This window comes from Plecotus auritus (genome assembly GCF_963455305.1).
Source record: "Plecotus auritus genome assembly, chromosome: 8".
NCBI lineage: Eukaryota > Metazoa > Chordata > Mammalia > Chiroptera > Vespertilionidae > Plecotus > Plecotus auritus.
In genome coordinates this window covers 119088939-119159237 of record NC_137782.1, presented here as the reverse complement: position 1 = coordinate 119159237, position 70299 = coordinate 119088939, and the positions used below count along the sequence as shown (strand labels likewise).

Sequence of the window (70299 nt, the reverse complement as noted above, 5' to 3'; positions counted from 1 at the left end):
GGTAATATTACTGCAGCTATTCTCATTGGACCAAGGAATACAATGAGGCTCTGACTGATTAAGCCTCTTGCCTGGCACCGTGTGGCTAGTGAGTTGTCCGACGGGCCTTCCCTCAGGCACCTGGCGCTCCGTCCCCAGGCCTCCCTCTTCTTCATGCGATTTCTGTGTTGCAGGAAACACTAAGGCAGCTTTAGTTTTGTGTGTTCCAACAAAATCAGATTCGTCTTTGCATCTTTTTCCCACCCAGAGAAGCAACCCCCAAATAATTCTAAGACTTTGAAGAGAGCAAGCAAGACCTCTGGGTTTTGTGTGGATCTATGACCTATTTAAATCAGTAACTGTCTAAGCCCCAATTGTGTGCCCCAACTATGTGTCACCAAAGTGGGCTCCTCCAGTGTGTCTTCATGCCTGTCTCTAACCCCCCAAGGGCAGGCTCTTGGACCACATATCTATTAGGACCAAGTCACCCCTGAACTCTACCTCAGCCCGCCCTCGAGGCGCCCCTGTCTGTGAGGAGATGGGCTGTTAGGCTGTGAACCCACCTGCTAACACAGCAATGTGAGCTGTGGGGAAGAGCTGCCGGAGCTCAGAGGAGGGACGAGGGGCAGAGGGCAGGGGCAGTGGGGCATAGGGGAGATTTATCGCTGAGGAGGTGACCTTTGAGCTGCCCTCTGAAGGATGAAAGAAACTCTGCAGGTGGATAGAGGGCATTCTTGGCAGGGGAACAGCGTGAGCAAGGCTCTGAGGCTTGGGAATACATAGCACTTGCAGGTTGTATTGACAGGTTGAGAACCACTAGCAGGGTCGCCTAAGACCATCAGAAAACACAGATATTTACATTACGATTCATAACAGTAACAAAATTACAGTTATGAAGTAGCAACGAAAATAATGTTATGGTTGGGGGTCACCACAACATGAGGAACTGTATTAAAGGGTCGTGGCGTTAGAAAGGTTGAGAACCACTGACTTAGAGGATGGTATGGGTGTGAAAGAATACACATGTGTGTGTGCACATGCATGTGCATTTGTGCCAGAGAGAGAGAGAGAGAGAGAGAGAGAGAGAGAGAGAGAGAGATATGGGGGAGAGAGGGGCTCTTAATTGTGTTCTATCTTTTCCCAGTCTCTGGCTTCCTGGAGTCCCTCCCCAGAGCTCTCAGCCTAGTTTTGAACTCTATGGGCCTCTGGGCTCAGGGCTTCTGCACTTGAACCCACAAGTGGTTCCTTGTCCCCTCAGCAGCTCCTGCCCTGACTCGGTTCTTCCGAAGCCTGCCCTAAGCTTGGCTTCCAGAAGGACACTTGATCCCTCCTCATGGCTGGCAGTGGGCAGGCCTGGGAGCAGCTGCATTGACTCCAGATGGAAAGTGTTTGGAGAATTCTGACGTGACATCACCCCAGCACAGCACTGTGCTGAAAGTAACTGATCTGGGAGTGGCCAGGTGAAGTCACTCACAACCTTGCTCCTGTCAAGGGCTGGCACAGATCATGGAGCTTGGCTCGGGGGGTGGGAGTCTAGAACAGAGAGGTGGCACCGGGAGAGGACTTTGGGGTGTCCTGACCATCTTGGAGAACAGCCCTGAGGCAGATGAGGCCCTTCACCCATCCCCTGTGACTGGAGCCCAGTGGAGGCCCTGTACTCGCTCACTGGCTGTGGGCAAGGCCCAGTTTGGCTGCTTCGGGCTCTCCTACGCGGCCTCCACCTCGAGCCTAGGCCACCTCTTCTCACAGGCCGGGCCCGCTGCCACAGGGCCACCAAAGCTCTGCCTGTGGCCTCTGTGATCAGCCCTCCCAGCCCTGCTAAGCCCTCCTCAGCCAGCAAAGAGCTGGGGCTGCCCTCGCCGCTGCATGCCGGCGGATGAAAGGGGAGCGCCCTGTCCCAGCTGACATCCGCACCCTGGGCCCAGACCCAGGACTTGTCTTCAAGGCACCATCTGTCGCCTGCAAGGGCTGAGTAGGGACAGGAGGCTGGCACTGGGGCCCAGCAGGCAGGCTGGGAGGGGGAAATCAGGGGCCTGCCCAGTGGTTTTGAAGTCCCCCTGGTGAGAGAGCACCCTTATTTCCCCTCTTCCTCTGCCACTCTCGCCCATCTGTGCAGAGTTTGGACCTGGGACTGAGGAAGAAGAGAGTTCAAAGCAGTCAGCCCCCAGCTCAGGCTGAATGTCCCTGACATCTAAGAGCACTCCCTTCTGGGGAAGCCAGAGGGCACAGCCAGATGGTTCCCAGCCCAGGCGAGCATCCAGTTCCAGGCATCACAGGGTCACCATAGACTCATGAGACAGGAGTTGGGCACTGGGCATCAGGCCACAGGATGGGCTGTCTGGGGTTGGTGCCCTGGCTGGCTCTCTGCCCTCCCCGGGAGCAGGCCATCTGCAGAACATAGAGATGGACAGGGCCAGAGACTCCTCTGGGTGGGAGCAAACTCCACTCCTCAGCTGCAGGACAGGAACACGTTCCCAGGGACTGGGGAGCGGGAGGGTGGTCGGGCCTTCCCTGCCTGCTCCTGCCACCTGCTACTTTGGAAGGAATAGTGGGTTGGAGAGAAAAGAGAAGGGAAAGGTGAGGGCATTTGAAGATTAAGAGGGAAAGGGAGAAGGAAGAGTGAAACATGAGAGGGGAGTGGAGAAAGAAAGGGAGGAGGGGCAAGAAGAAGGACTGGGCTACAGGTAACAGAGCCTGTAACAACAGTGGCTTAAACAAGATGGTGGTTCCTCTTGCATACAAATCTAGGTAGGTGGTCCAGGGCTAGTGTGGAAACCCGAGCTCCTACTCTTCCCACCATTCCCAATAATCTCAAGCTTCAGTGTGAAGAAAGGCACACCCCTCACTTTAGGGACATACATCTCATAGCCAGAATGTCCTGACAAGAGCTACCTCTAGCTGCAAGGAATGCTGGGAAATGTAGTCTTTGTTCTGAGCATCCATGTGTCCAGAGTAAAAGGCTCAAGGAGACAATGGATATTGGGTGAGAGGAACATAAAGTAGAAGAGAAGCTCTCAGGAGGAGGAGGAGGCAGGAAACAGGAAGGAAAGGAGAGAAAGACCTTTGGAGTAGCTTGCACTCAGAGTCAGACCTGATGTCCCAGCACACCTGGTCCCACCCCGGGTGACCAGGTTTAGGGGTTTGTCAGGAGCTCCCCCCGGCCCCCAGAGATTGGTTAATGTGCTACTGGGCCCAGACCTGAAGTGGGCTGGAGACTCGGATGAGGGTCTCAGAGAAAGGTCTGTGCCTAACAAAAGGGAAGGAGACAAAGTGCAGGTTCTACTTTCTTTCTTACCGAGAGGAGGCTGTCGAGTGTACCTGGTGGGGTGGCAGGAGATCTGAGCACTATGCTGAGTCACATTCTCTCAGGATCTAAGGAAGAACTTGTCCAGTTGTCTTCAAGGTCTGTGCAGGTACATAAAGCAGGGGGTCATCTCATACATCAATTCGGTGGCTTTGGGTCACAAGTCCAGGAAGCCCAACCACAGTGTTCAATAAGAGTACTTATAACCTCTCGAAACAAGAGATCCAGAGGAGGCAGTTCCAGGATGGATTCATTCAACAGCTCCGTGATGTTCCACTTCTCAGAAATTCTCATAGCTTTTTCTTTTGGTTGTAAGATGGTAGCTGGTCCTCCTAAAATTGCCTAAAAGATGGAAGTCTTTTTCTCACCGTGTCACTTATCTGGGAGAACCTCTCCCTCAGAATTCCCTTTCTCCTGGCTGGGCTGAGTTATCTCTCTCTCCGGGTTAGGGTTAGGGTGAGAGTTAGGGTTAGGCAAGGAGGAATGGGAGCACCCCTCCGTGGTGTGGCTGGGTTAGACCAGTGATGATTCATCACCTGGGACCACCTTCTCTGAGCACATTGCAGCTGGATCCTGAGCAAAGACAAATTCTGTTTTCAGATAAACAGGGAGCCGTGGCTGTGGGTTAGGTCTCGGGCAGACATTATTAATCAGTTATGGCTCTCCTTCCCACAGGGGCCTAACCAATCAAACGACATTGGCACAGGAGATAGAGCGTATGTGTCATCTTGGCCTTAGATAATGGGAAGGGAGAAAATCACAATTCAGGCATCTTCAGTGAGCCAGTCATCTTGTCGCTGCTTCATGTGGTGCCTTTAAATATGCCTGCACATTCATTGACAGCCCTTCCTTCAGAGTGTTACAGCGAATTCCTCTCCCGTTGAGTGTGGTCTGGGTGGAGTAATTCCTTTCTAGTGAATAGAAAATGGCAGAAGTGATGGTGTGCAACCTTTGACACTAGGTTTTGCCCTGCTCTCTTTTGGATCATTTGCTTTCGGGGAGGACAGCAGCCCTGCAAAGACATCCATGTGGGGAGGAACTGAGCCCTTCTGCCCGCCATGTGAGGGAGTCGTTTTTGAAGGGGATCTTTCAGCCCTAGTTAAGCCCCCAGAGGACCGCAGGCCTGGCCGCCCCCTTGACCGCCACCTCGACCGCCACCTCATGAGAGATCCCAAGCTAGGACCCCCCAGCTAAACCACTTTCAAAGTCCTGACTCACTGAAACCATGACATAATCAATGTTTATTGTTTGTGGCCACCAAATTTTGGGGTAATTTGTTATGCAGCCAGGACTGGGACTAGGGTGAAACCAGAGAGGACACCAGGGAATAATATTTGAGGGCCAACCCTGAGGGTGAGCACCTCCTTAAATTTTGTGCCCTAGGTTCCTCCCTTGACTCACCCTAGTCCCAACCTTGCATCTAGCAGGACATAAACCTCCATCCCCTTTCCATTTCCCAGCTTGCATGTGGGGATCCTTGGGGTTCTGAAGAAGCTGGTTCCATCTCTTGTTCCAAAGGTGGGGGTGGGGGCATATGACAAAGCCCATCAGTACATTCCAGTACCCTTAGGTCACAGTGATGGGATCAATGTGGCCTGTGACTCAGTCTTGTCCCACCAGAGTAGATGTTTTGCTAGAGATGCTGGGACAGGCATGATTTCACTCTTGTGGATGAACAAGGTAAGTGTAACTCTGAGGACTTCTGCCAGCCTTTTTGGGACCTGTGAAGGGAGGCAGTTTGGGGACACAGTTGCTAGCAAGGAAACTGGGTCCTTGGCGATATTGTGCAGCTGCTAGATTAACACCTACTTGCAGCCAGCTTCGTCTCTGGACTTTTCAGCCTAGTGAGCTAAGAATTTCTCTTTTAACAATTTAAACCAGTTTCAGTCTGGTTTTCTGTTACAGGCAAAGGAAAGCACAACTGTGATGTTAAACACACAGAGGAGACCCCACATCGCTTACTCACACAGATGCTGCCAAGGATCCAGCTGCTTTGCACTGTGCAGAGTATCCAGATGTTTCCATTAAAGTGTGCTTGTTTCAGCCAGATGTTGAGTATCTTGTAGATGGAAGGTTAACATGATTTAATGCTTAAAAGCAAACACCCTCCCCTCCTTCTCCCCACCCCGACGGGTGCTGCCCACTCACAGTCCCTTCCAGGTAGTCATGTCCCACCTGAATGCTCAGGCAGGTGCTGTGTTTCATATCATGGTGTCATGTTATCCCCCTTCACCAATCCCCACTTGTCCCCTTCCTCCACTTTTTGGGGCAAAGATTGGTCCTAAAGAGCCAGTGAGGAGGCTGGGCAACAACCCATATGTGGCCTGGCACAAAGAGATGATCTGGGGCAAGCAGAGCCTGTCTTTGTCTCTCTGAACTAAGACATCCTGAAAGAAGCAGTTTCAGGCGGAGCCACGAAGCAGGGATGGGGCCATAGGAGAATGTGAAGCAAGCAAAAGTCATGCAGGAGCAGAAATGAGGAGCAGGAGGCTCCAAGGAAAGAACTGTCCCAGAGTCCAGGGGGAGACTAAGCTCACTGCCAGTGAGAAGGGATGGAGCCGACTCACAGAGAGAACAGGCTTCCTGAGAGAGGGTATGCGCCCTCAGGAGATGGAGATCAATTAGTCAGGACAGGCCAGGTTCTGGTCTGGAAACAACCCAACAAGAGTTTACTCTTGACCACACATGGCCTGTCCATCACCGGCCATCAAGGAAGACTGTACACCTGGACATGTGTCCACCATTGCCGAGGGAGGGGAAGGAAATTCTGCCTGTTGCTCCTCAGCTATTAAGGCTTCTATCCAGAGGTGACATGTGTCCCTTCTGCTTGCAATTTATTGGCAAAAGCAAGTGTCATGGCCGTGCCTAATTTAAAGGTAGAAGAGCCATGCATTGCTGGTGTGCAGAGAAAGAGGAGAAACGGGAATAGTTGTGACCAGCCCTGCTGATGTCCACAGAGAGGGGAGCTAGACTCTAGAGCTGCCTCAGATGCCACGGGTCCAGATTTCATGAGGCCCCGCCTCACCATGGTCCTGGTTTATATGCACACAACATCTTCACTATTCTCATTGCCCCACGCATGCCTTGCAATAACCACCACCCACATTTGCTTATTTCTTGCAACTTAAGACGTCCCTCCATGACTTCTTTTTTTTTTTAAATATATATAATTGATTTTTTAAAAATATATTTTATTGATATTTCACAGAGAGGAAGGGAGAGGGATAGAGAGCTAGAAACATCGATGAGAGAGAAACATCGATCAGCTGCCTCCTGCACACCTCCCACTGAGGATGTGCCTGCAACCAAGGTACATGCCCTTGACCGGAATCGAACCCGGGACCTTTCAGTCCGCAGGCCGACGCTCTATCCACTGAGCCAAACTGGTTTCGGCCCTCCATGACTTCTTTAAAAATAAATGTTTGTATTTATTTTAGAGGGAGAGAGAGAGAGAGAGAGATTTAGAGAAAGAGAGAGAGAGAGAGCCTCTGATGCGAGAGAAACATAAATCAATTGCTTCCCACAGATTGGGGACCGAACCTACGAATGAAGAAGCTATGGTATAGAGAGAGGTAAGCAACCTGGGGACGCGCCCTGACTGGGAATCGAACTGGCAACCTTTCAGTGCACAGGATGACATTCAACCAACACAACCAACCGAGCCACACCAGCCAGGGCCATCCATGACGTCTTATTTCCTTTGAATGCTCCTTTCTCAACTGGGAACTTCCTCCGTCAAAAGCGAAAAGCCAGCACAAATCATCTTTGGGTCTCTTTTTTATAACAAGGTGGGGATCTACAGGCCCCCCTGCCTCGGGAATGTCAGCGAAGACTGCTGGAAACTCTATTTGCACACACCAACACTAACCGGGAAAGTTAGAGAACAAATCCATAAAGTTTTGTAGTGCTTTCGTATTTTAGTTTTTTGTTGTTGTTAGTTTTTGCTTTGTTTTTTGGTTTGTGGTTTTTTAGCCAAGCACTGTGCTAAGACCTTTGTCTGGACTCTACCATTTAAAATACTTTCGCCAGCCAGGCTGGTGTGGCTCAGTGGTTGAGCATCAACCTATGAACCAGGTGGTCACAGTTTGATTCCCTGTCAGGGCACATGTCCGGATTGTGGGCTCCATCCCCAGAAGGGGGCGTGTGGGAGGCAGCCGATTGATGATTCTCTGTCATCATTGATGTTTCTATCTCTCCCTCCTCCTTCCTCTCTGAAATCAATAAAAAGATATTTTTAAAAAATAAAATACTTTCGCCCTGGTCGGGTGGCTTGGTTGATTGGAGCACCATCCAATACACCAGGAGGTGACAGGTTCAATCCCCAGTCAGGGCATGTATGGGAGGCAACAACCGATTGACGTTTCTTTCTCATGTGGATGTTTCACTCTCTCTCCCCTTCCTCTATTTCTAAAATCAATTTAAAACAACAACACATATCCTCAGGTGAGGATTTTAAAAAATCAAAATACTTTCAACCTCACTTTGTGAACGAAGAAGCTTTGGCATAGAGAGGTAAGAGCAGTTCCCTTGGGGCCTGACTTCATGGCTGTGCTCGCACGTTATAGCATGGCCCAGGAGAATGGTGAAGAGGGCTTGAGGGCTGAGGGTCTTCCCTGGTGGATGGAGGTTAATCTCTTGGGAGGAGAGAGGAAGGGTGGAGGCTGCCTCAGGTGAGTAGACAGCTTACCTCTGAGGAGGAAGCAGCCTGGGACCCAGGAGAAATGCACTTATTGGGGCAGGATGTCATACCTTTCAGATGCCCTTAGGCCCAGACTCAAGTCCTTTTTGGCAAAGATTGAGAGACTGAAAGAAAATAAGCTGTGTTTGAGTGAGCACATAGCGCGACTGAATTGTGGTTGACACACACCTTTTCTCACCGAAAGGAAACAAGGCTTCTTGGAGAATTGGCTGTTTCCAGTTCCGGAGCACAAACGTACAAGAGGAGCCCAGAGCATCTGGTACCAGAAGGCAAGAACACTACCTACCACCATGGGTCACAGCCAAAGGACTCAGGTGCCAACTTGAAGGCGCTCATACCAGACAGAAGGAGATCATTTGTGCATCAAAACCAAAACTAAACAAACAGAGGAACCAAGATGGCGGCATAGGTAAACACCTAAATTGCTGCCTCACACAACAATATCAAAACTACAACTAAAAGACAAAACGGACACCATCCAGAACCACAGGAAAGCTGGTTGAGTGGAAATTCTACAACTAGAAAAAAAGAGGAAAGCACATTGAGACTCAGAGGAGCTGCAAAAGGCTGAGGTATGGAGACTTGCACGCGGAGAGGATGGGTGGCTGTGTGCACGGGCGGCTGAGTGTGCGGCTGGCTTTCTAAAGCAGGAGGGAGAAGGAAGCTCCCGACTGCACTGAACTCCAGTCCCGGGCAAGACGCTGGGAAACCAGACTCATTGGGGGGAATCTGGACTGTCAGGAAAAGAGAAAACACACTGAGACTCGGGAGCTGTGGAAGCCAGAGGTCCAGAGGCGCGTGCGCAGAGAGGACTGACTGCTGAATGCACAGGAGGCTGAGTGCGCAGCTGGCTTTCTAAAGCAGGAAGGAGACGGAAGCTCCCGACTATGCTGAACTCCAGTTCCGGGCAAGTTTCTGGGAACCCCGACTCATTCGGGGAGAAACTGGACTGTCTGGTAGCGGGCGAAACTCGAGGGCGGCTTTCTCTCAGAGGTGCTTGCAGCGATTACCGAGGGACACTGAGACCCAGGGGCCTCATAGGGCAGGGCTGACGGGAAACCAAGGCTGTCTGCTCTGCCCTGAAACTCCACCCCATCCAAGCTGAGCACAGAGGCTTTTGCAATTTTGCAAGTCTTATCTCATAAGAGTGTCTCCAGCACAGAAGTTCTCCCAGCATAGACACAGCTGATCCTCACAGCCAATTGGCCTGGAGGTCAATTCCTCCCAGTGATACCAACAACAATCAAGACTTAACTACAGCCCTAACCGGTTTGGCTCAGTGGATAAAGCGTCGGCCTGCGGACTCAAGGGTCCCAGGTTCGATTCCGGTCAAGGGCATGTACCTTGGTTGCGGGCACATACCCAGTAGGGAATGTGCAGGAGGCAGCTGATCGATGTTTCTCTCTCATTGATGTTTCTAACTCTCTATCCATCTCCCTTCCTCTCTGTAAAAAATCAATAAAATATGTTTTAAAAAATTAAAAAAAAATAAAATAAAAAAAAGACTTAACTACAACAAGGCTGAGCACACAGTCCACAAAGGGATGCACCAAGAGTGTCCACCTCAGGTAACTGGGGAGGCTGAGCCACTGTGCCCTAGAGGACACCTACCACACAAAGCTACTCTACCAACTCAGGGAAGCAGCGAAAATGCGGAAACAAAGAAACAGATCACAAACGAAAGAAATGGAGGAAAACAAATGACTGGATATAGAGTTCAAAACCACGGTTATAAGGTTTTTCAAGAATTTCCTAGAAAAGGCCAATAAATTTAGCGAGACCCTCAAAGATATGAAAAAGGACCAACTAGAAATTAAACATACACTGACTGAAATAAAAAATATTATACAGAGACCTAACAGCAGACTAGAGGACCACAAGAATCAAGTCAAAGAGCTGAAATACAAAGAAGCAAAAAACACTCAGCCGGAAAAGCAAAAAGAAAAAAGAATCCAAAAATATGAAGATAGTGTAAGGAGCCTCTGGGACAACTTCAAGCATACCAACATCCGAATTATGGGGGTGCCAGAAGAAGAGAGAGAGCAAGATACTGAAAACCTATTTGAAGAAATAATGACCGAAAACTTCCCCCACCTGCTGAAAGAAATAGACTTACAAGTCCAGGAAGCGCACAGAACCCCAAACAAAAGAAATCCAAAGAGGACCACACCAAGACACATCATAATTAAAATGCCAAGAGCAAAAGACAAAGAGAGAATATTAAAAGCAGCAAGAGAAAAACAGTTAATTACCTACAAGGGAGCACCCATACGATTGTCAGCTGATTTCTCAACAGAAACTATTCAGGCCAGACGGGAGTGGCAAGAAATATTCAAAGTGATGAATAGCAAGAACCTACAACCAAGATTACTCTACCCAACAAAGCTATCATTCAGAATTGAAGGTCAGATAAAGAGCTTCACAGATAAGAAAAAGCTAAAGGAGTTCATCAACACCAAACCAGCATTATATAAAATGCTGAAAGGTACTCTTTAGGAAGAGGAAGAAGAAGAAAAAGGTAAAGATAAAAATTATGAACAACAAATACATGTCTATCAACAAGTGAATCTAAAAATCAAGTGAATAAAAAAAATGATGAACTGGTGAATATAATAGAATAAACTGGTGAATATAATAGAATCAGGGGCATAGAAAGGGAGTGGACTGACAATTCTCGGGGGGAAAGGGGTGTGGGGGGTGCGGGAAGAGACTGGACAAAAAGCATACACCTATGGATGAGGACAGTGGGGGGGAGGTAAGGGCAGAGGTTGGGGTGGGAACCGGTTGGAGGGGAGCTATGGGGGAAAAAGAGGAACAATTGTAATCTGAACAATAAAGATTTATTAAATTAAAAAAACAAAACTAAACAAACAAATAAAAACCCTACAGTCAGCCCGGCCGGCATGGCTCAGTGGTTGAGCATCGACCTATGAACCAGGTCATAGTTCGATTCCCGGTCAGGGCACATGCCTGGGTTACGGGCTTGATTCCCAGTGTAGGGTGTGCAGGAGGCAGCCAGTCAATGATTCTCTGTCATCCTTGATATTTCTATCTCTCTCTCCCTCTCCCTTCCTCTCTGAAATCAATAAAAATATATTAAAAACAAAAAAACAAACACTGCAATGAATTGAAACACATCAAGTATTTAAAAAATACATAGGTTGAAATGACAATTAAAAAAAAGACATTTGGAAGGGTGCTGAGAGAAAACTATTCAGAGAACTAAAAAATAAAGGGCAAAATGTTTTTTAAAAGCTAACTTTGGGGCATCCCAATGATTCAGTGAAGTTGGGGGCCAGTTGGAAGGCTTGCCATGTACTCCCCCAACTCTCCTTCTGGTTCTCTTCAGGCCTCAATCCCACCATTAGAGATTCATTCCTTTGGGTTAAGATTGTTCTGAATCAAAGTGAAAGTACAAAGACTTTGGGAAAGACTTGTTAACTACTTTTCTCACAAATTGTGACAGAGGTAAAATGGAAAGTCCTATGGCTCCGGGGGTCTGGATGGCTAGGGCTATAGCTAGAGAGGATGGGTGGGGAGGGGCAAAGAGCTTGTCAACATCCTGGCGGGCAGGAGAGCCCCCTGGCTGGCCATCCAAAGTTCAGCTCCTCAGTAGCCCAGTCAGATGGAGTCTGATCCAGCAGGTGGAAAGAAACGTGCATTTTATCACACAGCCCAGGTGAGTCAGACACATGTTGTTTCTGGGGGACACTGGGCCGAGGCTTCTGGATCTCCCCGATTGCCCTGTGTGACTTCCTGCCCCAGCTGTGCTGGACTGTCATAGCTGAGCCCTTCCAGCCTCTACAAATGTCACCAGGCTCCTGGCCCTGGGACCTCTTTACTATGCCAGGTCCCTTTAAGATGCCAGGCCCTTCCCTGTGTGGGGAAGCTGGCACCACAGAGTAGGGACCCCATGTGAGCTCTGAGCTGCCTGCCCTCACCCTCTCTCACGGCTTTCCCCACCCCGTCCTGACATGCCCAGCTTTTTGGGTGACGGCCCCCTCACTCCTGACTCCTGATGCTTGACTACAGTTCTCGGGCTCGGCTAAGCCTGGGACCCTCCATCTCAGCCCAGGCCCTGAGGTGTCCTTGATCCTGGATCCTTCTCTCCTCACTGGGGCCCTCGTGCGGCCCTTCCCCCCCGGGGCAGGAGGTTCTTTGCAGCCCTGCTGAGCAGCTCTGTGCTCAGCCAGATGTGTGGCTGCTCTGCCTTCCCTCCAGTGCCTGCCCTCACTGTCCTCTCTCCCACCTCCCCTGGCCCCTGCTGTCCCTTGGGCTTCTAACTGTCCCTCCCTTCCTGGGGTCTGGCTCCAAGGCTCTCCCCTGCGGAGAAGAGCACCCGTAGTCCAAGCCTGAGCCCACCCTTCCCCAGCAATGCTCTTCAGCCCACCTCCTCCCTGGGGACTGAGCGCCCAGTTTGGGGCTGACCTTCGGAGCCTGGTCCCTGCACGCCCAACCCATGACTAATGGGCCCTGGCTGAGCTCCCCTGTTCTGAAACCTGGCCTTTGCCTGACCCCATGGGCAGGCCTGGGCACCAGCCTCGGCCCTCCCTGGCTGGCCTGTCCCCCCTGCTGCCTGAGCCTGGGTTATGACATCTTTCCTCCCAGTGACTCTTATTTTGAGAAGGCAAACACGGTGGTGCCCCTAGGCATCCGCACATGCTAATGCACGCACACACACACGCACACAAAATACACACACACACACACACACACACACACACACACACACACACGGTTTTGCCCCGATGCCTCACACACGGGTGTGAAAATCCGGCTGGCCGTGTTTATTTTCCTTCCTCTCCTTTCCCCTTTAGAACAAACACCAGTCCTGTACCAGCGACCACCCTCTGCCCTGCCCTCCCAGCAGCTGTGAATGGGAACAGAGTGGCTTTTAGCAGGAGGCAGCAGCCTGAATGAATTGATCGGAGCCTCAAAGCCTCTAAGTTTGCTTCTTAGCAACTCAGTGCCTCTCCCCAAGCGAGTTTTCCATGGGCCTCGGCGAAAATGCCTCCCCATCTCACCCCCTCCTTTCAGATTTTATTTTAGTTCAATTTTGGTCCCAAGCATTTTGTTTTCTGTTTTCTACAAGGGAGCCTGAATCTGGGCCTCAGAAAAACAAGGCCGAGCTGCCAACTGGAAATGTTTGCTCTGGGGGCGAGTTCGGAGGCTGGCGTCAGGCGGGGCAAGATCCGTGCCAGTGGAATGTGATTTGGGGGGGAAGCTGCAGGTCACTCAATTGCTGGCAGCCTGCCCGGGAGCAACTGGATGCTTTCTGGGCTGTGTGTGTGTGCGCAGGCTTTTCCCCCTCATGCAAACAGAGCCCTGGGGACGTGGAGACAGAAGCATTAGGAAGAAACTAGACAGGGGGCTGGAAAATCAGGGGGACTGGTGAGATTAAGTGGGCGGGGGTGAGGGGACGGTGCCAGGATCAGGGCAGCCACTTTATCCACATCCATTGTGTTCTCAGCCTGGAGCGGGGGCTCTTGGGAGCAAGGAGAGCTGCAAACCAGCTCAGCCCTCAGAGACTCATGAGCTCTTTGGAGAAACAAGGCTCCCAGTACAGGGCCCAGTTCAGTGGAGGGAAGACTTCCTGGAGGCCGTTCAGGGTCCGAGCCCTGAAGCATGAAGTGTTGCTTTGAAAGGAAAGGAGAACTATTAGTCGCTACCATGTGCCAGGCCCCCTGTAAGCCCTTGACTTGGATGATCTCCTTTAATCTTTCTTTTTGTGTGTGTTTGTTAATCCTCACCCAAGGGAATGTTCTCCATTGCTTTCCAGAGAGAGTGGAAAGGAGGGAGAGAGGGGGAGAGAGACAGAGGAGACAGAGAGAGAGACACCTTGATGTTAGAGAGACACATCAATTGGTTGCCTCCAGCATGAGCAGGGATTGAACCTGCAACCCAAGAATGTGCCCTTGATGGGAACCAAAACCATGACCCTTCGATGAGGGGGTGAGGGGGGGCAATCTATCTTTTTTGAAACTTTGAAAATGTGGAAACTGAGAAATGGAGGCCCAGAGAGATTAGGGAATTTGGCCAAGTGCCCAGCTTGTAAGTAGTGACCCTCAGTTAAGTTCAGGCTGCCCGACTTTCTTCTCCACTGAGGGTCCTTTTCCACTTAGCCAACTTCCCTGGTGAAGGGCCTGCTTTTGTTTTTTTATTTTTTAAAGGTTTTTTCTGTTCCTGGAAAGAGAACTGTTAAATTCAAGGTGGGGGATCTAAGATGCGAAGGTAGATTTTCCAGAGGGCAGTGTGGGAAGTGCTTGGAGATCTGAGAGGACCCTGGCCGTTTCATACCAAGCTAGGCCTCTCCTACAGCCTGGATCACCTTGCCAGGGGCCCACGTCCCTCCCGCACTCCCCAGCATTCCCCTCCACATGCCAAGTTCTTTCCACCCAGATGTTCACTCTGGGACTGCCCACTTGGGAGGTCCTCAGAAGTTGTCCACGCTGCTCTGAGCAGTGGACCGGATGGGTTTGCTCAGGACAACCAGCACGACCTTAGATTTGGAGTCAGGAGACCCGGAGCTGCCACTCCTTCCCAGTGATGTCAAGTGAGTGGTTACCCTGCTCAGGTCTCGTTTCCTCAGCTCTAAAATGGGGAGTAGCCAGGATGGCCTTCGAGCTGTCACAGGCGGAATGCAAGAACCTAAGACGGCCGGCTTGGTAGGCAGGTGTTGGGTGGGGGTGAGAGGAGCTCGCCTTAATGTCCAGCCCGGCGGAAGGATCCTTTGCCCCAAGAAGCAGGGTCCGGCACAGGCTCAGGAGCGGAGTGGGAAATAAGCCAGGTGCAGATGGGGCGAGGGAGGGGGCGTCTTGGTCAGGCAGTGAGGCCCACGCTTGTTCCGTAGAGATCAGAGGGACAGGAATCTGTCTGATTAGAACAGCTCCATTGGCCACTTGCGGACTTTATGGTGCTGAGGCTCAACAGTTGGTTAGTCTCACCCACTGATTGTGTTTTGACCTAACTACCACTAGTGATAGGTAAACACTGGCTTGGGGCCACCTGCCCTGATTATCGGTATTGGCTGAACTGACTCCCCAATTCCATGAGACAACTGATTTGTACCAATTATTTCTAGGAACCAGGCAATCTCCTGACTTCGCCAAACCCATGAACTGTTTTGGCTTTTCAGAGACAAACTGGATCTGACATCTTTGGTTCTCAGGAGATAGGCCACCTGCCACTTACCAACAACAGCCAGATCCCTAAGAAGGCTGGGAAAAACCCTGCCAACAATGGGATCTGGGACTCAGTCTACCCCCTCAGTAAAATGGGAAGATTAGACTAGACCAGCAGCAGCAAACCCCTGGTGTGAATACTGCCACCCTGGCTCTTCCATCCACAGCGGACATTGCTAATCAATTACCCCTCATCTCCGTGGGACCCAGATGCAGCCTCATAATCCTTTTCAACCCAGGGCTTCCCGCAGCCCCTACCAATCAATTCGATTTGGCATGTGTCATAAAAAGCATTTGTCCTTCGGCAATCGGTGATCTCCAAGCGGCCCTCCAGCTGTGCTGATTCAGAATTGCAACTGATTGGGTGTCTCGGGAGACAGACCACCAGATCGCCAGCTGTCCCTGAGGCTTCCCAGGTCCGCCGAGCTGCCCCTGAGCGGGGCCAGGGCTGAGCGGTGCCTTATTAATTTTCCTCACTGCTAATAAATGTGCATTGCGTCAGCTCCGTCCTGCCCCCTCCTGTTCTCCGGCGGCCACCATCAGCGGGGACTTTTTCAAGAGCCGTAAAAATAGTTTTTTTGAGGAGCCTGCACAGAAGAGGCAGCCAAGCCTTTTTGTTCCCTTTCTTTTCTGAGGGAATGGGAGAGATGGGTAGGGAATACTTCACAACGAAGGAATGTGCTCCTTGGGGAACTGAAAGTTGTTTTCCTTAAAATAAAATAAAGAAGTTATCACACGCTGGTTTCACATGGAGCCGCAGAGCGCGTCTGTGAGGCTGGGTAAGGGCTCCCGGGAGATCACGGCTTAAACCTGGTCTCATTAGGTTGCTGGGTGACAACTGGGTCCTGATGAACAAAGCCCAAATGAGCCCCTTGCTCCCCACCCGACCCCTGGCTGGGCCCGCTTCCCTGGTCCAGCGGGCTTGCTGGCTCCATGAGACAGCTTGTCCTGCCTGCAGGGGAGGTGAGACCTGGAGGAGAGCTTTCTTTCTCAGAGGGGATGTGCCTTACCCCACTGTGCTCTGGATTTTGAAGGGACAGACAGATGCTAACAGGCCAGGGATGGGAGGGGCCTGAGGTACGTAGGCTTCACTTCCTTCTCACTCTTCCCATTTTACAGATGAAGAAACTGAGGCTTGCAGGGGCTGGGAGACAGGGAAGCAGGGACCAGAGGGAAGGGCATGTAACGGGTCCCAGGAAGAGGAGGCATTTCTCACACCCAGACCAGCAAGTCCAAGCTGGAGGAAAATTCCGAGAGCGTTCGCCGAGCTCCTCGAGCCCGAGTGGTATGTGCTCATCTTAACAGGCAACACATTGTCCCAGGGCCCTAGGACATAATTATGCTCTTACGCTTTCCACTTTTAATTTTGATGTGACTGCAACCCAAAACAAATTAATGAATTAATAAACAACCACAAAGGTGATGAAATTCACACGAACAGCATTAAGTTCATATGATGGATAATATGGTTTTGCTGAAACAGAACCCTCAGGGCCTGGAGAGGAGCAGAGAACAGCAGAGGGCTCTGGGCTCCGGTCAGAAGCCACTGGAAGGAAGGAATCTGGGGGCAGTTAGTGTCAGGGGGAGAAGGCAGGCCAAGTCGGGTGCTGGTCAGCAGAGGCTTTGAGACGTGGCTGGTTCTGGGCAGCCCTCCCTATCGCCTTAGGGGGAGTTTGCCCAGCACTACCTGGCTTGCAGTGTTCCTCCATGGACAGGTCTTCCTGAGGCATCCTGTCGCTTCTTAGCAAACCTTTGACAGCGCGGGCAGCGCCATGCGCCCACTCCTCTCTCCTGCCATCTTACCTGACCATGGGAAGAACCGGCACTGGGCCAACGGCTCCTCCCTGCCACTCCCCACCTCCTTTGGGTGGCAACATGGACCATGGCATGATGCAAAGGCCTGGCGGTTCTGTTGTAAATGGGCATTTAGGGGAGGTCTTGGTGAGGAGGTGACATAGCAGCAGAGGCTTTGGGGGGGTGGGCGTGGAGACAAGCCAGGCATCTGTCAGAGAAGTGGTCTGCCTGGCCAAATCCTACTGTCCTCCTAGCCTTGTTCAAATGCCCTTCTTCCGGAAGTCTCCACGCTCAGAGCTGCCACACTCGGAATTCCCCCAGTGCCCCCTGCGGCGTGCACCACTCTGTCCTGGTCTCACAGCTCTCGTCAGACTCGAATTGTCTTTCTCCTGGACCTGGTGCGGGAGCACCGCGTCTCCTCCCACCGAGTCTCAGCTCCCAGGGGCAGCTTCGTGCTCACTCACCGCTGCACCCCAGCCTCACACCATATATATGTATGGTTCGATGATGGTGGTTAGTGCTTGAAAAACTAATTCTACACATGCGCACTGAACTGGCAGAGGTGGACCAGTTGGGGATGGGAATCATCTGTCCTCAGCGCTTGAGCTCCTGACAGGAGACACCTGGTTTTTCTGCCTCAGTCCCATATAAGGCTCAGCCTAAGTTCTGTCAAATGAACAAATGGCTATTGATTAGAACTTATTGGCTCCACTCCATTGATCAGCCAGAGAGACCCAAAGTCAGAGATAAGAGAGTGAATCCGACACGACCACCAGTTCTCGGGGGTCACGGCAGCTGTTCTTGTGACGCGATTTAACTGTCTCTGGATCCACTGGTTTCTTCTACCAAAGCGGCTGGTTGAAGAGCTGAGCAAGCCCAGGACTAAAAACATGTCCTGTATTTTAACAGGATCCCTGGCCAGCTGTGTGGAAACCTGGCACCTGTCTGCTCATCACGCCAGGCTCCTCCTCTTGCTTACTGAGCACCGTCTTTCCCCCGGCCCCTCACCGCAGCCATGTGCTCTGCAGGGAGCCTGCCCATTCACAGCAGAGTACATGCGCACTGCTGAGAAGGGGCACCCCGCAGGTCTCAGAGAAGGAGTGCCTTCCTTCATTTAGTAAATACTTATTGAGTGCCTACTGTGTACTAGGGACTGGAGGCCGGGGTAAAGCAGTGAGCAAGGCAGGCAACCATCCCTGCCCTCATGGAGCTGACATTCTAGTGGGAAGACAAACAAATAAACAAACCATATATATATATATATATAATAGTTAGATGATGGTGGTTAGTGCTTGAAAAATTAAAACAGGGAAGAGGTAGAAAACACGGAAGACGGAGGGTACAAATTTTATATGGGGTGTTCAGGGAGGGGCGGCCTTACTGAGAAGGTAACTTAGAAACACCAGACGTGGGTGAGGCAGTGAGCCATGAGGCTACCTGGTGTAGCGAATTCCAGCAAAGGGAACTGCCAGCGCAAAGGCCCTGAGGCAGGAGGAATTGCTGGGTAGGTCTGAGGCGTGGAAAGGAGCGCAGTGTGGTGGGAGCAGAGTGATGGGTGGGGTGGGTGGGTGGGGGTGGGGGTGGGGGTGGGAAAAAGCAGAGGGGATGAGGTCAGAGAGGAATGGGGGACCAGAGGTCAACTTTGGCTCCCATTCCAATGTTCCCGTTTGCCTCTGCTGCATAACAAACCACCCCACACTGCCGTGGCTTAACACGAAATTTAGTATTTGTTCCCATGGTTCTGGGGATTGACTGGGCTCTGCTGGGTGGTTCTTGCTCTGGTTCTCCCATGTGGTTGCAGCCAGATAAAGGCTGGGGCCAAGGCATCTGAAGGCTCCACCCACAGGTCTGGCGCCATGGAGTTCTCCAGGTGGCCTCTCTTTCCAGCATAGTAACCGGGACTTCTCGTGTGGTGACTAAGGGCTCCAAGTGGTAGGAATCAGCCAGTCCCCGAAAAGCACAGCATTGCTTCCACTTCTGCTGGCTCCATTAGCCAAAGTAGTTGCTAGTCAGCCCAGATCAAGAGGGTGGAGGCATAGACACCACCTCCCTGGGATGCTGGGAGAAAAGAAATGGATGGTATACCCATCTGAGAAAAAGTAGCAAGTCCCTGGGAGGTTTGGAGCAGAGTAATGACATAACATGTCCTGTATTTTAACAGGATCCCTGGCCAGCTGTGTGGAGACCTGGCACCTGTCTGCTCATCACGCCAGGCTCCTCCTGTTGCTTACTGAGCACCGTCTTTCCCCCGGCCCCTCACCGCAGCCATGTGCTCTGCAGGGAGCCTGCCCATTCACAGCAGAGTACATGCGCACTGCTGAGAAGGGGCACCCCGCAGGTCTCAGAGAAGGAGTGCTGAGGCCTCCCTCTCTCCCTTCTGTAGCGCCCTCATCCGGCCTCTGTCGGGCCCCAAAGACTCTCTGTTTTCCATAATTGGCACTTGGCATGGCCACACGGATAGCGGAAGGTAGAGTGAAGATTGGAGCGTAGGAGCTTCCAGAGGAGCTTTGTCCTGGATGCCTCAGCACCACCTCTGGATCCAACATCCTGATGGTTAATGGTGCAGTGTGGGTACTCTCACTTGGGGGCCACCAGGCGAACGGTATTCTACTTCCTGCTCCCTCCCGTGGGTGGTCCTGTCCAGGGCTGCTGTGAGTACACCTCCAGGGGGGGCCAATCACATGCGTTCTGTTTCCTTCTGCCAGTCTACTTTCTATTTGTTCTCCCTGCCTCGCATGGGTGATGCATCCACTCTGGAACCATCTGAACATCAGAAATAGGGACTCCAGATTCAGGGATGTAGAGCTTCATCTCACCTGGCCAAGAAGGTGCCGTTCGGTGGCACCAGCCTGGATGCCAAGATCTGGGATCCACATGCCTGAGATTCTTGACTGTCCAGAGGTGGTGCCTCTGTCACCTGACCTTTTCCTGAAAGGAGCTGGAGAGGCACCCGGCTGGTCCAAGGGAGGCCAGCGGCTTCAGTGGAGAGGTGGGCAGCAGAAAGCTCACCCAGGCTGGCAGCACATGCAGGGACAGCCAGGCTGCCAAACAGGCCGGGCCTATATGTGCCCCCCCCCACCTCCACCCCCCCGCCCCCTGCTAGTGACAGTGAAGCACATGGTTCAAAACTTAGGTTTTGGAGCTATTTGGCTTGGGTTCAAATGCCACTTCTGTTATGTCCTTTCTGTTGGCAAGGCTTTTCCTCTAGGAGCTCCTTCTCCTGCCTGCAGGGTGGGTTTACCTCCTTGGGTTGTCCTAAGGATTTGATGAAATCTCTCCCTGTGCGGCAGTCACTATTACTGCCTGGCTTTCTAGCATTTGCTCCCAGTGGCTTAAGCCCTAAGCCCCTGCCTTCCCCTCCCTTTTTAGTTTTCTTACTGTTCCCTGGACCAGCCATTCAGGGGATGTGGGACCTCCCAGTGGCACCATCATGCTAGCCTCGAACCGTTGATTCAGTGGGGGATGTTTTTAACGTAGGGTGTACGTTTTCTTGGGGGGTCTGCATTATCCCAAACAAAGCAGGGAGTGAGACCACCTGGAACCATGAGAGCCTTTTCATCCTGGCAACTCTATGAATTCATGAAATCCATATTACTGTCCTTGCAGGGCCACGAACCTGGTTCCACAGTCAGCAAGCAGTTCCTTGCCTGAGACCACAATGTTGTGTGCAGGCCCGGCAGTGTCATACCACCAGGGGGCGCTGCCTGGCTGGGCTCTCTTCCCACTTCTCAAGGAGGCAGAATCGGAAGCCCTAGGTTTGAAGCTCAGACTAGGGGGCTGTGGACAGGTAGACCTGCCTTTGAAGGTCTGCCACCTGGCAGGCTGGGAAAGGCAACAGGGACTCTTCACATCACTTAGGCCCATTACAGATTGCCCCCTAGTTCCCCTAAATGCCATTCCATCTTATGACTAAGAGGATAATGCCCAGATAACAAGCCGGGGCTCAGAGAGGTGAAGGGGCTGCTTGTGGAAGGCCACACAACTGGCAAGTGGCAAAGCAGATTCCTCCTAAGCTGCCTGATACCAACATCTGACCAGCAGGAGAGGCTGAAAGGTAAGGGGGAAGAAGCATGCCCTGGAGACTGGAGCCGGGTCTGCATCCCACTCTACCTCCACCCAGCACAGCTGACCATTCCCACCCACTCCCTTCCCCTCCTGAGACCCCATGGATGGGATCTCAGGGAGCACCCCCTCTTTTGGGGCAGTGGGTGAGGGGCTCAGGATAAGCATGAGAAGACCTCAATACTCAACCAAGACATGTGATTTTCCTGGCACATAGACTAGCCTTTTCAGGGACGATTTTCAGTTTTGCCAGGGACTTCCACCACCCACCCCCCTCGCCAAACACACACACAGCTATGGACACCCCAGCTTGCAACTGCACCCTAAGTCTGGGGCAGGTGCTGGGCTAGACGGAGCCTGGGCATCTGTGCTATGGAGTGAGACCACCTGGAGCCACAAGAGTGCTGAAGGCCACCATTCATTCTACTTTGTGCCCCATGCTACATGCAGCCTCATTTAACCCTCATGCCAGCCCTGTGAGGCACACTATTATCATCTCCATTTTACAGAGGGGAAACTGAGGTTCAGAGAGTACCTTAGCAGGTGGAGAGGAGGCTTGGCTTCCTCCCATCTCTGCCACTGACGGGCTGAATGCATGAGGAGTGGGCAGGCTGGGCTCTTGGCCTCTGCTTGGGATCTGGAGAATGTATAGGGCATGCGGGCTGGTTGTCTTTCAGCAAAGGTATCCTGGGCACCGACCCTGGGGACAGACAGGAAGGAAACAGCAGGCCTTTCAGGAGCTTACAAGCCTGGGAGCTCAGACAGGTCCCCACTGGAGAGTAAGTGGCAGCAATACCTATGAGTGAGCATGTGTAGAGGCCAGCAGGGGCCACAGGGGGCTCTGGTGATCAGCTAAGGCTTACAGGAGGGGGTAGGGAGCAGGGATGCAACTGTCACCAAACGGTGAGGAACAGCGTGCCCCGCAGAGGGGAGTGTGGGAGGTCTTTGAGCAAAGGCCGTGCATGAGGGTCTCCGGCCTTCAGGACATAAAGTGCAGGAAGACACTGTGTGTCCAGGGAAGGTGGGGCCTTGAGGAGCAAACGCACGATGATGCTGGAACCCATCTCAGTGGAAAAAATGAGGTTTTGCATTTACTATCATCAGCAAACTGCATGCCTCCTCCGTGTGTGTCCCTGTGGGGATGTGGATGTGTGCGTGTACGTTTGAAGCCCAACGTCTAAGTCCTTTTACATCCATGATCTCTTTTCACTTGCCCAACTACTCTGAGAGGTTGGCTGGACAGAAATATTCTCAAGGACAGATGAGAAAACAAGAACCCCCGTGGGATGAAATGTCTTGCCCAGGGTCATGGAGCTCAATGGTTGAAAAGCCACGACCCCTCTCGGGTTCCCAGTCCTAGCTCTATGCTCCTGCCCCGGAACCTTCTGCTCTGACCCCATCCTACCTCCCAGGATTCTGTATGCTACAGGCAGGCTTGGGACCCACTGGAGCAGTGACCTTTGCCACTGCGTTGGTAAGTATCATAGTTTGCAAAGTGGGGGGTGAAGGTCCCCCTATGGCATGCTCTGGTTCTCCCCTGGACTCTGGACAGTGTGTGAGCCCTGAATTTTCACAGGAAAACTGCCACCCAGTCTGGGGGTGGGAGTGCAGGGCTGAAACCACAAAGATGAAGATCCCAGTGGCTGCAGAGGCCAGAGCCCAAGGCCAGGTCAAGGGTCCATCTTCTCTTTCCAAACTGCTTTGAACAACCAACACTGTGTTAAGGAAGAGCCGCCACAGAAGGGTCCCTGGAGGAGTGAAGCCCTGTGCTGGCTCTTTAGGGCAGCCTTGGGATGTGGGTCTGGGAGGAGAGCCTGCTAGTTTGACCTCTTCTTTCCGGGATCTCCAGTGGAATGGCATAAAGAACTGAGGGCCTGGGGAGTTGTCTGGCCCAATAACAGCGGGCACTGCTCTGAGTGGTTTGCACATCCACGTTCAATGAAGCCTCATAAGCACTCGGGAGGAAGCCGTAGCCTTAGAGGCACAGAGAGGGTCAGTAACTTGCCCAAGGTCACTCAGTTTGTAAGTAACAGAGCTGAGTTTTGAGCCCAGAAAACTTGCCCCTCAGAGCTAGTCTGCCTCTTATGAATAATATTAACCGAAGCTACCATTTGACTACTATCTCCTTGGTGCCTGGTACTTAGTTCCTCGCAGTAAGGCAGTGACTTAGGCATTGATGTTCTCCACATTTCATAGATGAGCAGATTCCGGCTTGGCGGGTTGCTGGGCGTGAGGTAACTGCAGATTCTCACAGAAGCTAGGTCTGGTTAAATCTGAAGCTTGCACCCAATTCGGCTTTGGAAGGCCTGTTTGACATACTGTGTGACTATGGGAAAGCACACTCCTTTTCAGAGCCTCAGTTTCCCTACCACCTAAGCCTTCTGCCCCTGGCCTCCTTGCCCCAGTAAGTGGCAGACAGAGGTCGCGCTGCTGTGGGAGTGCGGGTCTCAGGACACTTCAGAGCCCTTCCCTCCCCCCATCGACCACCCCCCTCACCCTCACCCACTTCAGTAGAAACTGCTATTCCGTTTTTTTCCTCGCAGGGTTAGAATTAGGGTGGAGGGGTGGACTGTGAGGTGCTAGGTGCAGAAGTTCGATGCTGCATCCCCGAGAAGTCGAAGGGCAGGGTGGAGAAGGCCCAGCTCTGATTTGGGGAAGGGCCCCGAAACCACGTGCTCGGGCAGTTCTACGGAGAGCTGACCATCTTCTGGAACATAGCAGCGCTCCCAAGTGGAGGAGGCAGTGGGCAGGGAGAGCCCGAGGAGGCCGATTCTGGGCAGAAGGGGTGGGGGTGGGGGGAGGTAGAGAGGACGCGGACAAAGGAGGCGGCCGGCAGCCCAGCTGTTTTGAAAAATGCTTCCTGTTTCTTTAAAGGCGCTCGCGGCTCGGGCGGCCGGGCTGGGAGGCGGTGGCGGCGGGAGCTGCCTGCTCTCCGGGCGGCGGCGCTGACTGATCTCGCGAACTGGGCTTCTGTGTAAACTGAGGCTAAACAAACACAGATGGAGCGCAGCGGGCGTGCTCCAGAAATGCTGGCACTGCGGCCGCGACTTCAGAGGACACTCTGAGCGCTCCGGGAACGGATTGCCCGGCAGCTTCGCGGAGCCGGCGGCGCAGCTGCCCCGCACGCGGGGGAGAGAGGAGAGAGGGCGGGCGGGCGGGAGGGAGGGGGGTGAGAGCAGGGAAGAGCGCGAGCCTCCGAGGCGCCGAGAGCGACGGCCACCGGGCAGAGCCGGGCGCCGCGTGCAGAGCGAGCGCAGCGGGCGCGCGTCCCGGCAGCCCCACGCCTCTGCCTCGCGCGTTGCCCGCGCCATGAAGCACATCCCAGTTCTCGAGGACGGGCCGTGGAAGACCGTGTGCGTGAAGGAGCTGAACGGCCTCAAGAAGCTCAAGCGGAAAGGCAAGGAGCCGGCGCGGCGCGCGAATGGCTATAAAACTTTCCGATTGGACTTGGAAGTGCCCGAGCTAGGCGCCACTGCCACCAACGGGCTGCGGGACAGGACCCAGCGGCTGCAGCCGGTCCCGACCCCGGTGCCAGCCCCAGTGGCGCCGGCCGTTCCCTCAGGTGGAGGCCCGGACACTGCTGGGGAGCGCGGGGGCGCCCGGGCGCCAGAGGTCTTGGACGCGCGGAAACGCGGCTTCTCCCTGGGCGCTGTGGGTCCAGGACTCCCCACGCCGCCGCCGCCGCCTCCAGTACCCCAGGGCCAGGTACCTGGGGGTCCGGAGATACAGCCTTTCCGGGAACCTGGCCTGCGTCCCCGCATCTTGCTGTGCGCACCGCCTGCCCGCCCAATGCCTTCCGCGCCCCCTGCACCCCCGGAGACCTCAGTACGCCCTGCGCCCCCCTCGCGCCCCGGGGAAAGTTCCTACTCGTCAATTTCACACGTAATTTACAATAACCATCCGGATTCCTCCGCGTCGCCTAGGAAACGGCCAGGCGAAGCCACGGCCGCCTCCTCGGAGATCAAAGCCCTGCAGCAGACCCGGAGGCTCCTGGCGAACGCCCGGGAGCGGACGCGGGTGCACACCATCAGCGCAGCCTTCGAGGCGCTGCGGAAGCAGGTACCGGCTCGCAGCCGCACATTCTCCCTGCGCCCGGGGAAGAGTGCCCGAGTGGGTGGGTGAGTGCCCGGGGGACTTACGGAGGGTAGGGGTGTTTGTGAGGGGCAAGTTGTCCCCGCCCGGTGGGCCCCAGGACCCAGACAGGTTTGGGTCCTTCTGAAGTAGTGATCTTTGCTACAGCGTTGGTACGTTTCTTAGTTTGCAAAGTGGGGGGTGAAGGTCCCCCGGCCTAAGGCATGCTCTGGTCGTCCCCGCCCCGCCCCTCCTCGCGGGGTGACCCTGCCTGCGCGTCCAGACTTCAGCACTTGTAGTTAACTTTTATGACAGCGAGTATTTGTCTCCGCAGTTCCTTGGGAGCGGTGGGGAGTGGAAAGGGGGAATGTGGGAATCTGTCTCGGTCGGGGAAGGGGAGAAGACCTCTTTAGGCTTTTGAGATGGTCGGGGAAGATTGCCCGGGTGGATGGGTGAGTGCCCGGGAGGCCCAGAACGCTGAGAAGGGAGGTCCTGGGGTTGCCGGAATAGAAGGGTCCCGCATTCCCTCTTCAGCCCCTATCTCCCAGTAGGGATGCCCCTACGCTCAGGTTGCTTTTGTGCTCTGCACCCCTTGCCCTGGTGTCCATAATGCCGCGGGCTACAAGCCTGCTCCGTCTCCCCAGGGGCGGCCTCAAGAATTGGCTAGTGAGAGCCTTCCCAGGGGATCCCCTCCACCGCTGCTCTCCATTCTCCCGGTGAAGCAGGCAGTTCTGCTGAGGGACTGGTTAGTTGGGGGACCTTCAGAGCCTAGTTCTGGGGTAGGTCAGGGACTTCTCAGTTTGGGGATGGTGGGGGTTGCTCTCACCCCACAGTGTCTTCTGCGGTGGATGGGTGGGGAAGGGCAGTTTTACAATTCCACTTTTTAGACAAGATTACCCTCTGATTCTAGGCTTCTCATTTTCTTAGAGAGAAGGGAGATCTAAGAAGAGGTGTTTAGTACCCCCTGCTCCCACCTGCACAGGGAATGGAGAAGGGCAGGGGTGGATGGTTTGAGTAGCCAGGTGTTTTTTTCTTGCTCAGCAGCTGACTTCCTGTGTGACTCCAGGGAAGTTACTCAATCTCTCTGGGCAACAAAACAGTTCAGAAAACATGATCTTCTTTTTGGACCACACTCTGCTCTTCCTTCTGTTTTTGGGGCGGGCAGTGGTGCCTGTGCCCATCCATGGGAAGGGAATTGAACTGCTGGGGGGAAAAGCCCCATGACTATTGAGCCAAAGTGTCATGCACGGATTTGGGTAAGATGTTTGCTCAGTGAATTGGGGTGGAGGGGTCAAGTAGCTGACACAGACCAGGCTGAGCCACATGCCAGTTGGGACCCTGGGCAGTGGGCCCAGGGGAGCATGCAGTCCTGCCGTTAGTCAGTAGCCTGCATCTGAATGACTCAGGAGGGCGGCAGCCTAGAGTCCTGAAACCCACCTCTCAGGACAGAAGGACGACAGAAGGCCGTCCACCTGCTCACCTTGCTTCCCAGACTGGGGAGGCCGCATGCCCAGAGCAGCACAGCTGGTGGGTAGCAGGGCAGGGCTGGCACTTAGGTCCTTTGACTGCCAGTTCAGGGCCCTTTCTGTCCCGCTGGTCTCCTCTTTCAGAGTGAAGAAACTATTTTAGAGGTGGCGAGACGGAGGTTCAGAGAGCTTATGCCAGGTGATGGAAGCCTCGCAGGTTTTGCTCTGCACACCTCCTTGGCATGCCATTCACTGGACTCAAGTGTGCTGGTGCCTCCTTGGCATGGTGCAGCCGCAGCCTGCATAGTTTGTGCCACTGTCATTGCAGAGCCTGACTTTGAATCGGTGTCAGTGAGTCACTCCAGTGCCCAGGCTCTTGACAGCTCTGCTTCTCAGTCTGTTGAATGCCCGAGAGCTGTCCACCCTCAGCACAAGAAAGCCATCCTGTTTTGTCCATCCCACTCAACCAGGAAGGGAGCACGGGGGACTGGCTGCTTAGCCATAGCGGTGCAGATGGGGGCCAGGCCCTCTGGTCTGGGAGGTGCGTGACAACGAGGCCAAGATGGTGGGTGTGCGGGGCAGATGGTCAGGCCTCAGCACATGCCACCAGCCCAGCTGCATAGAGCCCTCCCCGCGCCTCATGTGAAGGCCATGTGTGCACAGCTGGGCCTGGCCCATGTGCAGGGCTGCTCCAGGGCCAGGTGGGAGGGGCTCAAAGGGGAAGCTTGGCCTTGCTGGGTGGGTGAGAGGAGGGGCAGAATCTGCTGGCTCACAGACTGTGCTTACCCTTGGGGCATCTGGCATGTATGCAGATTGCTTGTGCCCCCTGAAAGTAGGAAGGCCCTCAGCCTTGGCGGAGGAATGGCAGGCAGAGGCCTAAGGCATCAGTGACGGGCCCTCAGGACTTGCTGAGGTGCCTCTTCATGAAGGAGGTGCCACGTAGGTGGGGCCTGGGTCCCCTCCTCTGCTGCCCCTGGAGTCTCCCGGTGTATCCTCACCAAGGGGGCTCAGGGTGGCCCAGGATGGGCTATGGGGATGGTACCCTCACCCCTGCACCTCTCAGCGTCAGACCCCTCCAGCCATGTCCACAGTCACCAGGGCGGCAGCTTCGGAGCCTCATTGCATTGGGCCTGTGGTTGGGCATCTGCGGTGCTACCTCGCCATGCTGCAGACAAGGACACTTACAGAGAGGTTAAGCAATGATGGGATTTGTACCTGGGCCTATCTGGCCCTGGGGCCATGACTTAATTACTAAGACTCAAATGCTCAGGGTCTAGCCTTGTTGCTGTGCAAAAAGTTGGGATTTTAAAGGACCTTTTTCAGTAGAACTTGACAGGCACCTAGCTCTGTATAGAGGGGCTTTGTGTCAGGAAGTCTGCACTCAACTGACACAGTAATTTCAAATGAAATCAACTGCTAAGCTGTGTTCTGTGCGCGATGTTGGAGTTCTGTAGGGTCAGCAGTCTTGGTGGGCTTCCAGGAGGGGGTCTTGGGCTGGGTGAAGGGTGGGCAGGAGCTGGCACAGAGGCCAGAGGGCTCCCAGGCCCCTCCTGAATTGGGTAGGTTCTCAGCTTGACTTCTCTGTGGCACCGCCCGCCTTTGCCCACAGCGATTCCATTCTGAGGTCGCAGGTATTCCGGTGCCCCTTTTATCGGTGAGGAAACGGAGGTCCCCTGAGGTTATGGACCTGCCTAAGGTCATGTGGGTGGCCAGGGGTAGAGCCAGGTCCTCAGGCGCCCAGGCCAGTGCCCTTTTCACTTTCTTCTGCTTCCTGGAGCCTGGAGAGGGTCCAGCTTGGGGTGGGTGGGTGGAATGTTCTGAGGGCATATGGGACCTCATGAAAACCCCAAATTTGCTCCTCTGAAGCTGAAAAGTTACTGTGGAGTGAGCACAAGGCAGTCCCTTTACTTTCCCGGAAGTTGGGCAGTCTCGGGAGTTGGAGCCAAGCCACCCTGCTGCCTCCTTTGTCCTGTGTCCTCTGGCCAGAATGGGCAGACCACTGCACTGGGGCTCTCTGCAGGCGGCAGGGTTGCTGGGCTCTGGACTCACTGTGGATGCTCAAAGGATGGGGTCCCATGGGATCAGCCCAGAACTCTCCATCTGCAGCTTGGAAGGGTGACCTGCCCACCTCCCCACCTTATGCTGTGCCCATCCAAATCTCCAAGCAGGTCCTTCTGGCTCATTGGAAAAAGCTCAGCTAAAGTGGGAGTTTAAAACCCAAAAAGTCTCCCACCGCTAAGGGTCCTCCACTACCCAATGCTCCTGTAAAGTGGAAGTGATGCTTTCTATCTCTTGGGGTTGTTTTAAGATGAACGTAGGCATTGTGTTCATGATCCTCAGCTCTCTGCCTGCCTTAGTAGAACACAATAAACAGCAAGGGGTGGCCTGGTCCAAGGGGGCATGGAGGGTAGGCAGAAGTTTGCTAGCCCCCCTCTACAGATTAGGAAACTGAGGCACTTGCTCTGAGTCACACTGCTGGTAAGTGCCTGGGATTCAAAACAGCTCTTCCTCTCAACCTTGACCTCCCAGAACTAGAACCCGCCATTGTTCTCACTCTGCAGTCATTGCCCAGGCTGGGGCACCTCCAAGCTGGGCTGTCAGGACCCAGGTGCTTCATCCTGCAGATCAGGCACCAGGAGGATCTGGAATTAGCCAGGTCAGCTGAGGAGCACCTCCCCCCATGGGGGGAGGGGGTGGAGGAGGAATGATGTGGCCAGAAGTTGCCTTTGGTGTCCCATATATGGCCACCTCTGGTGGTGGGAGCTGGGAGAGCCCAGTGGCCATGTGCCTTCCTTGGGCACCAGACAAATGTGTGGTTCCAACCAGGTCTTAGCCGTGTGACCTGGGGCTCAATGTCACCTCTCTGCTTCCTTAAGTGCAGATGGGATAATAATCTTTTTTTTGGGGGGGGGGGGAGGAGGCTTTATTTGTTTATTTTTAAAGTTTTGTTTTTTGTTAATCCTCACCTGAGGATATTTTTCCATTGATTTTTAGAGAGGGTGAGGGGAGACAGAGAGAGAGAAACATTGGCACATTGATTGATTGTCTCCTGCATGTACTGGGGATGGAGCCTGCAACTGAGGTATGTGCCCTTGACTGGAATCGAACCTGCAACCCTTCAGTCCATGGGCCAACACTCTATCCACGGAGCCAGACCAGCTCGGGCTGGGAGAAAGGTTTTAAGTGGGATAAAACTCCTTATCAATAGCTACCTGAGTGCCAGCTATGCAACCAGAGCTCAATAGGTAGTTTTCTTGTTGGACATGGACTTTGACAGAAGCAGTGGGACAGAGTAGCAAATCTGAGACAAACCTGGCCCAGAACTTGGCACAGGAGCCCCTAGGTCGGCCTTGACCTTATCTGCTGCTCTGTATTCGCGCAGTCACCCTGGATCCCATGTGCAGAGCCCTCCTGAGATCCCTGCTCCCAACTGGCAGGGCAGCCAGCTGTTCAAGGGCCAAGGCTCACAGAGCTGAATCACTCCCAGCATGGCCTCTGATGGAAACAGCGTGAGGGCCTGTGTCACAGACCTGTCCAGGGCCGCCGGGGTAGGCACGCCCTCCCTGGGGTGCCTGCCCTGTCTCAGGACTCTCAGGCACCTTTCTGTCCCACAGACCTGTTTATTTGTTCATGTTGATAAAGCAGGATTCTCTGGCCTCTGGTTGGGAACAGGCAAAGTGCATTGTTCTGCCGGCTTTTCTTGGATGGGTTTGGAGCTGCGGCCAGGCTGGGAGTGGGAGGTAGGAAGGGGAAATGCATGGGAGTTGGCGCTCTCTCTGTCACCTCCCTGCCCCTCCCCGGGTTTCCTAGGCTGGTGAGGGGCGACTCCTTGGCTGCTGGAGCCTTTTAAAAGGTGACAGCGAACCTTGCTTCTGGTGTGGGTGCGTCTCAAGAACCCCAGGGGTTAGGGGACAAGCAGGTGCTGTGTCCTGGCTGCAGGTCTCCTGCCTCTCACCCCCTCTGGAGCCTCTCTTTGGAGACTGTGCTGTTCCGCTGAGCTGTATCAGGCCCTCCTCTGGGCAGTGCATATGCCATCTCATTGACTCCCTACCACGCTGTGAGGTCAGTCCTGCTAGCAATGTGACGAGGTCACCAGAGCTCAGAGAGATTCTGCCACTCGCCCAGGGCCTCATAGCAAGGAAGAGCTAGAGCCAGGAGTTGAACCAGGTGACCAAGAGGTCTGTGTGCTTAAGCTCTAGGCCTAACAGCTAAATCCTCATCGTCAGCATGAGGAAAGGTTTTGGACCCCAGTTCTATACATTCTGGAGTCATCTGGTGAATATGGAGGGAGCTCATTGATTTTTCTCATTCAATAAACCCTTTCAGGTGCCTGTTGTGGGCAGGACCTGCTCTGGGCTCTGCAGACAGGGGCTTCCCCACCACTTACAGGGAGACTGATCATTAAATGAGGAGGAGTGAAGGACAGATGGGGTGCTATTAGAGCACTATCAAGGGCAGGCGCACCCCCTCCCCACCTTACCGTCAGCCTCATGGTTGGGGCGGGGGCGGGGGGAAGCAGTCAGAGAAAGCTCCTGGACAAAGTGAGGTTTAAAGTGAGATCAAAGTGGATGTTACGTTTAGGGTCCCCTTCTGAGGTGCCCATCTTGTTCATACTTTATCCCCAGGACCTAGAACAAGGTCTCTCACTAAAGCACTGCTGACATTTGGGCCGGGTAGCTCCTTGCTGTGGGGGCATCGTAGGACCCTGTGCATGGTAGGATGATTAGCCTCTACCCACAACAGGCCAGTAGCAAACCCCCTTGCTCCCCGGTAGTGACAATCAAGAATGTTTGCAGGCATTGCTCACTGTCCCCCAAGGGACACAACTGTCCCCGGCAGAGATCCACTGACCTAGAACAGTAGCTGGCATGGGTGTGTGTGTGCTCACTAAATACTTGTTGAATGGACGTGCCATGGGGGCCCCTCTCTGTGGGATGAGGGTATCGGGACCAGATACCAGGGGCAGATAGATCTGCTGCATATAGATCCTGGAGCCCAGAGAGGGGAGGAAACCTGGAGCCTTGGTGGCTGGGCGAGCACGGGGGCTGTCTAGGTGAAGGGTGCCTCTTGGCAGCGGTGGCTCTGATGATGTGCCCTGTCCGGGCGACTCGTGGTGACCTTCCCACATTACAACACAGACCTTGCTGCAGGCCTCATAGGTGTCTGCTCACGCAGCCCAAACGCTGGTGACAGTGTCAAAAAATTAGAGGCTCCATGTCTTCACCTGGTACACATCCCGCTGCCATTAGTGAGTATCTGGTTGGTGACGAGTCATTGACAAATGTGCCAAGTCTGGTTGGGCTGTAAGTATTTATTATGCACGTGTTGTATGCCCAGCAGCATCTCAGGTTCAGAGGGCACAGAGAAAAGGAGAAAAGAAAAAGAAAGCCCACCATGTGTGTGCCCTCCTTGCTGAGCACTGTCTGTCACGTTTCCTTCTCGTAGGTTCCCAGAGTCCCTAACTCTGTTTTGAAGGTAGGAATCACATTATTCATTGTCAACCTCAAGTGCCTAGCAAAGCCAGCCTCACTGAATGAATGAATGAATGAATGAATGAATAGAAGGACTATCAGAGCTGATAAGAAATGTCCGTTCTCTCGGAGAGATCCCTCTCGGGGAGGTTGGGACAGAGCTCTGTCGTGGTGGGAACACACGGTGCTTCACTCAGACCGGCTCTTGGGCATGAGCTGAGCCTCAGTTTCTTGTGTACACTTCCCCGAGTTAGTGAGTGGATGAGCTGAGATGTGTGTGCGGGTGCTTAGAACAGAGACTAAAACCCGGGTCGAGGGCTTAGACAGGCCGTTCCTCTCAGGTGGTGCAGATGTTACTGTGAGCAGCCCCATGCCTGCCTGGCCAGCTGCCCCATGGGGTCATGCTCTGCAGAGGCCTCGGCAGCTCCTCCTATCGCCTTCTCGCCCACCAGGTGCCGTGTTACTCATACGGGCAGAAGCTATCCAAACTGGCCATCCTGAGGATCGCCTGTAACTACATCCTGTCCCTGGCCCGTCTGGCTGACCTCGACTACAGCGCCGACCGCAGCAACCTCAGCTTCTCCGAGTGTGTGCAGCGCTGCACCCGCACCCTGCAGGCCGAGGGACGTGCCAAGAAGCGCAAGGTATGTGCCACCGCTCGGGCAGCAGCCTCTGGGAGAGGCCAGGGGCGGGGGAACAGGAGCTTGGGGTGCCCACACTTCCTAAGGGCCAGTGAGATCTGCCTCTGGGAGCTTTGCTGAGGTCGCCCCAGCTTCAGAGCTCCTCACAGCCCTGGGATTAGCACGTGACTGGCATTAGCATGTGACTCCACTCCTGGTAATGGGCTGCTGGGGACCTTGGACAGCCACCCCGGGCCTCTGGGCCTGCGTCTGCTTATCACCGAATGAGGGCGATTTGTCTCTGAAGCCCTTTTCAGCCTCTGTGCTCTGGTGCTGATTCCCCATGTGGGCCCTGATGGAAGTTGCATCAGGATGGGATCCCCTGAGCAGAGGAGAGCCCGGAGAACCCTTGGGCATGTTTTGGGAAACGGACTTGGCCTGTGGGTTATCTGAGGCTGTGCATGAAGGTAGATAATATTCATTCACTCTCTCACTCATTCATTCTGGAGGGATTTGCTGAGCCCCAGTCTGAGTATGCTGGGCAGGACCATAAAGATGATAAACAGATGGTTCCAGTCCCTACGCACCTCACAGGATGGTTAGACCCTCCGGCCGGTAGAGAAGGGCAGGGCAGTGTGGTGAGGGCCTGTGCTGGCGGCTGTGGAAGGCCAGGTGGAGGAGGGACAGGTACCTCTCCTGCCCAAGGGAGTTTGAAAGGGCATCTTAGTGTAAGTGGTGTTGAGCTGGGACCAGCAGGACAACCAGGAGGCTACCAGGCAGATGAGGCAGAGGGAACAGCCTGCACAAAGCCTGGTGTTCGGTGAAATCTGTGCTGGAGGAAAGGTGTTGGGCATAACTGGTTCCCAGATGGCCTGTGCTTCTAGCATTTCCAGTTGGGGGCCAGGGCCAGGCAGTGCCAAGCAAGGTTTATGGAAACCCTCCGGACTCTGTTCCCACGAGGCTAGAGGGAGAGTCTACATCCGTGAGGAGGGCGGTTGGCTCCCTTGGGCCTTCAGACATGGGGAGGGTGGGGAGCTGTAACTGACACCCTCCATGGTTCCTTCATTCCTGGCCTGCCCTCCCCCTATCCCTGACCATCACTCCCCCTCCACATTCCCAGCCGGTCCTCCCTGGGGGTTCTCCAGGTTTCCCAGAGGGCCCTGGGGCCCATAGCTGGGGGCCCTCCATGGACTCTCCTGCCTACACGGGGAGGGTCACGGCATGTCCTCGCAGCCAGCCGTGCTGCTGTGATAATTGCACATTGCATTCCTGGGAGTGATTAACATGGACCAATTAGATGAAATCTTCATCAAGTGGGTGAGAGAGGAAGTGCCAGTGGCTAGGCTGCTCCCAGGCCGCTTCCCCCTGGAAAGGGACACGCGTAAATTAAGGGCGTGATGGATGGCTCCATGCAGCGCCCTTGACAAAGGAGGTTTGTAAACTGTCTGTGAACTTCCCCTGGCACTCGCCAGTCTGGAGGACTGGATGGACAAAGTGGGCAGGCATCTTTTCTCCATCTCTGCTCCTGTTCCCCACCCTCCACCCCCAATTCCTCCCCTCACAGCCCCTCCCTTCCCTGTTCCTAAATTGGAGCAGTGTCCTGGGCTGGGGAGGAGGCCAACGCTGGAAGGTGAGGAAAGAAGGGAGAGTGGGGTGAAGATGCCCAGGGGAGAAGAGCTTTTGGTTTCCCCTGAAATCACCTCAAATCTAAGCCACATGAAAGACCATCGGGTCCAGCCTCCCCATTGTCCAGATTGGGAGACTGAGGTGGAAGATTGTGGTTAAGAGCATCCTACTTCAAAGTCCTGGCTTGCCACCTGCCAGCTGTGTCATCTTAGACCCATTTCCTCACCTCTTTGAGCCTCAGTTTTCTTGTTGATAAACGGACAGTGATGATAAATCATCAGTGATTTCTAAGGTCCTTTCTGGTCTGACTCTCCAAGAAGAGATCGTGCCTCACCTCTGAAGGGCACTGAGCAGCGTGCAATCTGCATCACCCTCCCACCAGGCAGTCTGTCCTGGGGCTGCTGTCTCCCAAGTGCTGGGTCTGGGCAGACACCACTGCCAAGAGGACTTAGATGGGAGGACAGGACAGGGTCCCGGCGCTGTGGGACCTCCTAGGGCTTCTCAGGCCCAGCATTCTGTCCCAGCAGGTTGGGGGCTCACAGGACTACCCCACTCCTGCTGTGCCTTCCTGTGTCTCTGTCACATGCAGATGTGTGAGTTTCGAGGTGTCCTCAGGGGTGGTCTCCAGTGACCTGCCCAGTGGACCTGAGTGGCTGGAGTAAGCCTCTGTAACCAAACCAAGGGGTATGGTGTCTCTGGAGAGTCACTCATTCATTCATTCATTCATTCATTCAATGTTTATTGAGCACCTACAACAAGTTGCACACTGGGGCATTCTATGCTGAGCACATGGGCACTGTGATGGGCAGAGCGGGCTTTACCTTCCATAGTCCCTGTAGACAGAGGGTATGGATTTGGGGCTCAGATCAAGCCCCTGTTCCTCCCTCCCCTGCAGCCACTGAGGGTTTGGACATGGGAAGGAGCCTGGCTTACATCCTCATGAGGGAGAACGAAAGCAAAGATAGGAAGAAACTAGAAGACGTGTCGATGTAAGTGATGGGCTCAAACAAAGTCCTGGATAAATGGCAGCCGGGATGGTGATGATCTCTGAGGCAGTTGGTGAAGACTTGAGCTGTTCCACTTGAGGACGCTCCCTCATAGCTACTGTGCCCGAAAGGCTGGGCCATCCTTTCCAGGTTGCCTCCGGGAGTGGTTATGCTCAGGTCCTCTGCAATCCCTTGCAATTCTGACGCGCGCGTTGCTGTCCCTCCAGTCATGTGTTAAGAATGGGATTTAAAGTGAACCCGGCTCGCCCCCAAGCCATAGGCGCATCCTTTTACTCATCCCAGACCTTTCCTACTGGGGTGGGGGACCGCATCCCTTGGTTGGTGAGTCTTCCATCTTTAGTCCTCACAGGATGTGCTTTTGGGGGTTCAGAACCCTGTTTGGAAGCCCCAGTAGTGCAGAGGCCCATGTCAGAGGCCGCCCAGTAGAGAGACAGGCGGGAGGAGTTGAAAGGCCCTGGAGAGCTCCGTTCTGACTCTGGCTGCAGCCAGAGATAATGCACTTTAAGCACCTGGCTCTGGGCCATATTTCTGCAGCTCCTGTTTTTAAAGCAGCAACTCCTGGGAGCTGAGGAGGAGGAGAAGCAGGAGGAGGAGGAGGAGGAGAGGAGAAGGAGGAGGAAGAGCAAGAGGAGGAGGAAGAGGAGGGGAGGAGGAGGAGGAAGAGCAAGAGGAGGAGGAAGAGGAGGAGAGGAGGAGGAGGAAGAGTAGCAGGGGGAGGAGGGAAAAGGAGGAGGAGGAAGGGGGGAAGGAGGAGGAGAAGAAGGAGGAGGAGGAGGAGGAAGAGAAGGAGGGGGGAGGGGAGAGGTAGTGAGGGGAAGGAGGAGGAGGAGACAGAGAGGAGGGGTCCTGGCCTGTGTGACTTAGTTGGCCGGAGCATTATCCCATGCACCAGAAGGTGGTGGGTTCAATTCCTGGTCAGAGCACATACCCAGGTTTCGCGTTTGATCCTGGGTCCAGGAGCCTGGGGGAGGCAACCTATTGATGCTTCTTTCTCACATTGATGTTTCTCTTTCTCTATCTCCCTCAGTCTCTCCCAACAATCCAGGGCACCCCTTCCAGCGATGTTAAGCCACTGAGTATTAACAACAACGACAGCTACTAGCATGGATGGCATAGTTTAGGCCAGTAAGTTCCTGCACTCAAGTTGCTCTCAGGCCCCGGGTTGGAGATGGGGAGAGAGAAGAGGAATCCCAATGCCTTGAATTAAGGACTTGGGCAGAGGCCTGGACAGTGATTAGGGTCCCCGGGCCATGTGACTGTAGCCGGCACCGTTGGGGAAGGCTGGCTCTGTGGGGCCTGAGGATGCTCCTCACGCTGTGGGCGACCCGGAGCCGGGGAGGCCTGATGCCGGGCAGCTCCCGCTGCTCCTGCTACTCCTGCCTTCCTCTTCCTGCTGACCTTTGGGCTGGGGAGGCCTTTCATGCTGGGGGCAAGTGTGAGAGTGGCCTGGCTCCTCTTCGGAAGAATGTCTCGGGTGCCGACGTCTGTAGCTTCAGGCCTGAGATCAAGCTGAGGTGGCAGGTTGGTGTGGGGCTGGGGGTCCGTGGGATCCAAGTGTTCCGAAGGGCTGCTTACTGTCTGGGTGGCTGAGCCCAGCCCTCCAGAGGACTGTTCCCGAGACCCTGAGTGTGCGAGCAGAGTCTCCAGAGCACCCACCCCATCCGTGTGCAGGGCCTCTTGTGCCCCCAGAGCGCCCCTGTCCTGGCCCCGTCCCTACCTGCCGTGTACATAGTCACCTCATTAGGGCCTCAGTCTCCCCTTCAGTCAGGTGAGTTGTTGCTGGAAGTGATGTCTAAGGCCCTTTCCAGGTAGACTTCTGAGCTGAAGTCTCCGCAGCCCCTTTTGCTGTCTACATGATGAAATGTGTTACTCACTTGCCCCTCTGCCCGTCACAGGACAGCAAAGTCCCCCACAGAGACTGTGGAGACCCCAGTGCCACGCGCCCCAGAACACTGAGCTCACCTGATGCTCTCAGAACCTGGGTTCCATGCCAGGCGTGGTGCTTACTGCTTCCGACACTCCTCTCATTGACTCCTCCTGCCAGCCCTGCAACCTAGGCGCTGGCGTGCCCACCGCACAGAGAATGAAAGCCGGGTGCGGGGCCCCAGGAGCTGGCCCAGGGTCACCCAGCCAGTGAGAGAGGTGTCCGGGCTCTCGCCGCTTCCTGGCCTGCCCGCCCCAATGGAAGTGCGCTGGGTGAGAGGAGGTTGTGTTTCCAAGTCCGCCGGCCAAGTTATTGAGTTAAATACCATTTGCTTTCAAAGCCCACAGAGTCCATCTATGCTGGGAAAACGGGGGGTGGGTGGGAAATCACCATCAAATTTCCTTCTTGTCATAAAAATGGATGCAGTTTATTTTTTCTGGCATTCCAATTACATAGACGTTTGTCACCAGCTGTTTGTTCTAACACGGAGTGTTCTCTCAGCTGCTGTTTCTCCTCTCAATTTGACACCGTTAGCCCACAAGCCTGGCAGGAACTGGCTGGAGGGATCACTGGCTGGGGAGCCTCCCAGGTGAGCTCAGAGCCGCTTCCCGCTGCCCTCAGATGTTCCCTGGGTGGTCCCAAGGTGGGGGCAGAGGCTGGGGGCGCTGCTTTCCTCTCCCCCTTCACGTTGTTTTCACCCCCCTCCTCCTTTTACAAATTGCTTCCCTCCTGACATGGACTCACAGATCCCTAACATGCTGTGTATGAATGAAAACATGGGGTCTCGGGTATCTATAATAATAAAAGTGTAATATGCTAATTAGACCGGATGTCCTTCCGGACACCCTTCCGGACGACCTTCTGGATTAAGCTGGGGCTGCGAGGGCTGAGGCAGCCGCCATGGCTGGCGGGGCCGAGGAAGAGGCAGCCGGGGGCCAAGCCCCTTGCACAAATTTCGTGCATCGGGCCTCTAGTAGTGAATAAGAACTAACCATCAGGGGACATGGGAGGCCCCCTTTAAGGCTCTAACTGATCAGCCTTTGGAATGCAGACTCATCAGAGAGCCCTTGGGAGGCCCTCTTTGAGCCAGGGCGCCCCTCTGGAAGCCCCCGCAGAGGCTGTTCCCTCCCTCCTGGAACCTGGAGGAAGATGTCTGTGTAGATGGAGGTCAGGTCGAGAGAACACTGCAGTTCTTTTCAGTTCCCTGTGATGCTGTCATTTAACATGAAGGCACACAACGGGGAGACCCTTGCTAAGACCATGAAGTAGGTGAAGTGTAGAGTTTTGGGGCTGGAGACCTGCATTTGAGTCCTGATCTTGGCACTCACTTCCTAGCTGTGCGTCCTTGGGCATGTTACCTAACCTCTCTGACCCCCATTCTCTCACCCCTAAAGTGAGAGCCTACGTGCTTTCTATGCCGCCTTGCTGGAAGGATTAAACAAGATCCCTCCCTTAAGAGAAAGGGCTGGCATTTTCTGTGAGTGCCAGAAAGGAAATCTCATGAATTTACAGCTACAAGATAACATTATGTGGAACCCCAGGGAGGAACATCTCAGAAAAGGGCAGTCCCCAGGGCTGGATGAGTGACTGACCAGCCAAAATGCAGGTGAGGGCAAGCAGTTCTGAGTGGGTGTTCTTCCCTCTTTAGCACTTTAGGCTAAACTCCTGCTCCTGCACCTTAAAGGGGGGCAAGTGTGCAGCCAAACCAGAGATCCCTCGGCTTCTGAAGTTCACGGACTCACAGCAAAAGAACATGCATGGACTTGGTTTCATGCAGAAATAATGCTAATAGGCAGATTACCACCACCAATCACACTGACTGTGTGGTAAGGACCCACGGTGCCAGGCACCTCGCATACATTATCTCTGTGGTACCCCATAGCACGGGGGGAAACTGAGGCCGAGAGAAAGGCTCTTACCCAAGGCCATGTGGCTAGAAGTGGTGGAGCTGTTACAAGTCTGTCTCTTGGCTCCAAAGCCCGAGCTCTTCAACTCCTGAGGCCTGTCCGGCCCTGAAGCTGACACACAGCCCCGCAGGGTGGCCTGCGCCCAGGTGGCGCCCAGCAAAGGCCGGGTGCGGGGCCTTGCCAGAGCAGCAGTCTTATGTAAGCAGCCAGGCTGCAGCACGTGGAGGCTTCATTAAGCTGCGGGGAGCCAATACCCCACTGGTGGTGGCGCTGGGGGTGGTACGGGGTGGGGTGGGCCGGGGGTGTCACTGGCCCTGCGCTGTGCCGCCAGCGAGGCCTGACACCGGGTTAAGCCGCCTGGCGGCCTCTGGCTGCAGCTGGGAGCGCGCCTGGTTCCCATTCGGCCCTGTGGTTTTGATTAGCTGTTCTGCGAGGCGGGCCTGGTGGTGAGTCCATGGGAGCTCCGCTGGAACAGAGGGTCCCCCGCCCGCCGCCGCTGCGGCCCCCCCTCCTGGCAGCCCCAGACTCCAGATGTTCCGAGCTCTCGCTGGGAAGGCCTGCTGGCGCCACGGAGGGCAGAGGGCAGGGAAAGCACGCGAGCTGGAAGCCCAAGCACTCAGTCACCGCAGGCCTTGGCAGCCCGCCCAGCCCTCTGCTGGCACATTCCCCAGCTCTCCCCTGGCCATCTGTTCCCAAAACACCCTTTCAGAGCCTCATCATCACTCAGGATACAACAGCGTGAGCAGCTGGTTTGGAGGCAGCGGGAGAACCGTGCAAAAGGTCCTTTGTGAGAGAGGAAACTCGCTTATGAATAACAGGGCTGGACGCCGTAAAAGTTGGCGGCTGGAACTCTTGTTTCTCAGGCGCCGCTGTTTTCTCTGGACTTTTTATCTCTGGTTTTTATTTTGTTCCCCCGTGTTTTCTTTTAATGTTGTTTCTTCCTCTTCTTACACCACTGTGACTTTCCTTCTCCCCCCGAGGTGCCCGAAGGCCACCTAATTAGTTACCCTGGGTGCTGCTGAACTTTTTTTCTTCTTCTTCTCAAAGCTGTTAAAATCGGGGATGGTTGGAAGTGACTGTTTTTATAAAACCTCAGCTTGAGGGGACAGGAGAGAAAGAGGTGCCTGGGAGGACACAGCATGGGCAGGGCCCAGGCCATCAACGTGTTCAGCAGAAAGTGAGCCCAGCCGTACACTGAACACACAAATGTGAACAGCGTCCGTGTGGAGGGAGGGTGGGGGCAGAGACAGCAGGGAGACCCCCATCAGCTCATCAGAGAGAACACGGGGTGCGTTGGGAGAACAGCGGTATTAATACACACCCCAGGTCCTGGGTCGCCCAGCTGATTGCAGAATGACTTGGAACCTTTTTAAAGAACTGGCTGCCACCACTGCCAAAACTTCTGGGAGATGTTTGCCTGGGATCTGGGCACCTCCTGGGAGCGGTCACCGGTAGCCTGTTGGGGGCCCATGGGGTGCTGTGGCTGTGCTGGCAGCTGGGAGGCCAGCAGTGGGGAGGAAAGGAGAGGCCAAGGCCTGGCCACCTTCCTCGCCCCCTAGGTCCTGGAGGAGGAGCTGAGCGGCAGGCCTGGCTGCCAGGTGGAGGTGAGGAGGCACCTCCCAGGTGTCAGATGGAGGTGATGTGAGGGGGTGGCGGGGGGGGGGGGGGGCGCACAGGTCAGGACCAGGGGACTGGAGGTTTCCCCTTTACTTTCTCAAGTCCCTGTACCCCTTTCACATTGCCTGCCTCCCCCCTACCCCCACAGTTGCATCAGACCCAGAAGCTCCGGCAGCCCCCGACCCCGGCAGTGGAAAAAGCCTGTCATCCATGCTGCTGTGGGTGGCCAGGTTTTCACAAGCAAAAATTCTGGGCTTTGCAGGGTATTTGTGCATTTCATCTACACTGTATTCAGGCCCCGGACTTCATTCTTCTTGCAGTCCTCTCTGCTCTCCTCCAGTTTCAGTTGGAGAGATGGCAGCTCCAGCAGGACCCAATATTTATGTTTATGGCAGTTTCAGGGCCATTAATCTGAAGGGCTCAGTGCAGGCCGATGAGACCCCCCCTCCCCACTGTGGCCTCGCTGGGCAGGTGTCTGGGTCCGGACTCTGAAGCGAGCCTCGGCTGTGTGACTGGGTGGCCTTGCTCCAGGGTGTTATCTGGGAGGTGCCCACCCAGCCTCCCAGATCGCTAGAGGGATCCATGGCACAAAAAGAATGTGAAATTATTTTGTGAACTCCACCCTCCCTCCCATGTCTCCTGCCTGAGAAGCTGTTCTTGGTGGGGCCCCCGGTGAGGAAGACCTAGGGACCTCTTCGAGGTCCGTTATTCATTGCTGGCCCAGGCCCCTGGCGATGATGTGGCATTGGCCCTGTGACCAGAAATTGCTTCTAGATCAGTGGTTCCCAGCATGGGGCAACGCCCCACAGGGGGGCAGTTTTATTTTTTAAGGGGGGGCAATTCAAGAATGAGTTGTTATTTTTTGCATTTCTTATGGTTCTAGGGGTCTCAAATACAGTATATATTGTGACATGTTTATGCATTTCAGTTTTCTATTATATGTTTTGGGTGAAACTTTACTTGCTATTTTTCATATCACTTCATATTATTATTTTTAGCAATTTGTTACTGATTTTTTCCTCAGTACTTCCACTGTCCTTTTGTTCTTTTGTTTTTCTCTTTCATGGATGCCATGTTCTTTGGAAGCTTGTTTAGACCACACTAATGGCCTTCTAGGCTTCCTCCATGTGAATTATACGTCACGGGGGAAGGGCGGCATCAGGATTTTAGAGATGCTTAGGTGGGCGTGGCCAAAAAAAGGTTGGGAACCACTGTTCAAGAGGAAAATGGGGGACGGGCAGGAAGACAGGGGTGATGGGGCCTGCCCTGCCCACTGCCTGGCCTTAGCCGCTGGGCCCAGCACAGTGGGAGGCGTGGGAAGGGGCACCAGCCAGTCCTGGCTCCCGCCTGTCCTGGAGCAGGTTGTCCCCTTTCTACCTGCCCCGGTGAACCAGAAAGCAGGTTCTAGGGGAAGTACAAATCCTTGCCTTCCTTGAGCTCCTGGTACAAATATTTTAGAAAGCAAAGTAGGACCCATTCCCCCCATCAAGGCCCTCCACACTCTGCCCAGAATTTGCAGCCCCCTGGGGCCTGGCCCAGTGCCCAGTGCTCCTCTGCCAGTCTGTCCCCACCTGAGCCCCTCCCAGCAGCTCTGCTGAGAGCCAGGTCTCACCGCCTCACTTGCCTGCTCAGGACCCTCAGGGGCTCCTCACAGGCCGGACTTCCTTACAGGACACCTGACTCGCCTCCTCAAGTGACCTGGCTCCAGCCGGTCATTCCCTGTGTCCCAATTTACACCCCAGCAACACGGAACTCCTCGCGCAAAGGGGCTATTTATGACCTCTGTGCTCATACCACCCCTGCCGCCTGGCATGCCTTCTCCCCTGTCTGGCTGACTCCTGCTCATTCTGGAAGGCTCAGCTCCTGGAAGCCCTCTCTGACCCCTACCGCAGCCTCCTCTCAGGGCCCCATGGCATGGCCTCCTCACTGCGCTTCCCACAGGGGTGTGTCCAGTCTAATTCAGGAGAGCATCAGATGATCCACTATGAAGTCATGATAGAAAATGTCCTATTATGAGACACTCTATTATGTGATACATTAGAGTTCATGTTCTATCGTTACATTAGATTGTATTTGTAGGTGACCTGTTACATGATATATGATGGGATATGACCAATACACTGCGTTCCTTACACAATATTATCTGGGGCTTGCCTCTCAAGCTGGACCGGGAGCCTTTTCATCTTTGTGTCCCAGCTCCTGTCACACAGTAGGGCCCCCAAATAACCACACACTGTTCCTTCAACTAAAATGCACACTGTGGGGGCTGACTATGCTGTGCTGACGGCAAAGACTCTAGGGAAGGACGAGCCAGGGGCTTCCGAACGGAGCCAGAGGAGGGCCAGGGCTCGCCCAGACCCCTGTTCGGGAAGCTGGTGCCTTTCTCCCTGGAATCGGTGAGGAAAGCTTCGCATTTATCACAGAAAACCCTCTAGCAGCAGCTCAAACTCCCAGGGGCCCCTGTTTCTCACTGCGTGGAAGGCTGAAGGGAGGAGGCTGCTTCCTGGGCCCAGGCCCTGGGTCCTCACCTCATGGCCGCACAGTGGCTGCCAGAGCACCACACACTTCTTCCTCACATGGCACCCAAAGGCAGGGCGCGGGCCTCACCGCAGAGAACCTGTCTCCTCACCCGTTCAGTGAGTCCTGCCCGGACATCCCCTACCTTCTGTGAAGTTGGGGGCTCCTCCCGAAACTGAGAGAGACGTGCAGGTCTCTCGGCTGGGAAGGCGGCAGGGTGCACAGTCAGGTGGCTCATCCCTGGAGGGTTGACTCTCACCTGGGACAAGCCGTTTCCTCCCCAGTGGGGCTAACCAGTATCATCGCCTTAATCACCATGGCAGAGCCCACTTGCGCGAGCTTGCCCACGCTCGCTGCAGCCCTGCCAAGCGAGTGCCAGTGGAGTGCCGGCGGCCTGGTGCCTGTGCCCAGCACTTCACAGTTTGCAGAGCCCGTTCGTGCCCGTTATTCTCTCGACTCCGGTGGCAGCCTCCTCAGGGCCACATCACTGACCCTGGGGCCAGATGAACAGGCTGGGGCCCAGATCACCCAGGTCGCACAGCTGGCGGCTGGATGGGGTCCAGGCAGGCTCATCTGGCCCACAAAGTAAGTGCTCCTGAATCCAGACCCTCACTGTCCTCCGCTCCCGGCAGGGGAAGGTGTGAGCAGCAGGGGGTGTCTGGCAGTTGGGTCTGCCTCCCAGCCCAGCCACTTGGGAGCCTTGTAACCTCAGGCACTTGCCCGCTGCAAGCTCCACGTTGTTCATAAAACAGGGGAAAAGGTGTCCGCGGGTGAGGAGGGCTCCAGGAAACAGGCCAGGCAAGGGCTTGTCAGCTAGGAGTGCAGCACCGGCCCAGGGCTTCCCGGAGGACACGGCTGGTCCATCAGGAAGGTGGGCAGAGGGACCCCGAATGTCCCTTCGCCACCCAGAGACTTGGAGAGTGAATACCAGACTGGTTGCTGACCAAGGGCTTGATTCCGTTGCCAGGCAAAGGACACCGGGTCTGCCCCTCTGCCCCTCTGCTGTCTGCCGAGAGAGAGAGAGAGAGAGAGAGAGAGAGAGAGAGAGAGAGAGAGAGAAGGAGAGGCACGTTACATACCTGCATAGGTGTGCTGGCACATCTATGAGCACCATCTGTCAGGATCAGATGGAGGGCCTCCCCTTCAGTGGGCCAAGTTCCCATCCAGGTGGGAAGGAGGTGAACACTGGGTGATGACTGAAGGTCTCTGTGGGGTTCAGAGCTTGTCCCTCTCCCCCGGGGGTCAGGAGCACTTAGAGATGGGCCCATGGGAGGCAGCCTGTGAGCCCACCCAGATGGAGAACAGCTACACAGCATTGCTGAGAACCACCCGCCCCCTCCATGACCGTGATACGCTGCTGCCACCCCACCCCACCACCACGCACACAGGACGGGGGAGGGGGGCAGCTTGCAGGGCTGTCTTTGCAAACCCACCCCCTCTAACATCCTCCTCACTGCCCACCCACGTCACTTGTTCAGTCTCTTTAGTTACACGAGCAGAGGAAGATGAAGAAAGCAGGAAGGCCCCGCACATTTAAGAATCAATAGTTTTGAGTGTTTGCTACGTGCCAGGCAGTGTTCTGGGTGCTGGGTCCCTTGGAGAACCAAACAAAGGCCCCACCCTTTGGGACACAGCGCGACATGCGAGGCCAGGCACGGAGCGCACCGGCGAGGAGAGCCGGTCGGGACCTCCTGCTTGCGGTCTGTGCTTAAAGCGTGACTCCCTGGTGTCTCAAGTCAGAGCAGCTGAACAGAAGCGACGTATAGACGTGGGAGGACAGCTCCTGGAGCAGGTGCAGTGACAGCACCCAGAATCGCAGCCAGGGGCCCACTCGTCTGGGAAGAAATAGCAAAACACACGGAGCAACGCCAGAGGCTGAGAAGAGCCAAGGGACTTGGGGTCATTGAGCGTCGGGGCAAAGGGCCCCACAAGTCTCAGGGACCTGGAAAGCCTTATGTAGACCGACACTTCTGGGCTTGACCTTGAGTTGTCAAGAGGAAGCTAAAGTACATGCAGTAACATCTGGCTGAGAGTGCAGGGAAGTGCATCCGTTCCTGGGAAAGGACCTGCCCACGCTGTTTGGCACGGAAAGTGAGAGGCTTCCTTTCCTTAGGGAAACTTGCTCCTCCTGGGATGTCAGCGTGGGGAGGCCAGGGCTCCTCATGTTCTGGTCACCGCAGGATCCCCGTGCTTTGAATGGAGCCTGGCTTGGTCTAAACACTCAGAAGATATTTGCCAAATGCATGGAATAATGGAAGCTCAAGGAAATAATGTTTCCCAGTTGTCATCCACAAGAGCTAATGGGCAATGCCTCTGTGCCCTGTACTGAGTGGGCCTTGGCACTCTGAAGTGGGACACAGTGCCTGCCTTGAGGAGCAAATGGGGGGGAGAGATACACATGTAAACACAGACACACACACACACACGTGTGTGTGCTCTGACATGTGGCTGCCTAATGCTGAGTGCTAGGCTTTGTAGCCACTGTGTTCCTTAATCTTGCTTATTATCTCATGCAGTAGATTATTATTATTATTACTACCATTTTATAGATAAAGAAACTGAGGCACAGAGAGGTTAAGCAACTTGCTCAAAGTCACACAGCTGGTAGAATAGGGAAGTTGGAATTCAGAGGCTGCCTGCTGCCATAGCTGGTACCTGTAACCACTGCGCTGAGTTGCGTATGCTCACACCCGTGAGTGTGGAGAGTGTGTGTGTATGCATGAATGCGGGCGAAAGAACTGTTTCTCTTTCCGGTTGTGGCCTCTCCCTTATGCATCTGGGAGCTACTTCTGTGTTGTCACTAATGGTCAGGGTGGTAGTGTGTCAAGAGCCCCCGAGCAGAGATGTCCCTTTCCTGCTGAATCCCATGCTGGCTCCAGAGTCTGTCTGTGCAGGGCTTAGGGCTGATGGGCAGGCCTGGGGGGGTGGGGTGTTTTTCTCATCTTAAAGCTGCATTTTCACACTGTTTGCAGAAATCATTAGGTTATTTGGGCTGTCCAGGGACCCTGTGGTCTCTCCCAGCTGCCCCATTGTTGCCGCCACTGATCTTGAAATACTGAAATACCCAGAGCTAGACTCCTCCTGGGGAGACACGCTGTGGTCTGTGCACAGACCAGGCGGCCAGCATGAATGGCTTGTCTGGTTGGCGCCCCATCATTCCTGCTGTCACTCTGTGGTGAGGATTGGGGAGGGGAGGATTGGGGAGGGCAGAAGAGTGATGGTGAGCAGCCCCGCCCTGAGGGGGCAGGCCTGGTGGGGATCCCTGGACACTGTGCCGGGGAGGGTGGGGGGGCATGTCTGTGTGGTGTGGAGGCCGGGAGGGAGCAGGCCTTCCTCACCTGGCTGGCCCCCTGTCTGAACAGCTGTCTGCTCCCCTCCAGCCTGGGTGCCTCCTCTGGCTCTGGGCAAGGTCATGGGTCCTTGAGCTTCTGGGTCTGGAAGAGCAGCGGGCAGCCAAGTGGGATTGGCTGGACAGCGTCACAGGATGGGAAGCAGATGGGAAGCTGCAGCAGCTGCGTCACCGGGCCAGCTCGACCCTCGCGGTGCCCTGCGCTGTGGGTGGATGGCGGGGCCAAGAAAGACAGATAGGCTGATGGACGTGGAGAGATAAACACAGGAGAGGCCAAGAGAGGGTTGGCACAGAGACATACAGGCAGAACATGGAGAGAGAAACAGAGATTGGCAGCCAGAGAGAGTGGCCTGCAGCCCAGGAAGGAGTCAGCACGGCGGGGGCCTCCGTCTCCCTGGCCCCGTGCAGCCTAGCGGCTCCGTGTGAGCTCTGGCCCAGCCCTGCCAGCGCCAGGACTCCCAGGGCCAGCCACCTTCCCTTAGGCTCCAAGGGACAAGGGCTGAGATTTTCTTAGAACCCAGGTCGGTGGCGGCTGGGTGGATGGTTTGGGGACTTGCCAGTCCCGTTTGCCAGTGAAGAAGCTGAACTCTGCAGGGGTCGGGGTTTGCCTGGCTCTGCTGCATCCCTGCAGGGTGACCTGGGGCGAGGGAGGAAGCTGCTCAGGCCCCATTTCCTAGTCTGAAAAACGAAAGCAGCAGTGGTCGTCCCGGGGGACTGTGTGCAACCACAAGTGCGAAGGGGTGCAGCGTGGTGCTGGGACGAGGCGGCCCGAACGATGGTGGCTCTGAGCACTGAGCCACTCGCTGCTGTTCCCAGGCCTGGGGGAGGACAGGGTGTGGAAGACCCCTCAGGAGCTCTGCTTGGAGATACGTGGGGTGAGCGAGGGGATGATGGCAGTGGCACCACAGTGACTCGTGGCACGGAGGGATGTGGGGGGAGTTTCTCCACCTGCCGTGGAGGTGGGAGCCAGGGGCTAAGAGGCTGGGCTGGAGCTGGCCCTCACTGCCCTGGACAGGGAGACGGCGGGGCACAGCCCCCAAAACCTCTCCCCCCTGGAGCTCTCCTTTCAGTGGGCGGCGGGAACGCCAAGCGAGGCTCCAGGACAGTGTGGGTGTGCGCGCTGTACACGGACAGGAAACCCGAGACCCAGCTCCTTCCCAGCACCTTGGCACATGAGGGGTCCCGGGGTCACCTGCTCTCATCCTCAGCGTTGTGGGACGCTGTGACTGTTTCTCACTGGAAGGAAAGTTCTTCTGCATGACATCGACTGACCCTGAGGTCTGGGCATACCACTGTCCTCAGTAAATGAGTGGTTTGGCCTGCCAGACCCAGCCATGCCCAACCTGGGAAGCTGGGGCGTGTGGGGCAGGGAGGCCTCTGAGCAGCTCGGGCCGCTGTTCCACACCGCGGCCGGGGTCCTCACCAGCTCAGCCACCGCTGGTCAGCGGCCTGAGGAACGGAAGGGAATGGGCGGACCCGACAGCATTTACCAGCAGGAGTGGTTTGCAGCTTTCCCCTGCTGAACGCAGCCCCGGGAAAGGGACCAGAGCCTCAGTGCCTGTCACAGAGCTGGCTTCCAGGAGGAACTCAATAAATCTTTGTTGAGTAAATGAATTTTTCTCCCAATTCATGGTCCCCAGGCAGATTCTCCTGGCTCACCAGGGGCTCTGGCCACAACTTCGCAACTCGCAGACGCCGGAGACCTCCGCAGGCCCTCCCAGCCTGGACACAGTGTGATCCTTGATTCACGCCATGTTCCTGCCCTCGGCACACAGCAGCCAACTCCAGCTGCTCATAAATTTCCTGCCTGTCACCCATGGCGCCCAGGCCAGGCGGGGCGGGAGGCTCTGGGGGTGGCCTGCTCGTACCTGCTTCCAGTTCCCTGGGAAGTTTGGAGGCTGGAAGCCCAAGCCTGCGCTTGTGCCCAGAATAACCTCAGCGAAGCCGGGCCCTCCGAGAAGATGTGGAAGCAGATCTGCCAAATGCAAAGATGCATGGGCTGCTAGGGAAAATACAAACACCAGCTTATGGTGCAATTTGCACGGCATAATTCTACTTTCATAAAATACCGTATTGGCGATGTCGCAGTGGGAAAGAGGCACCCAGTGCTGTCAGTGGTTTTCTCTTGATGGGGAGGGTGAGGTGATATCATTTTTTTTTTTCTGTTCCCTCTTCTGTAGTTTCTAATTTTTCTATAACGTGTGCTACTTATGCAGATTTAAAAATTTGTAACAGCTATTATCAAGATTAGTTCACGCATTTAAAGTATACCATTCAGTGGTTTTTCGTATTTTCACAGAATGTGTAACTATTGCCGCAGTCCATTTCAGAGCATTTTCATCAGTGTAAAAGGAAACTCTGTGCTTTAGCTATCACTTCCTCCCGCATTCCTCCCCCAGCCCCAAACCCAGGCAGCCACTAATCTATAGGGTTCCCTGTCCTAGACATTGTATGTGAATGGAATCCAATAGAGGTGGTTTCGTGTGTCTGGCTCCTTTCTTTCACTTAGCATGCTGTTTTCAAGGTTTATCTTGTTCTATCCTGTATGTTGGTACTTCCTTCCTTTTTGTGCCCAAGTAATATTCCATTGTATGGGTATACCACACGTTGGTGATCCATTCGTCAGATGATGGACGTGACTTAATGCGATTTTTAAAATTGTGTTTATTTTTTAAAAAGAATACACTGACATCAAATTGCTCAAGATGGCAGTTGGTTCAAAGTGACTATTTCTGGTTCCTTGTTTTGAGACTTTTCAGCCTGTTTATTTTACTAGAGGCCCGGTGCACGAAATTTATGCACGGGGGTGTGTGTCCCTCAGCCCAGCCTGCACCCTCTCCAATCTGGGACCCCTTGAGGGATGTCCGACTGCCCGTTTAGGCCCAATCCCAGTAGGGTCAGGCCTAAACGGGCAGTTGGACATTCCTCTCACAATCCAGGACTGCTGGCTCCCAACTGCTCACCTGCCTGCCTTCCTGATTGCCCCTAACTGCTTCTGCCTGCTAGCCTGATCACCCCCTAACCACTCTCCCTGCCAGCCTGATTGATGCCTAACTGCTCCCCTGCCAGCCTGATTGCCCCTAACTGCCCTCCCCTGCCGGCCTGGTCACCCCTAATTGCCCTCCCTTGCTGGCCTGGTCCCCCCAACTGCCCTCCCCTGCAGGCCTGGTCCCCCCCAACTGCTCTCTCTTGCAGGCCTGGGTCCCTCCCAACTGCCCTTCCCTGCAGGCCTGGTCGCCCCCAACTTCCCTCCTCTGCCAGCCTGGTCACCCCTAACTGCCCTCCCCTGCAGGCTTGATCGCCCCCAACTGCTCTCCCCTGCAGGCCTGGGTCCCCCCCTAACTGCCCTCCCCTGAAGGCCTGGTCCCCCCCAACTGCACTCTCTTGCAGGCCTGGGTCCCTCCCAACTGCCCTTCCCTGCAGGCCTGGTCGCCCCCAACTTCCCTCCTCTGCCGGCCTGGTCACCCCTAACTGCCCTCCCCTGCAGGCTTGATCGCCCCCAACTGCTCTCCCCTGCAGGCCTGGGTCCCCCCCAAACTGCCCTTCCCCGCAGGCCCGGTCGCCCCCAACTTCCCTCCCCTGCAGGCCTGGTCCCCCCCAACTGCCCTCCCCTGCAGGCCTGGGTCCCCCCCAAAACCCTCCCCCCGCTGTCCTGATCGCCCACAACTGATCCCCACTGACGGCCTGCTCACCCCCAACTGGCCTCCCTGCTGATCTGCTTACCCCCAACGGCCCCTGCCGTCCCATCCTGGCCTGATCACCCCCCGGCGACCTAAGGTCCCAGACCCTCCTTTTTTTCTTTTTCTTTTTTTTTTTCAGCGCCTTCTTGAACGGAGGCCAGGGCTGGCTGGAAGCAAATATCTAGGATTTACTTATCTTCTATAATTGAAATTTTGTAGCCTTGAGCGGAGGCCAGGGCCGGCCAGGGGGGCAGGAAGCTTGGCTTCCTCCATTGCCGGGGCAACCCAAGCCTCCTGCTTGCTCCAGCTCCATGGCCGGCCACCATCTTGGTTGGGTTAATTTGCATACTCACTCCTGATTGGCTGGTGGGCGTGGCTTGTGGGTGTAGCTGAGTGATGGTTAATTTGCATGTTTCTCTTTTATTAGTGTAGATGTTTTCAAATACCAATTAGTCAAACTGAGGAGCCAGCTCTTTGCGGGAAAGTAAGCCAGGGCGTTCCCGTGTTTCCACTGCACGTCAGGCCCGAGGGGGCACAGCTCCATTGTCTCAGTGATTCTTTGTAAATGAAGAAGTAGGTACTACTGTGCTCATTTTAAAATGAGGAAACGGAGCCCTAGCTGATTTGGCTCAGTGGATAGAGTGTCGACCTGCAGACTGAGGGGTCCCAGGTTAGATTCTGGTCAAGGGCACATGCCCGGGTTGCAGGCTCGATCCCCAGGGGGAGGGCATACAGGAGGCAGCCGATCAAAGATTCTCTCCCATCATTGATGTTTCTATCTCTCTCTCCCTCTCCCTTCCTCTCTGAAATCAATGAACATATATTTAAAGAAAATAAAATAAAAATGAGGAAACCAAGGCCTGGAAAGACTAACCAGCTGCCCAGGGCCCCACAGCCCACTGATGCTGTGGCCAAGATGAACAAACCCCAGTGTTCAGCATTCAGAATGGGACACGAACCCCCCTTTCTAGCCGACATACTGGTGTACTTAAAAGTGAAAGGTGAAATAATGCTTTATAGTGTGGGTCTCCAGAAATACTTCTCCCATGTCCTCCTTGCTTGTCTATCATATTTTAGTTTTAAAATAATACTTGAAACCTGACTTCTCTTTTTAGGACAAACCAATTTAAAAAAACTTTCAGAATTTCAATCCCATCGGATAACTTTTTCTGCAGGTCGAAGGCTGTGTCCGAATTGCTTAAATATAGGAAAATGTCTAATGTGAAAATAGTGGAAAATGGTTAAGCAGATAAAGTGGACACCAGTGACTGAAAATGAATTTAAAAGGTAAAGTAATTTAGAAAGCAGATGTAATTGTCTTTATGTAATGCCCCAATGTGGTGAAATTACCTTGCAGCACACGGAAGTGATCAAGAGAGGAAGCCAGCCCACTTAAAGCCAGAGGCAAGCTTAGTGAGCAGAGGAGCTGTAATCAGGAATGAAACACTGGAAGTGAACAAGAGCAAAAAAGATGCAAAATTATTTCAGGATTCACAATAACTGCCAAAAGCTCCCCTAAAGCACAGGCACATTGACAAAAATGCTCAAATGTTTTACTTGAAATAGGAAACACACCCTGCGGTATAGAAAAGCTACAGTGGCCCTGGCCAGTTGCTCAGTGGTTAGAGCTTCGGCCGCAGACGGGAGGGTCTGGGTTCGATTACGGGTCAAAGGCATATACCTGGGTTGCAAGCCCGATCCTGGCCTGGGTCGAGATGTGTGCAGAAGGCAACCGATCTATGTGTTACTCTAACATCGATTTTTCCCTCTCCCCTTTCCCTTCCTTCCACTCTCCCTAAAAATCAATGGAGGGTGGGGTGGGAGGAGGGGAAGCTATAGTAAATAAAATCCCTGCAGCTAGAAATATTTATTCACTTGTTCACAAATATTTATTGAGATGCTGCTGTGTGTCGGGCACTGTTCTCGGCACTGGGACTACAGCAGCGAACACGACAGACCACATTCCTGTTCTCGGGGAGCTGATGTTCTGACCACAAACGAGCGAGCAAGTGAAAAGATGACTTCTGAGCGTGATAAACTCAACCCCTTTGCCTCACTGACCAAATCGCCTGGATCCGACTCAGCACGGCAAACCCCTGAAAGGGATGGAGAGGCTGTATAGTTTTCAGAGTTTGTGTTAGCAGCAGAGCCTGTGTTTGAAGGGCATCTTCGATGGTGAGGGGCTGTGATGCAGGGGGTTCTGTAGGACAAGAGACTTAACCAGCCGTACCCAGAGCCCTGGCCCACAGCAGAAACAGCGCCCACGGAAGCTCAGAGCGGGAGGGATGGCAGAGGCCCTCCCAGGATGTGCTTCTCACATGGGGGTCGGGTGGGGGGGATGCTGTCCGGTGTCTGTGGTATCATTGTCACACAGTGGGGAGTGTTTGTCAGCCTACTCCCCTGTATTTTCACTTATGTGCACACATTCACCCCCCTGACCCCCACACCCAGCTCCTTCTGAAGAGATGGCATAGGCAGGTTTGCCTCCCGTTCCTCAGCCAGAGCTGATGGGTCCAGGGGAAGAAATTGGACTGAGGCTGCACCAATCGAGGTCTCCGCTAGGCGTTTGGGGTTGGGATGCTGAGAGCCTGAGCCAGTGGGTAGTCAGGCAGGAAAGAAGCAGGTCCCTGCAAGTGGCCTCGTGCTGGTTTGGGCGGGCACCCAGAGGGAAGGCCCACAGATTGCAGACTGAGGCTTGTAAGCCCTTTACTGGCGTTCCCGAGACTTCCCCCGGCCCTTTTGTAGCCTTCAAGAAGCTTTACCAGAAGGCTGAGTAAGTTTCTCCTCATGATGCACTTGCAATCGCATCATCAAGCGAATAAGTTTGGAAAACACTGGGTAAATAAAGCCACAGGGATATCTCGACTGCAGGACTTCACAGAGCCTTTCATAGGCTAGTAGACATAGTAACTTTCCAGGAGGGGCCAACATCTGTGATGTTTCCCAAACTCATGAGATCTATCTCATCTGGCTCGTGTGCCACAGAGCACCCTCTGGGGAGTGCAAACCCACAGACAACCCCCTTGCTGCACAAGCGAAGGACTGAAAGCACAGAGAGGGAGTGCATGCCCCACAGTCACACAGCTTGGTAATCACGGAGAAGGTCCCAGCACTGCAGGCCTCCCAGGGTTCTTCCCACCATGCCCCAACTGACGTAAGGCTTCCTGGGACAGATGATGCATGTGCTGGGGTTACGGGGCCCAGAGGGGTGGTGGGAACACAGGTCCGGTGTAGACTTGAGGGAAAGGGTGGGGTCAGGAATTGAAGGTCAGGTCTTGGCCAGAGAAACCCCATCTGCCTTGGTCTTGGGAGATAGCCCTGGCTTCAGTAGGGCCTGAGAGCTGATAGAGGTGTTGGGGCTGGGCCCCAGCTGACCGGGGCCACTCCAGCCGACCCAGCCTTTCACGCTTCCCCCCACGTCTTCTCCCAGACCACAGGCAAGCCGAACAAGAAAGGAACTCCGCTGTCCTCGGCGGGGCCCGCCCAGGCATCCAGCGCCAGGATGACGTGGGCTGTAAATCACCCCGTGGACCACAGACCCAGTGCCATCCCCACGGGTTTCCTTTCCTGCTTCTTAATCCTCCTCCTCAGACTGGGTAACAAAAAGCAGATTCCTGCTGGGGCCAGCCATGCACCGCAGTGGCTGGGAGGATGTGAGCCAGGACTCACCACATCAAGATGCTCCCGCTCTCACTTTCCCCTGCTCCTCCTCAGCCTCTGTTTGCTGGAGGACACACCCTCCTCCTGGCATAGCTCCCTCACTCCTTGGACCCCACTTTCAGCCTTGCCCCAGCCTCGTCCCCTGGCTGCCTGCTGAGCGGGGCGCCCCAGGACTGTGGTTCGCAGGCCCTCCAGCCTGGTGGTTTGGCTCCTTCCCGGCTCCCCGAGCCTCCGTTTCAGCAGGAGCAGCCCCTGTGTGGCAGGATTAACGCTGCCGATCTGGATTCAAATCCTGATGCTGCCAACTTCTAGCGCTTCTTTCCCTGAGCCCGAGCCGGGGTTGCCCGAGCCGGGGTTGCTTGGCTGGTGCTGAGAGGGGATGTGAGGAAGTGCCCTGGCATGTTGGAGGTGCCTGACAGATGTTTGGCTTCAAAAATAAGTGCTTAGCTGTTTGGTCAGGGTTGTTGCAAATTGGGAGAGAAGTATTTGGAACTGCTTTATTCGGCGTGTGCTGGGCCGGGTTAAGGGACTACCGATACCTGTTTGCATGTTTGGGGTGGACTTGGGGCCCTCACAGAGCCTTCCCCGCCAGCTCTGGCCTCCCTCAACACTAAAACTCCAGCAGCCCCATGACCTTCCCCATCTCCTGGCCCTTCCTGGGAGCATGTCAGACCCTCCGGCCAGTTTTCTCGCAGGCAACAGCACTTTCAGCTCCCAGAGTGACATTTCCGAGGGTTGGGGCTGTGAGGAACTCAAAGGTGGACGAACCTAGGGATTTTCAAGTCATGCTCCTCAGCGCCCCAGGCTCTCGAGATGCCCAGGGATGCAGCGTTGGAGGGAACGCAGTAGGACTCTGGGCCCCTCCCCATGTGTCCCCCTCGCCCTGATGCTCCAGGTAGACCAGAACCGTGTTGATCTGTGTTCTGTGTTAGGGTCCACGGCTCAGACTTACTTCTAACGCTTAAGAGAAAGCTTGAACATTCTTGACCTGCTCCAGTTGTATCATTTTACAGACGAGGACACTGAGGCACAGGAGTTACGTCACTTGTCTCAGGTCATCCAGCTGCAGGTGGATGGGCTGCAACTAGCCCACCCCTTGATACCTAGTGTGGTGCTCTTGTCGACCAGGGCAGGGAAAAGGGCCGGGGACATCATCCTCCTGGGGGCAGGCCTGACTGGCATTCCTCAGAGGTGTGACCAGGCATTGTGGTCTCAGAACCAGGAGTCCCTGAGCTGCCTGTAACCCCTGCAGCCTTGCCCACTCCCCCAAACCAGCACAATCAGCAGTGGCTCTGAAATGCTGGGGGTGATGGTGGTGACGATGGTGGTGGTGGTGGTGGTGGTGGTGATGGTGGTAGTGGTGGTGATGGTGGTGGTAGTGACGGTGGTGATTATGGTGACGGTGGTGGTGATGGTTGTGATGGTGGTGACGATGGTGATGGTGGTAGTGGTGGTGATGGTGGTGGTAGTGACTGTGGTGATGGTGGTGGTGGTCATGGTGATGGTGGTGGTTGTGATGGTGGTGGGGATGGTGGTGGTGGTGACGGTGGTGATTGTGATGGTGGTGGTGATGGTGGTGATGGTAGTGGTTGTGGTGGTGATGGTGGTGGTTGTGGTGGTGGTGGTGGTGGTTGTGGTGGTGGTGATGGTGGTGATGGTTGTGGTGATGGTGGTGGTGGTCATGATGGTCATGGTGGATGTGGTCATGGTGGTCATGGTGAAGGTGGTGGTGGTGGTGGTGGAGGTGGTGGTGATGGTCATGGTGGTGGTCACGGTGAAGGTGGTGGTGGTGGTGACACCGTGGTGGAGGACGGGTAAGCGGACAATGTAGTCCCTGGAGGCAACCAGTCCTGGGTCCCAATGCTGGCTCATCCACTTTCTGCAGCCCCCTGCCTGGGCCCAACCAGGGCAGCTGTGATGACTGAGTGAGAGCAGGGGCTGGGGGGCTGGTCCTGGTTGGCCTCTGGAAACAAGTCAGAATGAGTAGGGGCAGCTCCTGACGGTTGGCTGTTTTCTTTTTTTCAGGAGTGACTGGGCCTGCGCTGGACCAAGGACAGGCTGTGGGCCCTCTTTCCAGTCGAGCCTGAGAAGGGAGCTCGCTAAGTCCAGCCTCGTCTTCTTCAAGGTGCCGCCCGATGCTCAGACCACTGCCTCTCAGGGTCAGACAGGAACACGCTGCCTCCCTCTCACCCTCCCGCCTTCCTGGCCACTCAACAGTGACTGCACTTTGCCCTCTGCCTGGCGGGGAGGGGAGAGCTCAGCCTCCCTCTTGCCTGGGGCCCGAGGCCCACCTTCCGGCTGCAGCAGTTCATTGCCAAAGACACCACAGAGACACTGAACAAGACGTGGTGAGAAAACCCCACAGAGAAAAGCCACACTGCTGCCCTGTGTCCTGTGTCCTCCTGGTGCCCGCCTTCCGTCTCAAGCCAAAGACGAGTCAGCAGTTCCACCAGAACTCATGGGAAGGATGGATGTTTGGTGATCATTGGGTGCACCTGACCTTCTGACCTGGACCCTTCTTTCTACACTGAGCCCTGAGCTAGTGGGGTTCAAGATAAAACTCCTGGGGGCTGTGAGAGGCGGGCTGGGGTGCCTGTCGGGAGTGGGATCTGAGATCCTGGCCCTCTTCTCTCCCTCTAACCGGCTGCCCAGGCCTCTGACCCTGATTCTCAATGTTTCCTGGGCCCAGGCTTCTCTTCTTGGGCACTGAGCATCATGGGAAGGGGGAAGAGGGGGAAAGAAGCAATATTGACCACCCTATACCCCACCCCAGGGACCTGCTCTAGGTGACCTGTCTGGGGGGGTCTTTGCTCCCCAGCCAACACTCCCTGCCCATGGCCGGCCCTCCTGGCCGGGCAAACGAGATGGCTCCTGCTTGGAGGCCAGTGTTCCCTTACTAGTTACGCAGGGGGCAGAGGGAGGAAGGGACCAGCGGAATAGGCCAGTATGTGGGGGAGTGGGGCATGTTTAAAGCCAAGGCCTTCTCCTTTCTTTGCTCAAACGGCCAAAGCTGTTCATATCTGTGCTCAACCATCTGCTTCAAATTGAAGTAAAAGCCCCAATGTGTAAAGAAAACACTTGCTTGTGTTGAGTGGACTCTGTGGGTGAGCAGGGCTCTGACTGGTGAGTTGGGCGGGGGGGGGGGGGATGATGGAGGAGGGGAGAGGTGGATCTCTGCCTAGGGATTGGGAGCCCTTCAGGAAGTGGGCAGTGTGTAAGTGTGTGTGTGTAAGTGTGTGTTTGTGTAAGAGTGTGTGTGAGTGAGTGTGTGTGTGTTTGTGTAAGAGTGAGTGTGTGTGTGTTTGTGTAAGAGTGTGTGTGTGTGTGAGTGTGTGTGTGTGTGTGTGTGTGTGTGTGTGTGTACGCGCACGCGCACAAGGGGCAGAGGGGCACTCACCGTGGCCTCCGCCTGCACTAATGACCAGGGTGCCTGGCAGGAACATGTGGAGAGCTCGCTCCACATCGTGCCTCACTTAATCCACAGCATAAGGGCATGAGGTGGGGGCTGTACTTTCAATTCCATTTTATAGTTGAGGAAACAGGCCTCATGGAGACATGGCTCGTCAGTGACAGCTGGTTCTCAAAGCAGGGTGGCCTCACTCCAAATCCTGTGCTCTTAACCCCTTTCCAGCCCCGAGTCGGTCCCAGCTCAAAGTCCTTGGGTAGCCTTGTCGCGTCACCTCATCCCAGTACGCGTGCCTAAGGCAGGGCGGTAAGGGCCCATTGCAGACAGGGGAGGGTACTAAGAGCCAGGAAAGGGCTGTGTGGAAGGGCTGTGGGGTGGGCAGGGCTGCCCAAGGGGAGGGAGGCGAAGAGGGAAGAAGGCTGTGCTCATGCAGAATGTACCTCTGTCCCTTGTCCCTCCCGTGTCGCCCTCTCCTGTCTGCTCTGGGGCTTCTGGGCTGGGGTGTCGGCGGGTGAAACACTCTAAGAAGCCTCCTCTTGCACTCGTGGCCCCTGCGTGGCCCCTTGCAAGGACCAATATCTGGGCAGAACCCAGGGACCAAGATTGCTCAGAGTCCCCACAACACACACACCTTCTTGTGTGTACATGCACTCCAGACACACACTTATGTTCCTTCCCAGGTAACGGAATTTCATTTCAGATAGATTCAAATTGCATCAGCTCCTGGGAGCCAGCCAGCCAGAGTGGGCTGGAATGGGGGCTGAGAGGTGACAGGAAGGTCAGTCCACCTGGGACTCCAGACACGGTCACAGCCCCTCTGAACCTCTGAGTAATGGCCTGTGGCACTTCCTAGGAAAGCAGGAAATGGGACCAATCAGCATCAAACTTGGCACCAGGGGACCCTCTCTCTGTTACTAAAGAGTGGGGGGAGTACCCCCATCCCACTGCCCGGGGACCAGACCCACGGCCTTACCACCCAGAAACAACCCATGGCCTCCACTGCCCACTCCTTTCCTGTTTATGGCCTTCAGTGCACACTTCCCTTTCACACCAAAGCCTCTATTGACCATCAGCGGCATGCCGCCATAGGCTGAGTGCTGGCATAACGAAATGGACCCCACGGAGCGCCTGTCTTCACAGAACTCATGCTTCTGAATAGACAGATGATAATATTTCATCAGCAGTCTCTAAACAGTTTTCTGTAAGCAGCCCTACAAGAAGACCCTCACAAAATAAACATGCTGACGAGCACCCTTCTGGGGCCCCGTGAGGGCATTCCCACGGCTGAGGGTTCCTGGTCCCAGAGCCACCTGCAGATTTGTTTTCTGCTTGCCCTCCTTGCTCTGTTGTTTGCTCTGGGTCCTGGCCCCAAATGCAGTGATGGCTCATCAGCCACCAGTCACAGGGGCGCGGGGACCCTCTCCAGGGACCTGGGGACCTGCTTGAGAGGCCTGTGTGTGCACATCTGTGTGTGTGCCTGGTTCCTGCAGCACCCATGATGCATCCTCTCGGCAGGAGGAAAGATAAGGGGGTTCCACAAGTCCTTGGGTCCCTTTTGGGGCTCATGGCTTGGCCCTGGGCCCTGGGTGGATTCCATCTCCCCACACTGTACTTTTTCCTGTCCCCATGGCCCACCACTCTGCCCCGGGACCTCCTCCTTCCCCCGCTCTACCTCACTATGTCCTCCAAGTGCTGTCCTATTTCTTTTCCTGATTACCCCACCACCACCACCACCATCTCCCCTTTCTCACAAGCCAGGGAGGCAGGAGTGGGCACGTCCCAGGGGCTGAGAACTGGATAGCACAGCCATGGGCAGGGACTGTGCTCGGAGCTGGGGGAACCGACAGAGCCCCTCTGTGCCTGCGATAGGACAGAGCCGTGGGCACAGCGGACTGGGCTGAGACAGGTGCCATGGAAAGCCGGCGACGAGGCTGGAGCCTGGACTGCGCTTGCCCTGCTCCTTCCATGTGGCTTCCTGGGCTACAAAGCGGGCGGTGCCAGCAGCCAGAGTGACAAAGAGCCTGGCCTTTAGAGAGCAAGACTGGGACATCTCCACGTGTTTCCTTTCAGGGGATCTGTGTTGCCATTCTCACTCTGACCTCTCGTTGCCATCCCACCTGCACAGCTATGTTCTGTTTCGAGGCTCCAGGAGGACAGGGAAGCATGGAGGGGGCCCTGCCTGGGCTGGGGCTGGCATGGGTGGGAGAGGGGCAGCTGACCTCACCCTTTGCCCCATGGATGTTCACCTCGCGCACATTCCCTCTGGTCCCCTGGACCCCAGACAAGCGTCTCTGCCTTCCTGAAGCCAGGTGCCCCGAGGAGTTTGGATTTATAAATTAGGACTGTTTTACAGGTGTCTGGACACGTGTTTAATCTTCAGATGGCGCCTCCTAGAGGGCAAAGATTGGGCATAATTCACCTCCAAATCCTTGGAAAGGTCTTGCTAAACGTATATGTTAGTTACTTTGTTAAATTAATGAATAAAAGTGGAAAATATGGTAATTTATGCATTTATATTCTTCCACAAATAACTACCAAGCAGCTAATTGGTTCGAGACCCTAGAAGAATGGGACACAGGCCTTTCCCAAGGCCTCAGAGGAGCTCCAAGGGAAAAGGTGCAGAGCGAAGCGGAGTCTGGGCGGGGCAGGGGAGGGGGGCGTTTTGCTCTTTCTGTGGCTGAACCCTAGAGAACTGAGCCCTGCAAAGAGGATGGCTTCATAGCGCCTGTGCCTGGCAGGCAGCAGGTGCTGAGTAAACATTTATTGGGTGCGCGTGGGTGAATGTGAATGAGCACCGCCTCACTCCTGCACCTCCCACCCCGGACATCACCAATCAGGGGCGGTTCTTCTTCTCAGGGCTCCAGGCAGCCGCTACTCATCAATGGAAGAGGCGCACTGTCCTTGCCATCCTGGCCTCGGAGCTGCCCTGCCTGGAGTAATTGCAGTGGGGACACCGCAGGCGGACCTCCTGGGCACCACCGGGGGCGTGCCTGAGGCTGTGTCAGGATGGCCCTTCATTATTGCTCCCTGGGGCTGGGTGGCCACCTCCTAGCTGGCCTCTCCCCCGTATCTCTGATGTGTCCCTGGCCAACCCTTCCTCCGCTGTGGCTGATAGAGAGGTTTATTTCTGAAGTCCCTTCCCTGGGCCCACACCTCCGGGTCAAAGTCCAGGCTCCTTAGCTGCCCATCGGACCTGTGGGATCGGGCCTAAACCAGCAGCCTGACATCCCCCGAGGGGTCCTGGATTGCGAGAGGGTGCAGGCCAGGCTGAGGGACCCTCCCCCCGCCACCGTGCACAAATTTCATGCACTGGGCCTCTAGTATAGAAATAAAATCATCCCCCCTCCACCCAGTGAGAAGCCCAGCATTGCCCCGGGTCTCTGAGGACTCTCAGGGGCTGGTATCCCCCTGGTTATCTCTGGCTTTGATCTTTTGGGTCTTCTGAACTTATAATCTCTCTCTCCACTGCCTCCTATGGCTGATGCTTCAGCTCAAGGAAACACAGCCATTAAACAATGTTTACACTCACAAAAAACAAACAAATAAGACCTTGCCATTTTCTTCCCAATTAATTTAGTGGATTTCATGTATTTTTGACAGGTTCGTCATGTTTCCGGCAGTTAAAAATACCCTCCCCTCTGGCTCCACTCCCTGACACTGCATTTCTGGGCTGTGACTCACGAAGTCATCCCACAGCTGGGATTGAGTCCAGTCTCCTTTTTTCACTCTAACACCCCCTACCCAACTCCAGGGCACCCTCAGACCCAGGCCTGCAAACAGGAGACTGTGGCATATGGTCCCAATGGAAAGGTCATGAGCAAACACGGCAGCTGCCTGGGCACTCACCCTCCTCAGCAGAGGGAGGAGAGACGCAGGCCCTGGACCAGCCACATCACCCCAGCCCCAGAGATCCCTGATTTAGCCCCTTTCAAGCCCATACCCCAAGCTACCTTCAAAGCTATCTGGCCCACAGACAGCATGCCTTCACCCTCTGGGTTTCTTTCCCAACTCCACACCGGAAGTGCCCAGGGATTTTCCCTTTGCGCATATGCACATGCATGCTACACGCACACTTTTAAAACAACAACAACACCAGTTCTCTGTTTTATTTTTTTTAAAAAGATATTTTTATTGATTTCAGAGAGGAAGGGAGAGAGAGATAGAAACATCAATGATGAGAGAGAATCATCGTCGGCTGTCTCCATCAAGTTCCCTCCTGGGGATCGAGGCTTGCAACCCGGGCACGTGCCCTGACTGGGAATCGAACTGCGACCTCCTGGTTCATAGGTCGATGCTCAACCACAGAGCCATACTGGTTGGGCTTTTTTTTTTTTTTTTTTTTAAATAAAGAACTCAATATGTTTCCAATACCAGGAAAGAAATCTCCATTTTTTTGGAGAGGAAAATAGAATGAAAGAGCAAGTTTTGGGGTACACCTTGGGATAGCTATGCTGAACTTTATTTTCTAAATGAAAATCAGGGCAAGGGGTTTGACAAGGTATTCATACCTCTTCCATGTGTGAGAGGCAGCCTAGGAAGGCAAATATTGCAATGTGATAAAGAGCTCTAAGATGAATAGGAGTAGGCCTTCTAAGAACAAAGGGTTCAATGATCCTCTCTACCAGGGATCACAGCATAATATATCCCTTTTGTAAAGACTCTAAAAAGTCCTGCAGTAAGAAGGCCCACTCAAATGTGAGAACCGATTGTCTCCCAAACTTACCTCAGCACTTATTCTTAAAAAAAATTTGTTATTGTGGTAAAGTATACCTAACATAGCATTTACACTTTTAACCATTTTTAAGTATGCAATTCAGTGGCATCAAATGCATTCACAACGTTGTGTAACCATCACCACTGTCTATATCCCAAACTATTCATCATCCCCAATAAAAACTCTGTAGCCATTAAAAAATAAATTCCCCTTCCCACCTCCATCCAGCCCCTGGTAGCCTCTATTCCACTTTCTGTTTCTAGGAATTTGCCTGTTTGACACAATATTTTCCCTTCTCTCCCCGGTTTATGTCACTAAGCATACTGCTTTCAAGGTCTAGCCACATTGTAGCATGTCTCAGAGCTTTGATCTCATTTTTATGCTGAATAATGTTTCATTGTGCGGATAAACATTTGGTTTGCCCATTCATCTGTTGATGGAGGGTGCTTAGTCTTTATTTCATGCCCCGATCTCTCATGGGCCACCAAGGAGGGTCCCTGGAACAGGTCTGGGGACCGCTGGTGTATGGAGCCACTAGAATGTTTGGATTTGGGATAGGCCAGGATTTTCTTACCCAGGCAGTTGCCCCAGGCACTGCCAGAAGGGCTCTGGTCTGCTTGGTCTCCAAGCAGAAGCCTGAGGGGGGAAGCCACCTGGAAGGTACCCAGGATGGGTGGTCAGTGGTCTGCCCCAGGGGCAAGCAAGGGCGAGCCTCTAGCCCTCACAGGACACATGACCCTGCTGTGCTGTGGGGCCCCCGCGGGGATGACTGACAGCTCAGTATTGGTGACATCTGCCGGGGATGCCTTCCCTGGCTTTTATGACAGCACTGGACAGCAGCCAAACTTGAGGGGAGCAGTTGCCCGAGAGGCCCTGGCCCCCTTCTGGCAGCCCCACAGGTGCGCCCTGTCCTCCTCCAGGGAGCTGGACAGGCTGTTCCCAACCAGTGGCCCCCCCACGCCTCCCCCTCGGCCCTTCCCGTCAGCCCTTCCCACAGAAACCCCTTTCTAGCAGACCTGCTTGGGACAGTGGGGTGAGATACGTGCTCCCAAGGTCCACCCCCCTCTCAGAGGGCCTGGCTGCAGCCCTTCTCTCCAGGGGAGGACCTGGGACAGGCAAGTGGGAGATGCACAGAGCCCTGTGACTGGGGCGAGCATGGGCCCCTCTGGGAACCTGGAGGCCTGGGCCAGCTTGGCCTGACCTTCAACTCTGTGTGTGACCCCTCTTGACAGTGGCTCTGTGACCTCCAGGACCCCTCACAGCGATTTGCAACCTGGGCCCCAGACTGCCTTGCCCTGCCTGCTTGCTGGGATCGGGGCTCAGGTTACAACTCCCCAAAGCAGCTCTGGCTGGATCGGCTTATTCTCCTCCCTACGGATTATCTTTTGAGCCAGATAATTATTCGAAGGTGCAAAAAGCTTCTGGAATTGTCAAACAAAACAAAAACAACAGAGCATCTCTGGAGAAATGGTAAATAAATGAGTGTTCATCCTTCTAATCTGGGAATAGGCCACCTCCCCAGACCCAGACCTGCCTTTCAACTAAAGGTCCTTTAACCTTTGTCCAAACTCCATACACTGTGGGCCTCCCAGGACACCCCCTCTCTCCTCATGGCGGTGGTACCTGCCTCTCCCCACCTTCCGGGCTTGGTCTACACTCCGCAGGGGGCTGTGCACCTCTGGCTGTGGCCCCAGTGCAGGGAAAGCCCCCGGGACTGAGGCATCCAAGCGCAGCACTGCTGGCCAGCCAGGGCTGCGCCTGGGACTCTGCCCTGGGGGAGGGGCTGCAGGGCGAGGGGCTGCCGTCCCACCCCAGCCCGAGAGGAGGTCCTGCAGAGCCCAGTGGAGACTCGGGTGAGGGAGAAAGGCATTAAGTAGACGAGTGTTTGCAGTTTGTAAAATGAGTAAGAAGTGGGAGTTGGAGGGAACCCGTGAGCACTGAGCTTCTCCACCGAAGCTGTGCTCAGGTGGAGGTGGAGTTGCCTCCCCGCAGCACAAGGTGGAGGTGCTCATCCCTCCCCGCCTGTCTGCTCTCCCCGAGCTGAGCCCCGTGAGATCTGCCCTCACAGAGCTCCCCTCCCTCTCCCACCCGGCCAGCCTCTTCTCAGGACCTCTCTGCCCTGCCACAGAGCCCACGCTGCCTGCCACTCACAGCCAGGCCTCCCTGCCCTCCCTTCCTCTGTCGAACCCACCTTGCCCCTCCTAGGTCCTGCTTCCCCTCCCAGCCTGGCGTCTCAGGCTGTGGATTCAGGCGGCAGCAGCATTTCCCAGGCTGCCCTGGGCATGCGGGCTGTCCCGGGTGCCAGGGGCCTGGGCACTGCTGCTCAGCCCAACACTCACTGGCTGTGTGACTCAGGGTAAATCACTCCCTCTTTGAGCCTCAGTCTCTCCATTTGTAAACTATGCAGTTAGAGGACATGATGGCTGAAGCCTCGTCTAGCTCCATAGTCCTAGCTCTCCAGAAAATATCACTCACACCAGGCTGAGTGCAAACGCTGCTGGATGTTGACTCTTAATTCACCATTTTAAGGCTGCCCTGCCCCGCTAGGCATCACCCACAGGGGAAGGAAGAGGCATCTCGTGCCCTCTGCTTTTCTCACCCAGGACTGGCCTCAGCTGGCCTGTCCTCTCCCCAGCCCCTTGGGCCCCTCCCAGGGCTGTGGCCTTCCTCTGGCCAGGCCCTCGGTTGGGACTCATTTCCTCCTCCACGCCCGCCTAGTGCTTTCCCCAGGAGCCAGCACTATCTCTGCTGCCTGGACGCTTCCTCAGAGGCAGGGCCGGCATCACCTTGGCAAGCGCCTCCTTGCTGTTGATGAGACTTAATTACCGTGGGGACTTGCTTTCCTCCTGGCCCTGGTGACAGGCGCCTCCTGGGGAGCTCAAGGACACAGGGTACCTCATTGTTCTCCGGGGAAGCCCAGCTGCCAGCTGCAACTGCTCATCGGGTCTGTCAGCTGCTGCCCGCGTGCTCCTCCTTTGCTCTCCGGGGTCGTCCCACTTCCCACCCCGAGGGGCTTGTCCAGGTGCCCACCCTCAGGGATCGGAGCCCTTCCCCTCCCAGCGCTGGTGCTTCCAGCCATTCTCCTTCGGGATGGCCATGCTGCTAAGTCCACAGTCATTCTAGTACCCATGACTCGACCTGTGGGCACAGTTGGCACAGCCTATCCTGCTCCCTGAGCCAGAGTTCAGTCTTCCTGGTCGCCCCCGCTGCTTGTTGGCATGCCCCGGGGCTCGGTCCTTGGGTCTCTGCTCTTCTCTCTCCTTCCTCACTCAGGGTGTCCTGCCCTCTGTAGGCTGTTGATTTCCAAATGCATATCTGCATCCGAGAGATGGCTGGATCCCACCCAGAGTAAAGCCACATCCTTAGAAAGACCTCCAAGGCCTGCACCCCTTGCCCCGTCATCTCCTTGATCTCGCTGCCTACTACTGTCCTCTATTCATTGACACCCCAGACCCAGCCTGCCTCTAGGCCTTTGCATTGGCTGTTCCTCCACCTGGAATGCTCTATCTCCATGAGTTGTCCTCACCTTCAGTTCTTTGATCAAATGCCACCTTTTTTGTGAGGCCTTCCCTGATGACTCTCCTTTAAATTGCAACCCACACCCCACCCCACTTTCTCTCTCTCTCTCTTCCTCGCTTTATTTTTCTCCATAGTACTCAGCACCCACTGACATGCTATGTCTTTTAAATACATCCATTTGTTCATTGAGTATCTCCTTCCTCTGGATCCACGGGGTCAGGGGTTTTTGGTTGTTTTGTTCACTGTCTCCCTGGTGTCTAGAACAGTGCCTGGGCACACAGGAGTTGATCAACAAATATTTGTTGAGCCAACGAGTGGCTTCTTCCATCGATGTCCCTGTACGGACATTTTCATGTTCTGGTGATTTTGTTTTTGTAGAGTAGATCCTGGAAGTCAGGCTGTTCTGTCAAATGTTCATACAAAGTATTTTTAACTTTAATAAACAACTCTAGATTATTTCTCAAGATTATTTTTCCAAGAGGTTGTAGCAATTATGCCCATTTCCCCAGTTGTGCTGGATGTCACCGCACTTGAATTCTGGCCAGTGTGCTGTGGGAGGGGAAGGCCTCTCATTGTTTCAAGGCTCGTTTTCCTGACTAATTAGAGAAGAGCATGTTTCTTGTTTATGGACCACTTGAATTTCTATTTCTGTGAATTTGTGTTGGTCTTTTTTTTTTGCGGGCGGGGGGCACACAGCTGATCTTCCCTTATGAGTTTGTAGAGGGCATCTGCATTTCTTAAAAGCAAATCCCAGGTAATTCTACTTGTGGAGGCTCCGAAGTGGTCGCTCCAGAGCGAGCACACGTTTGTACTGCCTGGCACGCCCTGGGGTCCCCATGTGTTTTGGAACTAAAGATGTTTTAATGTTATTTCCCCTTGTAGGCTCTCTGTGTTTTCTACAATAAACTGGTGTTACTTAAAAAAGAAAAGATATTTAGAAACAATCATCAGAAAATCTTGGTGCTGTCATGCCAAGTGGAAAAAGCATTCACAATTAGGGTGCACGTTTTGATGACAGCTACATCAAAAGACTCTCTGTAAATAGAAACGCCAGCAGCGAATCAACCAAAGAGAAAAGGGGGGATTGTGGGTAGTTCTTTCTTACGATGGGAGGCAGACAGGGAAGGTGAGAGCGAAGCCCTATGGGAAAGGATGAGCTGTTGGAACGATGGCACTCAGGTTACAACCCTGGCCTCGGTGCCGTGGCAGGTGTCACTAACCCATCCCTCCAGTGGGTCCTCCTCAGCCCAGACTCGGCCTTTCTCAAGACTCGATCAGAGCTGGCAGACAAGATGCCCCATCGCCCAGGGCAGGAGGCAGTGCTTCCCAGCAGCAACACGGCTGCACTGGGGCTGCAGTCAGGCGGCTCTCCTGCCCAGCCGTGTGCCTGGCCGGGGCACCTGGGTCTTTTGAACCCGCACTGGCTCCCATCACTTCCTGGAATCTCTCTTCCTCCTCGACCTTGGGGCTTGTTGGAACCAGGAGCACTGTCCTCAGCCCAGATGTGACTTTGTCCACAGACCCTAGCACATCCCCCTGGGCACCACACCTTGGCCGCTCCTGACTTCTGTTCTCATGACTCCTGGCATGACGGCCCCCATGGTCCCAGCTGTAACTTCATGCCATGAGGTTGTGGCACATCCTGACTGTCTAACCAGGCCCCTGGCCCTGCCCCTCCTACCTGCCCTGCACTTGGCTTGCCTCAGAGCTGACAGACTCACCAGCAAGACTCACTGTAGGATGCTCAGAGATTCCTCACCAACCCTCCTTCTCTAGCCCAGCTTGGGGAAGTGGGTTGATTGGAAAGGATAGGAAGAAATATTTTTAAAGATTTTTCTGTTTTGGGAAAAACAGGGGATGATATGGAAAAGTGACTTAGAAATGTATGAAAAGATTGCCAGTAATTCAGCCACCTGGAGGTAACCAGTTATCGTGCTGGGAACCCCCTTCCACACCCACTGCCTCCACACCCACTGAGATGTGTGTACATACATTGTCTTAAATGGGATCATGCTGTTACTCAGCTGTGTTTTTCATTCACCCATATGTCATGAGTATCTTAAAGGATGCCAGTGATGGAAAACATGTTTTTCCTCTCCTAGAATGTAAATTATATCCCACAGGATTATTTTCCCTCCCAGCATATCTTCATTTTTGCTTCTTCTGAGGCGGAAACTTTATTCATTCCCGATTTCTCTCCCCTACTAAGAGATCACGGATTTTTAGTTGGGTGTACAGCCACTACAATAAAGACAATATATCCTAGTCCTCTGTGGACCATGTGGTCATGTGCCTGAGTCCTAGCCACCGGGGTTCAAACAGAAGAGGGATGTGTACAACTTCCTGTATGCACGGTGGTGGTTTTATATAGGTCCACAGATTCTTGGACACCCTTTCTTTCATTGAAGGTGAAGCCTAACTCCTCTCCCTTAAGTTGACGCCACACTGAGTGACTTGGTTCTCATGAGTAGAATGATGTCATTGTGTGTGACATCTGAGATTAGGACAGAAGAAGCAGTTTCTCTCTCTCTCTCTCTCTCTCTCTCTCTCTCTCTCTCTCTCTCATTATCCACTCTGGGGAAGCCAGCTGCCATGTCATGAACAATCAAGTGGCCCTATGGAGAGGCCCATGGGGCAAGGAACTAAGGCTTCCTGCCAACAGCCAGGTGAGTGTGACATTTTGGAAGCAAATCCTTAGGCCCAGTCTAGCCTTCAGATGACTGTAGTCCCCACTGACATCTTGACAGCAACCTCTGACTTTCTGACTCACAGAAACTGAGATAATGAATGTTTAAGCCACTGAGTTTTGGGGTAATTTGTTATGCAGCAATAGACAACTTAACAGGATGAAGGGGGCTTCCCTTGCCCTTTACCCTCTCTCTGGATTGAAGGTAGATGTGTCATCTTTGATCTTGCAGGTGAGGACAAAATGCTGAAGATGGAGGAGCAACCACATGGACGGGGTCTGGGCCCTTGATGGCTTTATGGAGCAGAGTCAACTAACAACTCATCACTCTTCCATATGAGAGGAAAAGAAACATCTGTATTAATTAAGCCAGAACTTCCCAGCCAATGTGGGGCCTCCCAGATATGTGTAAAAGGGTTACAGGTGTGTGAAGCTACTGATTGCTTCCCACCCTGGGCCAGTGGCCTTTGCACACTCATAGCCTATGCTTTCACCCCGCCTAGCTACATAATTGTTACCATTTCCTCTATGTGCCATGATGAGAATGAAATGTGAACGCTTTGGATCTCTGTCACAACAGCCAGATTTTATCCTAACAAATATACCCTGCAAAATGAGATGTTGCTTCGTACATTTAACATGTGCTACCCTCCTTAGTCAGGTCCCGGGGTAATTACATGCCCTGAAGGAGTCTGTCAGAGTGAGGCTAATGGGTGTTGCAGGTGGTCAGGATTTCCCCACATCCAAGAGGCCCCACCATGCTGGTCACCACTCTCCCTGCCTGCACATAGGGCTGACTCTGGCAAACCACAGGGACGAGCTCTTGACTCCAGCCTCAGAGAACCAGAGCTGCCTTCGGTCTGCCTTTGACTCCTGTTCTCCTCCCCGTGAGCTGCGTCTATCGAGCTGCATCCATCACCCAACGTCCCTTCGTTCTTGGGATCTGCCCACCTCAGGAACAGAGGTGGACACACCCCATCTTCTCGTGGGCTGTTGACTACTGTCACTTCTCCCTGACGACAGTCACGGGTCACACATCCAGACAGAACCAAGCCTCACTTGGACAGAAGTCTATTAAGAGGGATGGGCCTAGGGCTTTCCTGATAGCACCCTCTCCGAGCAGCAGAATCCCAGTCTTGATAGCGTGGTAAGGGTCACCTGACCCAGGTCATCAGCAGGAGGGGTCCTCTCTCTTGTTTAAACTCAGGACTCAACAAAAGAATCTGTTTTAGTGTGATGACCTTACATTGGGACATGACAACCATCCACAAATATAAACTCAAATCTATGTGACCATCAGCATTCTGGTGTCACTGCTCACCAATAACTGGGAAGAAGGGGGACACTGAGCAGTGGGGCCAGGAGATGGTGCCCGCGGGGACCTGGTGGTTCCTCTGCTGCCAAGCCCTCCTGCTCCCTGCGCCCTCCACACTGTGCTGTCTCTATGCTGCTGGTCTTGGAATTGGGTGTCTCCTTGGTTCAGGGCTCTTATTTTTAAACTAGAGGCCCAGTGCACGAGATTTGTGCACTGAGGGGGGCTCCCTCAGCCCGGCCTGTGCCCTCTCACAGTCTGGGACCCCTCGGGGGGATGACCACTTGCCGGGGATTGGGCCTAAGCCAGCAGTCAGACATCCCTCTCACAGTCCGGGGTTCTCGAAGTCCGGGACCCCTCGCTCCTTACCTCCTGCCTGCAGTGGAGGCAGGAGAGGCTCCCACCACCACCACTGGGCTCGCCAGCCGTGAGCCCAGCTTCTGGCTGAGCAGTGCTCCCCCTGTGGGAGTGCACTGACCACCAGGGGACAACTCCTGCGTTGAGGATCTGCCCCCTGGTGGTCAGTGAGTGTCATAGCTACTGGTCATTCCACCATTTGGTCAATTTGCATATTACGCTTTTATTACCTTCTGTCTCTGTTTCTACTTTCTAGGTACCTCATACAAGTGGCATCATACAATATTCGTCCTCTTTTGTCTGGCTTATTTCACTTAGCATTCTGTCTTCAACATTCATACATGTTGTAGCCCATGCCAGAGCTTCATTCC

At 54.5% G+C, this 70299-nt stretch overlaps 1 protein-coding gene across 1 annotated transcript; it reads left to right on the top strand.

Annotated features, from left to right (window-relative positions):
- The first annotated feature begins 24222 nt into the window (after positions 1 to 24222).
- On the top strand, positions 24223 to 57001 carry ATOH8 (atonal bHLH transcription factor 8). The gene is made up of 3 exons (XM_080683915.1): positions 24223 to 25078; positions 32480 to 32671; positions 55960 to 57001. The coding sequence occupies exons 1-3, from the start codon at positions 24329 to 24331 to the stop codon at positions 55963 to 55965; spliced, it is 948 nt and encodes a 315-aa protein (XP_080540041.1). The 5' UTR covers positions 24223 to 24328; the 3' UTR covers positions 55966 to 57001.
- The last annotated feature ends 13298 nt before the right edge of the window (positions 57002 to 70299 follow it).

What these genes read in the sequence shown, in the direction of transcription:
- ATOH8 (XM_080683915.1), top strand. Translation starts at nt 24,329, where the DNA reads ATGAAGCACATCCCAGTTCTCGAGGACGGGCCGTGGAAGACCGTGTGC. An exon ending in TCGAGGCGCTGCGGAAGCAG is followed by an intron (nt 25,079 to 32,479) that starts GTACCGGCTCGC and finishes CTCGCCCACCAG; the next exon opens with GTGCCGTGTTACTCATACGG.